Source organism: Falco peregrinus, chromosome 6 (genome assembly GCF_023634155.1).
Source record: "Falco peregrinus isolate bFalPer1 chromosome 6, bFalPer1.pri, whole genome shotgun sequence".
NCBI lineage: Eukaryota > Metazoa > Chordata > Aves > Falconiformes > Falconidae > Falco > Falco peregrinus.
The window spans coordinates 61,850,383-61,922,239 of NC_073726.1; the positions used below are offsets into that span (position 1 = coordinate 61,850,383).

The 71,857-nt window shown below is 43.2% G+C and overlaps 1 protein-coding gene across 2 annotated transcripts; it reads left to right on the forward strand.

Moving 5' to 3' along the window:
- The first annotated feature begins 9,604 nt into the window (after positions 1 to 9,604).
- On the forward strand, positions 9,605 to 59,152 carry NUAK1 (NUAK family kinase 1). Of its 2 annotated transcripts, XM_055807792.1 has the most exons (7): positions 9,611 to 10,019; positions 33,879 to 33,999; positions 44,997 to 45,148; positions 46,453 to 46,518; positions 53,383 to 53,502; positions 53,802 to 53,934; positions 55,038 to 59,152. In XM_055807792.1, the coding sequence occupies exons 1-7, from the start codon at positions 9,723 to 9,725 to the stop codon at positions 56,189 to 56,191; spliced, it is 2,043 nt and encodes a 680-aa protein (XP_055663767.1). In that variant the 5' UTR covers positions 9,611 to 9,722; the 3' UTR covers positions 56,192 to 59,152. The 2 variants fall into 2 exon arrangements, with proteins under 2 accessions (XP_055663769.1, XP_055663767.1); XM_055807794.1 differs by lacking the exon at positions 33,879 to 33,999 and having other exon boundaries at positions 9,605 to 10,019.
- Positions 59,153 to 71,857: the final 12,705 nt, after the last annotated feature.

Consider the following 71,857-nt stretch of genomic DNA (forward strand, 5'->3'; position numbering starts at 1 on the left):
TGTAGAGTTACAGCCTCGGCTGATTGATTTCCCTCTATCAGATATTTGATCTACATATTTCCAATGGAGCTGAAAATTGCAGGAGAGGGGGAAATCTGGAAGAATTCACCAATTTAAAAATTAATGTGCCCCACACCACCTCGTGATTGTTTTCTGGATGATCCAGTGCTAACTTGTGTTTTTCTTTGGCATTACCACTCACAGAAAGCCAGTGTTCAGGCTGCACCCTCAGGAGCTCACACTGCAGTGACACAGGGCAGGTGTGTGCTGCTCCGTGCAAAGCCAGCGAGAGCTGCGCACCAACACCCCTTCAGCTCCTTGGGAAGTCCCAGGCACACTGTAGGTGCTAGCTGATACACAGGGATGAGAGGTGAAAACATTCCTTATTATAAAGCCAGGGCAGCAAGGCGGTGAAAGCCTTGAGAAGAAAAGTTCTTGAGCTTTGTGTCTAGTCCTAAGGGGGAAATGCCCACGAGAAGCCTGTCGCATCTGCCCCAGCAAGTGGGAGTGGGCTGGGGACTGAGGGAAGGGAACAAAAGCAGGGAGGGACGAGACAGAAGACTTCAGACAGTATCGTGGCAAGGGGAGATGACTGCAAAGGGAGAAGATCAGGAATTCCTGGCTGTTTTGCAGCAGCATCTGGTTGATTCTAGGCAGCCTAACTAGTGTCAGCTTTGTAGGCTTCGGTGCTGGCAAGGCTCCTGTGCATGGAGCCCTCATGGAGATCAGCACAAGCTGAGGTAAAGTGAGAAGGATATAGCCTTGCTAAAGCAATGGGAAGTATGCAGAGGTCATGTTGCTCCTCTTATTAAATTTGAATACTGTTTTCATTTTGGTAACAGACCTTCAAACATGTTCTTTAGAAATGAGTGTCCTGTTCCATTAAAAATAAATGTTTCTTTCTTATAACACAATTAGTGTCAGCAAAGCATTCTGCAGATCCAAGAAGATTTATTTTTGTATAATCTTGGGAGGCAGGAAAGAGTATTCTAGTTCTGGAGAAGAGATAAGGAGACACAAGTTTAAAAGTGTTTTTAGGCCCTAGGCCAGGTTTTCTGATTTGCCATAGATCATGGAGGAGAGGGAGGCATCTCTTCAAGCCTCTGTGGACTTGCTGGGGAAGGTAGGTCTTTCCTACAGTTAGCATCACCCAAAGCATTGTGCTCTTTGCATTGGTACAGGGATGCTGGAGGCATCAATGTGTTGCTTTTCCCTGTAGGATTGTGGCTGCATCTTCTCTTATGATCTGTTGGGGCTGTTGAACTGTAACTGTCTGTGGCTTCAGCATAGGCTGGAGAAGCCTAAGGGTGGCTGTCCTGTGGCCCAGATAGCATCAGCTCCAAAGAAAGTGACCTATCAGCATAGCAAGAACATCTCTTTCCCAACCCTAAAATCTCCCACGCTGGCCCTGACACCCACCCTGCTGTGGGTCTGGCAGTGAGGATGGCGTTGGGAGTCTGAGGGGCTGTCACTGTCCTCCTGGATGCTAATGCACGAGGGGGTGGCATCCTTTGCTCCCCTACGCCTGCTATGGGGATTTTGGAAATCTGCAATTCCCTTTATACTGCTTGAGAAGCACAAAGGAAACACAGGGAGCCACGAAACCTTCCCCCTCTCAATTCCCTAGCCAGTGAAATGAAATTTTCATGCATAATGGGGTTTTGATCATGCTTTGTCGCTTAGCCAATTTGCTATTGATTTAAAGAGTTCTCTCTGCTAGCAAACAGGCATAAAGGGTGGGATTTTAAAAAGATCTGATGGAAAATTCTATTTGGTTCTTGGGCATCTATACGCAAACAGATTCATTTTCCATTTAACTGCTCTTTGTAGTTAGCTGCCCTAGATTTCTGGGTATGTCCTCTTCCTGTGAAAGCTGTGCTGTACCATTGGTACACATCCTAAACTCATAATATTCTGTTTACATCTTTCTAATCACTTGCCATAAAATGATTATGTTGCCATTAACAGTTTTTATTATTTGACCTAATTTTATTTACAAGTCATAGACAACACTATTTTCTAAAGCCAGGAAGTAGCTGCAGACAAATGAAAAGTAAACAAAATAAAGCTAAAGGAAGCTAGCAGCCTCTGCCCTGAATCTATTTTCTAATTTAGTAGTGTTTTGACTTTGACAAACTAATGATCAGTGAAGGAAAAATACAGCTAGTCTTACAGCTGTGAAGCCATGATACACACTATGCTGAATTCCAGTATTTCAATGGGAATTTAGAGGGAGGTGGGGAGCAGGAGATTTCTCAGGGCCAGACTGCCTCCCCAGCATGCAGTCTGTGGCAAGAGGTGGAGTTGTCCACTGTTCCCCAAAACACCTCCAGGAAGGGATAAGGCTGCCTTTCAGGAAGGCACAATTCATCCCTTTGTCTGTGGAGGGAAGGAGGTTGCTGGCCAGCCTGCAGCACATGTGAGAAAGAGGGAACAGAGAGCCATGTTGCCATCTGTTCCTCACAGATTTATCTCCTAACAGGAGTCAGGTGGCACACAGAGCCCTTTTCTCCTCTAGGCTTGAACGGCATACCCACACTGCCAAGCCAGGCTCAGGGTCATACCCAGGGAAGTAATGTGTGTCATCAGTTGAATGTAATGAGTGCTGCTCTTTCTGATGAGGCACCTTGTATATGTACCATAATGTGGTAGATAGTAAGTTCTAAGTGTTGTGGGGTCCGTTTTCAGTAACTAGGCAGGATTTGCTGACAACCCAGATATCTGCCAGTCAGTGATGGTCTTAGGGATAGGCTGGTTCAGATAAGTGCATGAGTGTCCAGTAACTCATTGATGCCACATGCGGTGTGAGTTTTAGCATAAGGTCTTGTGCTTAACCTTTTCCCACTCTAAAATACATATATATATTTAAGAAAAAAATATGTCTTTTTTACTCCCTGTATTATTGGAGTAACCTTACGCTTGTATTTCCAAGAAAACTGGTTATGCATCCAATAGCTGTGTGAAAAGAGTGATATAATCTAGACACAGATCCACAGACCTCAATGTCAAAACAAACATCTTGTGCAAAACATAGTTTTGGTTTTCTTCATTGCATGCATCAGCGCAACGAATGCCACACAAAAGCCACAACTGAGGCTAAACCACCGCTCCTTGTAGGATGTACCCAGTGGCTGTGATATCTCCATTTGACCAGACTGGGCAGGAAATCCTAGAGTCCTGGAGGATGTATCTGCCCCATCTCATCCATGAGTCATGCAGGATGAAGGAGTCACAATGGCAAAAGTTCAGGCTTCCCCATTATGTTCCCATAGAAACATCTCTTGAGTGAAGGCCCCTGCAGCGCAAAGCAGCTCCCCAGCGTGGGCTGGCAGCCCCAGCAGGATGCCCCCATCAGCATCTCGGTTGCATTTCGCTTCCTTCTTCTCTGCTCTGGCTGCCTCCTGGCCCCAACCCAACTGGTGGCCGCACAGCTCCACCCTTTTCCGCCACAACCCACAGCCACCGCCGACGTTTGCCCGTGTTTACCAGCAAAGGTCTTGGGGTTGCAGTGCCGAAAAACAAAGTTAAAACACCCTGTTTGTGTGCGCTGTTGTGCTGGGGGAGTAGGGGCTGGAAGCATCACGAAATGGTGGCCGGGGGGGCGACTGCTCTTGATGATGCTTTGGAGAAACTGTGTGTGTATAAGATTTGCTAAGAGCGGTTGTTCCACGTGTGGGAGCCAACAGTGGGCAAAATGGGCTGGGCAGGGATCCGGCTGCCTACATGTGGCCTCAAGTGCTGATGGTTGAAAGTGATGCAGCCAGTCCGTCTTTCAAAACAAGGGCAAAAAAACAGGCAGTGGAAGGGAGGGAGCCAAAGGCAAAGAAGGGAAGTGATGAGAGGAGGGGAGCACACTGCTGAACAACTTACTACTTTTTTCACTTCTTTTTTGCGGTTTGCACTGGTGAGATGTGCAATCCAACGACTGTGGCCCGCTGCAGCTCCCTGCTCATGATGATACAGCTTGCTGACGTACGTGGACTGTAATCCCAAAAGGATTAATGTGCAGGAGAAGGGAGAGGGGCTGGTAATTTGGATTGTATGGCTCATTTATTTAATAAAAAAAATATGTACACAACAAAGTAAACATAGCATCACAGAATTTTACTGAAAGAATATCTAAGCTGAGCAAGAAATAGGAAAGAAACAGAAAAAGAAGGAATTGTGTGTGCCCAGTCCTTCTGGAAACCCTGCAACAGAAGAGAACCTAAGGCTCAGCCCCCACATTTCGTTTTTTTCTACTGTGTGGTTTGGGTTGTTTCTCCTTACTTCTCAGTGGTGGTGAGTGCTCCAGTTTAGCAGCAGTGGTGAGGAGTTCATGTATCATGCAGAATTGTTGGGTGTAGAAACTTGGATTTTACATGGATAAAATCATGTGACACAAGCATACAGGCACACACATGCACATGCAAATAAGTACATGAGTTTTCAGATCTGGAGATGTAAATTCAGCAGGTAATTGGTATTCTCTGTGGTATGGATATTCCAACAAAACATAGCAAGCAGTAGAAGAAATAACAAGTATTACCAGCAAAAATGATAATACATTCATTGCCTAAATTCTCAGTGAAAGCCACTGAAGCAAAGACTTGAGGCTTGGAAATGGAATTTTAAAAGATGTTTTTATGGACATAACTCTCCTCTCCTACTGAAAGTCTTATACTCTTACAAAGAACCCCAGCCTAAATGGCAGAGTTGTCTCCTGACAGGCTTATAAGATTTCCTCAGTTTCTACATTGTCCATAAAGCTCTGTGATAGGTCCAGGATCCAGATTCAAGAGGGCTTAACTCCACCTAAGTCTCTGTATTTCCTATTTCATGGACATCTCAGAAGGTCTAGAGGCAACCAAACAACAAGAGGAGGTACATGAATTTAGATGGAAGTTATAACCTGTTAGAATCCAGATCCAGGGTGTGGGTATTCATTACTTAGTTGAAGTATTGTTTTAGGAGTGAACTGGCATCAGTGAGATGCAAACAAGGCACACCTCAAAAGACCACTACTTGTCAAGGTAAAGTTTTTTATACAGCTCACTACAGAGAAAATCAGCATTATAGGTTTAATCCTGACCTTGTGCGACTCCTCTAATTTTCATAAAGCATGCAATTTCAAGGATTGGATGTGATCTGCCAGGGTAGATAATATGCAGATACCTGCTGCAGGAAACAGATGGATGCCAGCTGTCTCTGCCATTCGCCTCTTTATAAAGGATAATCCCTATCATTGAGTGGAACGCATTAGCATGCTTTCACTTCATCAGACCAAAAAGCTTTCTCTCAGCAGGTACTTACACAGAGGAGAAAGTTCAGTTGAGAGAAAGTCCTCTGGTTTCACCTGCCAGCATCTTCCAAATATTTGCAGTTGTACCATCTTTAGATTTGCAGACTGGACAATGCTGAGCACTTCAGCTTGGTCCAGCAAATGCATATTGCCTGTACTTCACTTGATCACCAAGCACAGCAGTCTAAATAACTCAATTGACTTTAAGACTATTGTTATGTGTTTCTCCACATACAGACTAAAGCTCAGCAGAGAGGACTGAAACTTAAGAGATCAGCACGTTAGCATCTGAGAGTACGGGTCTGCTGCATCCAGGATCCCCTTTTAGTACTCAAGATTTCTCCTCTTTCTTCTATCTTACACTGTAGGGAACAAAGAAGGTATTCCGGCTCTCCATCAACCCCCTGGAAGCTGACCTTTGCAAGAGTAGTAACAACACTGTTGGAACACTTTACAAGCCCTGTAGAGTGCTTATGAGCAAAAAGTCTTGTTTGTGTACAAATGATACCATCTCACCAAGTTAAAAATGCAATGTGTATAATTGTTAAACAGAAAGTACCTGGCCTTAGTCTGTAAAATACATATTTGTAGTAAGTATCTTTGAAACCCAGTGTTTATTTTTTTTATTTAGCTAACTACATGGAATGAATTAACATCAGCTCTATGAATCTTATGTCTTATTACAGGTATTGTAAACTTTCAGAGGAGACCTAAACATTTGACCGAGAGCTATTAAAGCCGGCGTTTTCTTTATCTTGAGTGTCTCTGTGCCAGACAGCAAGTTGTGCCATTTTGAAAGTCCATGGCAAGAATTAATCCTAAAAATGTACTGAGTTTTATGATAAATTTGTATTGCTAACATGTCACAATCCTTCAAGATTGTTTTCCAACTCGCACTGACTTCAGAAAGGTAAGCCTTCTGAAACTGTGGCTTTATCATTGTTATTGTGATTTTCTGTATAGTTTAGATTCGGTACAACATATCCTCCAATACTGTTTTGCAAATTGGAGCCTAATCCTATTTCCTTTGAAGCTGGCTAGCAGAAGCCTGCTGGTTTCAATGGGAGGACAATACCTTTTTGCGAATAAGGAAAAGCATTTATGTAAAATAATACTGTCAGAAATGAAGAATTCCCTAGTGGTGTCTATACACTCAGAGAGCTGAAATTCTCACCAAATGTTTATTTCAGAAACAGTTAAACACTGCATGTTTTACACTGACATGAACAGCGAGAATGATGCAAATTGCCTACAACAGTAACTAAGATTTTCTATGTCTGTTCTAACATTGTCTCACCTGCCCTCTGTGATTTTTACTTCTTGGTATTCTTATACCTGTTGTGAAGAACCTGGTGTACTAGTTGCTCTAGTGATTTTTATTCTTGTAGTGACAAGTACAAAACTGATTGCAAAGCTGACAATATGCTAAAAATTAAAAGGAAGTATCTCTATATGTCAGTGATAAACTCAATCATATGTGTACTTCTATATTTATCATTATTTTCAATTCCCATTGCTATTACATATGAGCACAGAAAGCTTCTTGTGTCCAGTTTCAATTTAAGTATTTAATTTGCTTAGTGCCCTCTGGCTTCACATTTAAGAGCATGGAAATTTAAAAGGAAAAGTGGTATTTCTAATGCTACATAGTACTTGTGCTTATTCCATTACAAAATTCGCATTTTTCATTTTGGAGCTTCTGGTATTTTATTGTACCTTATATCTCTCCAATCACAATATATAGCAATGATTCATGACATATTTCTCTATGGAACTGGTGATGTATGCTTCTAAGCAGCTAGAAGAGAGTGCTCTTGGGAATATTAACAATGCTCATAACATAATGAAACCTGTTTTCATCACTGGCATTCATGCTTTTTGGTTATTCAAGTGGTATAAAGGACCTGGATATAAGCTATACTGAGTTCCAGCCTGAAGGGAGCTTTCAGATAACCACAGCTGAACACTCTTCCCTTCTGCCTCTGGGGGGACTGAACCATTTCGGAGCTGCTCATGCAGTCCGGTGCACGGTCAGCTGGCAGGGATCAGAGCAGGACCCAGGCTGCATCTTTGGTGGGACTAGGGCTTGCGCTGGCCATGCAAAACCACGAGGCTGTCATCTTGACAGCCTGCTGTACCCTTGGCATTCAGCAAGATCGAGCTTCTGATTTAATCTATTTAAGTGAAGTTGCACTGAGGTGAACACATGCCAGGACAATTTTTCACTTTTTGCAGCAGTCAAGGGCCCCTCTCCTAGCTCCTTCCTGCCTCTCAGTGCTGCATCCCCATCCCATCACCATGCCAATCCCTACTTGCAGCAGGTCTGCCCTTCGTTCCTTCTGGTGGATGTTTCTTGGGGCATCCCCTCGGTTTCAGAAGAGCTACATGAGTGGGTTTCAAACGGGGGGCACTGAAAGTAGCTGACGGAGTAGCAGATCTCCCTCTCCTGCATGTTTAAGTAATTCAGGCATTGCTTTATTCTGTGCCAGCTGGTGGGAATGCATTAGCACTTCAGAGCACTAAAGTAAAACAACAAAACCATGAAAGCTACCAACGTACTCTTACTTCTTACAAAGAGAAGGCCACAGAATTTTCGTCCTTTCCACGATTAAAGGAAGGGACTACAGGAGGACAAAGCATTCTTTTTTTGTGTAGCAACAGAGTGAGGTTTCCCCTACCCTTTCTGCTTTGGAATAGCTGGTTTGTGGTGCACTCTGTGAAAGAGATGTTTAATTTCACGCTCCAGGGCTTAAGCTAATATCAGGCTCCCAAAGATCAAGAACACAACGTGGGAGGTGTTACTTCTGACCGCTGCAGGATTCTTTCTGTCTTCTTCAACCCATGCAGCATAGTGCTGGCTCCTGCCAGGAACAGGGTATTGCCCTAGGCAGACTCGTCTTGAGTCAGATGGACAGTTCTGCTGATCCTAGAATTAAGGTGCAGAGATGGTAAGTACAGAGAAACTTGTGATTTTCAAGTCAGAGGGGCTGAGGCTGAAACCTCAGTGTGTTCACTATCCCAGGAAGAAACCTTGATGAAGTCCAGCTTTATACGCTGGCCTGGTGAGCTAGAGGAACCAAATGAGAGTCCTCACCAAAGCTGGTGCCTGGGTATCACCCCAACACCTTGACACTCCTGAGTTAGCAACCTCTGACAAACTTGAGCCTGCACAGGAGCCAGCCAGTCAAATCACCGAGCGCACAGAGCAACTTCTGTGTTGTTAACACTCCCCGAACAAGACGGAGGCATGGAGTTACTGACTCCCACAATTCTGTGCCTTGACATCGCTGTGACCACGAAGCTGAACCCAGGATTTCAAAAGGTCTGTGCATTAACCTTGCAGAGCAGACAATCCCAACCTGTACTTGACAGACAGTCAGTGGGGAGGAGACACCAAGCCAGGACTCTCACACAAAGGTTTTGCATCGGTTCAGCAAACTGGCCACACCAGAGCACGGCAAAATGCTGTCACCCCACGCAAATTTCCCATTTCTGCTACAAGAGCCCATCTGCCGGCTCTGGCCATGGGCTCGGGTACGGCTTCTTTTCGAAAGCAAACATCTGATTCGTCTTAACCCTGGCAACAATTTACACGTCCGTATTGGTTTTTCAAGACGTCTTTGCAAAAGAAATAACCACCTTCCTTTAAACGGAAGGAAAGCATGGACACGATGCATTAACCCGCATCGCACAGATCCCGAGGGCAGAGGCGCAGGGTGCCGCAGCTCCGGGCCTGGGTGCAGGCTGGCACGGCCACGCAGGGCCCGCACCGGGAGCTTTCTGAGGGGCAACAACCTCCCGCCGCGGGCAACCGGTGCCTGGCGGTGCCGCAGGCCGGCAGCAGCCGGGCACACCCGCCGTGTCCTGCCGGTTCTAGTTACGCGCACACCCTCCAGGACCGCCCGCCTGGCGAAAGGGGAAAATTTCGCGTTTTCTGGAAAACCTTCCGGACCCAACTTCGGAGCAGGTCACCGGGGGCTCTGCCCGCCCCCGCGCAGGTGCGCCCGCCGCGCCCGGCCTCACCTCAGCCCGGCCCCGCGCCGGCCGGGGGCTCAGCCCCGGCGCCAGGCCGCCCTCCCGCCGAGGCACCGTCCAGCGGGCCTGCAGGGCGGCCGCGGAGCCCCGGCTCAGCGCACAAAGGCGCTCCCCGCCGCCAGCGCCGGCCCCGGCGAGGCCGCCCCCGCCCGGCCCGCGGCGCTGGGGACGGCCCGGCCGGGGCGGGGCGGGGCGGAGGGGCCGCCCCACGCCTGTGCGGCCGCCGGGGCGGGCGGCGGGGAAGGGGAGGGAAGGGGAGGGGAGTGCGGGGCGCCGCCGCCCCCCGCCCCGCCGCGCTGCGCCCCGCCCCGCCCGCCGCGCCCCATGGTGCCGGCGCGGGCGCGGGGCCGAGGCAGAGGCTGCGAGGCCGGCGGGGCGCTCACACCGCTGCCCGCCGCCGCCGGGCATGGAGGGCGTCGAGGCGGCCGCCCGCGGCAGCAGCAGCCCCGCGCAGCCCCGCTGCTCCTCCTGCGGCTCCGGGCCGGCTGCCGGCGGCGGCGAGGCGGCAGCGGCGGCGGCGGCCATGGAGGAGCCGCTCGGGGAGGCGCCGTCCCCGGAGGTAACGGCAGCGAGGAAGCAGCAGGGGGTGAAGCGGCATCACCACAAGCACAACCTGAAGCATCGCTACGAGCTGCAGGAGACCTTGGGCAAAGGCACCTATGGCAAAGTCAAGCGGGCCATCGAGAGGTTTTCTGGCAGAGTGGTAAGGCAGGCGGAGGGGCTTCTCTTTGCCTTATATTATATATACATATATATACCCACACATATACGTGTATGTCATTTTTCTTTCCAACGCCTGCTTCAGGAGGCGGGCGGCCGGGCGCATCCCGGGGGCCCGCTGGGGCCCGGCCGTGCGCGGTGCCGGGGCAGGACCGCGAGGCCTGGCGGCTCCGCATCCCGCCCGCATCCCGCCCGCATCCCGCCCGCATCCCGCCCGCATCCCGCCCGCATCCCGCCCGCATCCCGCCCGCATCCCGCCCGTGCCGGCGGGCGCTTGGCTCCGAGGCTTTGTTCGGAGTGCACATCCTACAGGGAAACTTCTTTCTGGAGGGGAGTGGTGGCGGTGCTGTGGTAACGCATCAGAGCGGTTTAAAAGGATGTGTTATTATTGGAAAAATAGGGCGGCTTCTTGTTTTTTGTTTGTTTTTACATGCGGGTCCACTGTGAGCAGTTATTCTTTCCCCACTGGAAATTCACGGTTTAGCAAAACCTGTCACATCCCCCAGCTAACCAAAGCTGCTCACAAAGTACCGTCAGGAGGGCAAATAGTGCTTCTTTGGTTAAAAAATGCAGTGATGCAGTCATACTTTTGTGACCTGAACTTTGCTGACACCTAAAAAAATGGCAGGGACTGCAACCCAGCCCCATTGGTTTTTACGATCCGTTTCACTGCTCAGTGGTGCCGGCTGGCTTGAGACTTCAAGCAGCCAGGAGGTTGTCCAGCAATAACTCAGCTTCAGCATTTCCTCATTGGTACAGCGCTCCAGCGGGGTGCAGAAATGCAATTGAAGAAATGTACATATTTGTCAGAGTTATTGTCGTTTTTCCTTCCCTGGAATACTAACTATTCGCAGAAGGCAAGGGAACGAGAGGCAGGCACTGCATTAAAGATTGCCCAGAGAAATATTTTTCTAAACAAGTCTTAATGCTGCTTTTCACGTAAAGTATACTAATTGAGTTTGCACTAGACTTCATCTGAAAGCAAGACTTTTCCCTAGTGAGTTACAGGTATCGTCTCATATATCTTTCCCTTTTGGTTGCCTGGAAGCTCCATGCGTACCCAGAAGTGGAAGCAACTGTAAAACAGAAAATGAAATTGCAGATGCCATGGCTTTAATAAGGAACACTTACTCTGCAACTAAATATCTTTGTGTCGACAGTGAAAATGAGTTTCAGCCAAGTTGTAGAGTCATATCATGTACGTTTTCAGTTTAGCTCATTTGGAGGCTGGCTAAAGAGAAACCAGAGATGGACATCCTCTGCACATGCTCACTCCAAGTCCATGTTTTTTAAAGTTTGCTGTCTTGGCTGTTTTACAATTTCAGGCTAACAAAAGCTCCAAAGCTGTGTTATATATTAACTATGATTTTGGAAGTAGATTATTTTTGAGTTGCATTACGAAATGTAGTAAGTAAGCAAACACATTGAAACCACCTTTTTTTAAAAGATGTGATGAATTTTAAAAAAAAGGTGACTGTTGTAAATGAGATTTGGTTTTGGGAAGGGGCCTCAAAGAGGAAAGGATGTAGTATAGATGTGTATCTCCTCTAAGTTAACAACACACCAGGTCTTTCCATATTTTGCTAACTGTCAAGCACTTCAGCTACACGGCCAAGGACAGTTAGATGATGCGGTCTGAACTGAATTTATATGGCTAATGCCATCTTGAAATGTGGTGAGGGTAAGAATCAGAATACCCATGCAATCTTAAATGCAATAAAAGTGTTACACTTGCTCTATCAGCTGGTATGTAGGAGCTAAACAAATTCTTACCAGGGTGTGAGTTTTATACTGGTGTAATACAAGCCTCGGCGTGTGGCACTTCATAATTATTAACTAGTCTGCTGGCGAGTTCTGGTGTAATGTGTCTGTTTGAACTTTAACATCTGTGAGTGTTTGTAGAATATCCACATTTTGTCTGCTTACAGAATAAAAGCTCGTTGTCAGGAGTCCAGCCAGACCTAAGTGAATGGAAAACGCTTCTTGTTTTCTGACAGTTCCCTTGTCTGGCTGTTGGCAGTGAATACCGATTGCTTTCTGTGGGTGACACGAGAGCACTGACAGGACGACTGATCGGAGAGGGGCAGAGTTTTCCTTCACTTTTTTCCCCTCACTGCTTTCTCTTGCCTTTCCTCTCCTCAGTTCTTTTTAGTGGGTGGTTTTGCAGCATTGATGAGCAGGTTGGAGGGGATGCTGCTGTGCCCAGCAGGGGATGCACAGAGCGAGTGATGCGGCCAGCATGTCTCTTGCTCCTCGTCCAATGCAAATCATCTCACAACCGGCAGCTAGGTAGCGAGAGTTCCAAGGTTGCTCTAGTCCAGTCTGTTTGCTTCCTATCCTGCTACTGCGTTACCTAATCATCTTTTTCTTTACTCAGCGGTAAGCAGGTATTTGAAGCTGTATGGTAAGAGATTGCAAAGCTGGACCTTGGCAGCAGCATTGTGTTCCTAGTCGTAGCCTTGTCCAAGCAATTCTCCTATTTGGCCTTTCAGTGTCTCTTGTCTGTTAAGAATCTCTTTAGCTGTGCAGCATTTCATAAAGATACTTGCATGATTAGCCAGGCTTTTAATATGAAGCACAATTTTCGGATTTGTTGTCATCTGTACAAATACAGAGCTCAGGAGTGAAACAGAAATTGGCAGACGAGTTAACAAAGTAAAACCAAGGTGAGAAGATGGTTCGATCCAAGGTACAGATGTGCTTTCGTCCTGTGCCATTGGAAATCACTAGCAGGATTTCTGTTGGCTTGAATGAAAGTTGTATTTGGCACTTACTAACAGTTGTAGGTTTATTCAGGTTGTTACAGTTTCTTTTGTCTTTCCTCTTAACTCAGTAGAATATGATCATAAGCTCCGGGGTAGATTGTATGATACATTTAGTTTGTTAGTGGAAACAACTTCTGTGAATCTGTGTATTAGTTTCCACAGTGACTACAGACAGTATTACATGCTGCATGAAGCAGTTAAAATATTGCCCACTACATGACGTATGAGGTGCCTAATTTTGCCAGCAAGATTTCCTTCATTAGTACTGGCTCAGTATACACTGTGTAACTTACGATACTTTAAATTAAGGCACCTGTTAGTAAGTGTAAGGATGAAGAGATGATATCGCAGGTCTGTGAAGTAACACTCATGTTGACGTTTCTGTGGGTGTTTTCCCCACTTGTCATCTTGCACATGTTAAACCAAAGAACTGAACTTTTGTTCATGTTATTTATTCAATATTTGTTAGCCAAGAAATCCACAGTTAACACTTATGTCAGCCTTAGATAAGCTCTGTGTTGACCACCTCTGGCCAATCCCATGCATGGTGCACAAAGATGGTAGATGCTGCTGGGTTCTTTGTGTAAATGCTTCCTCTGCTGGAGTAAATACTCCTTATAATGCAACTTTAAATTACGGATAGGCATTTTCAGTCTTGTCAGGAAAAGATGGATAACATTATACAAAAAGCAATGCCTGGATACAAAAATGCATTAATATTAATTAAAATAGCATTAGTAAAGGAGCATGTAGCTCTCTAAAGTATGGAAGACACCAGGTAAACCCTGTTAGGCTGCACTCCCAGCAGAGTTTAAACCAGGGGTTCAATACCCTGTCTGGTTTACAGCTCCCTGTGGGTGCCCTCCTGCGAGATGCTGTGCTGGGAATCGTTTGCTCTCCCTGCCACCGCTGGACCTGGAGCTTGCTAATGTTGCTGGTGGTTTTTTGTAACCTCTGATGAAGCACCTCGTATTATCTGCCCTTTCTTTCGGTTAGCGTCTTTCCTTGGGAGAGATTTTGCCGTTTGCAAAAGCTGGGAGCTTTTCTCCCTTTCTCTCCTTAGGTTGCACTTGGGAGGCGGTGGGGAGTAGCTCCAACAGCTCCCCTCTTGCCTTCACTTCCCTCTCTGAGAGCCAGGGCATCTTTTCTTCCTCCTCGCCAGCAGGTGGAGGAAGCACTATTCTCCTCCAGCCGTTCCTCCAGAGCGTTAATTATTTTGGGAATTGATGACAAGCTGCAGCCCAGCATGAAAAACAGACGTGCAGTGCATATTTGTGCAGGCATGTTATGTGTGGTACTGCATGTTATTTATCTCTTTTGCATTGAAGTGCAGGTAGAAGGATGTTGCCAAATGAAATTGGTTTCCAAATTAAAATCTTGTAAAAAACAAACACCAACCCACCAAAAACCCAAAAAAACCTCCAAACCAACCAACCAAAAAAAACCCAACCAAACCAATCCCCCCCACTTTAAGGCAACAAATATTTTTAATTGCAACTCCAGTGAAAATCTTTGCTTTGAAACAGCTCTGCTTCATGATGCTTTTGAAGTACTGCACAGGGGTTTTGAAAGCCTGAAACAGCAACAGGAGGACCTTTGCTTTGCTGATTGTATTTATCCATATCATGAAAAAAACAAAACATGAATACCAACAATGACAGCTCTGTCATGTCAGTAATTAAGGCCTTGTTGGCCACACAACCATTTATTTGTTTGCAGTGTGGTTTTTAAGGGTTCCAAATAATAAGATAAAAGTGTGCTCATGGGTCACTGAGGACAGTGAAAGGCCAGGTGTGATGTTTGTCCCAACTCTGTTGTCTGCTTTGCTGACATTGTTGAAAATGTTGGTATCTCTCTCTTCCCTATTATGCACAGCAATTCTCTTCTCTTATATTTAATGAATGTTGTATTTCCATTTTTTGCCTGAGAACGTCTGCTTTAGTTAGCACCTGGTCACTACTTAGTAGTGATTTTTATCCTGATCTCTCAGCGTGCGTCTCCTGCAGGATAATGTCCAAATCTGATGCAGAGCTGTTTATTTTTATTTTTTTTTGAGGTTCTTTGTTGCTCTTATTAAGGTATCTTCCTTTGTTGCAGACACTGGTGGAAGTATCTACACAACACTGCTGTGATGTGAAGTGCTTGTACAGTAATTTGCACAGCAGGATCCTGATGCGTGAATGTGGCTTCCGCAGCTATGATAATACACTTGAATAACAGTAACAATGGCTCGTGTTACTGACCTGTTTTATACATCAGAAAGAAAAACTTGTGGATTAAAGCCAAAATCATTGAAGCATCAGCTAGTTTGGAGTGTACAACCTAATACCTGATTTTTTTCCAGACATGTAGAGTACATAACATCAGGGTGCTATGGGTGACAGCCTCCTCCTGCAGAGCTTGGTCTCTCCTGCCTCCTGGCCTTTTGTCCCTGTGTGACATTCAGCTTGGGTTCCTGGTTCTTTTGTACTTCACTTGCACTGCTGCCTCTTGCTTTTTTTCTGTGTGCCAGTGCTGTGACCTGCACAGAAAGCGCTGCCTTGCTCCCTGTTTCCAAGCTGGTGGCTGCTAGAGAATCTGTGCAGCCTGTGGTGGGTGCTGGGTACACCTCTCTTGCCATGCCACACTTATGTGGGGCCAGAGGTTCCTTAGTGGAAGCGGGATTCTTGCAAAATGTATTGCCAAAACCTTGTTTGTTTATTTATTTAAGATGTGCAAACTGAACTCTTTCAAGGACTTAAAATGTGACTTAATCTGGACGATGTTTTCATGGTGCTGAAGGCCTGTTGGTGAAACTCAGGTCATCCTCTATAAAAATCGTACCAAAGCATGCATGGAAATTCTAGATCTGGAATGAATAGAAGTTGGAAAGACTATATGGGCTTGGAAATAGTTTTGCTGTTAATTTTGTTATTTGTTCCACCCTTAATTATTAGATGCATTCTGAGACTGGTTTAAAAAAAGAAAAAAAAGAAGGAAAAAAAAAAAAAAGGAAAAAGAAAATCCCACTGCATTTAATCTTATATAATTCACAGTGAATACTGTGGGCTTATTACAATAGGAGTTACTACCTGGCTGTAAAAAATTACTAGTGTCTTCACATAAACACTTGCATAATTGAAATGCCAAAGGAGACCTGAACATCAAGAGCTGCAGACAGAAATAACTGATTACAGCATGCAGGTCATTAGAGGAAAGGCATTAGTACAAAATACTTGTTTTCTGCACTGAGAATTCTTGTTGGAGAAGCAGATTTGTTCAGGGGAGTATAGTTCAGTGGTATGAAAGTCTGAATTAATGACTAGCTAGTAAAGGGTCATCTGAATACGTTAGCTTGTCAAATCGTTTACCAAATTAAAGAACAGTATGTTCTTTCTGAGCTTTGAATGGACATCAAGTGACACTTCTTCAGTGATGTTGGACTCTCTTACAAGTGAAGAAATTACAAGTTTCCGAGAGACTGTTGCTTCCTTGTCTGTCTGGCCCCCTGCCACCCCCCATCCCACCATTGGACTGAGCAATAGTAACAGTGTTGGGCAGGTCGGTTAACTTCTCTGTGTCTCCGTGTATCCCTTTCTGAAGGGATACTACTTAATATAGGCAGGTTAGGCCAATTAACAAGGCACGTTTTGGCCTGATACATACTTTGTGTGATCTCTCTAAATGTGAAATTCACAACAGAATTTGAGCCAATGTTTACAATGCAGCCTTCAGCTAAAAACACTGTAAAATGCCTAAGCATTATTACAAATGATTTCACAGCACCGTATGTTAGAGAACACAACAGAATGGAAATTGCTTGTACAAAGTCTTTCATTAGATATGGCTAAAATATCCTGCGTTTTTTGGTGGCATGTGTTCTAAAAATTGTTATTATTTTTAAGAACCGCAATGTGGATTTGCCATGTGGAGACAATTATTATATATATTGTAGTTTGGGGTCATACATGTTGAATAAAACTATGTGGAATGTGCAGTTCTTGTGAGCAATTGTTTATTCTTTACAGAACTGTAATCGTAGTTAGTCTGTGTTTTGTCTGGTAAATAAGTAACTAAAGAGTCTTTGCAGGAGTGAGGAACTGGGAGGAGGCACATGGTGGCCGCCACAACGGTGTCAAGGAAGAGTGCTGAATGTGGGTTGAAAACTGATTCCAGGTATATCAGCTTTGAACACTGGCAGGTCGACATGTGTACAGTCATGGTAATCCAAGTGCAGAGCATATGGGACGTGTTTTCAAAGTCTGCATACCAGGGATTCGCAGATTGGCTGCTGACCTTGTCTTTGATGTGGGCATCTTCCTGGCTCGGGTCTCTACCTCTTGTACAAGGCTTACATACCCTCTATCTTTGCAAACCAGGATGCTGATGTCAAAGCGTCTTCTCTTACTGTACAACCGTGCTCCTCTCAGCAGGATGCTGTTGTTCTCCTTGTTGTCTTGTATGCTCTTCCTGCGTAAAGTGGAACCAAACCATATGTTTTCTGCTGCAGTGCTGAATGATGCTCTGAAGCCAGAAGTGCAGGTTTGTCTTCAGGCTTGGGGTGGGATAGGAGCTTGCAGCATGGACGGTAGGAAGCGGCAGCTGCCTACTCTTCTGTGCAGAGGGGCCAGAGCCTCATCAGCTCCTGACCTGGGCAGGGACGGAGGCTGATGCCAGTACCCAGTTCTGGTGTACGGTTTTGATGGTTTGCATGCCATCAGTGACGGGCGTGTTGGTGTGGGACTCTCTAACCTACAAAGAATGTTGGTCTTGTCTCTTCTTGCCTCTTCTTGCCTCGTATGTAAGTCAGGATTTGTCCCTGAATTGCCCAGGTGTGCACTGGACACCTTATAGAAAAAACTCTTGTCATTAGCCCTGGTAGATCAACGTACTTGGGATAGTTCAGAGGAAATGTCTCGGATGAAAAGGTCTCTGACTAAATATGCAAATGATATTTGTCACCATTTCCCTCAAATATCTTCCAGCAGATGTGAGTACCATGTGTGTCCATTTAATAAACTGAAGGCAAAATAATTTCCACTTTGCTAGATATATGGGGAATAGCTAGGGGGAAAAGGCAGGGCAAACTACAAAGCAAGGTAAAAACTGCATATGTGGGTTGTTATATTTGATGACCAATTCATTAAAGCCATAAGTGTATCCAGGCTTTCAATAGTGTTCTCCTGCTGTTGCTTCCTGTACTCCCTGGCTACAAAATCAGTCTCTATGGCTCTCATTTGTCTTACCCACATGAAAGACTTTGAGCATCTGCGAGTTATGATTTGAGAAGTATCTGCTTTTAAACAGAATGTATTTATCACCGTGTCTTCACAGGCAACATAGTACGTTGTATCAATTAGGGGATCCTAGACCTTTGAACACTAGGGGGCTGGGTGAGATACTCCGCGAGCGTATGGTGTCTGGCCATACCCATCAAACATCCTGGACCCCCACCAAAAATGCCAGATGTTCAGTAGATGTGGAGGCTCTCCTGTAACCTTTGCTGCATGTTGTGAGGGGGCAAGCTTCTAGCTGTCCTTTGCTCTGGCGCTGTTTTAGTACTCTTGTTTGAGTTCAGTATTTTTTATGTTTTGAACTAAAGACCATGGACCAACTCTCAAATCAGTCTGTTAACCTATTGCACAGTTTAAATGGTTAGTGTTCCCTGACTCTCCAAAGACAGATGCGATTTGATTCTAGCTCTGGTGGTTTACAAGACATCAGTCCTTAAAGCTGCCACTTGCCCACAATGGGGTGCAAATCCTGGGTCTTGCTCAGGTGTGAACTTTTTCAGGCTGTTCTCACCAATGGAGAAAAATAACAAAATACTTAAATGAGTGGTTCCTTTCATTTAAAAAAAACAGCCATACAGCAGTTATGGGAAAATGGGTTGACATGGCTGGCATGTTCAAAATGGTCCTGGCCAGCTGTAGGTGAACGCAAAATCACAAAATACATGCAAGTCTTGTGGTTTATAAGAAGACCACTGAGGTTGCTTAGGTTAATGTGCAACCAATGTAACTGTTAATTTCTGGGTGCCTCCCCAGCCTTCCCTTCTCCCTGCCTGCTTTTCCCACCTCGCCTCAGCCACCCCTCCAGTATGGCGCCTTAGGCCCTTTGCTGTTGGGTCCCATGGGAAGCCAACCTGGTGAAGGGGAGGGTCTCCTGTGCCTTGCGTGGGGCTGGCTGCCTCCACGACGAAGCATCAGTGCTTGGCAGGCTGCTCCATCCCTGTTGCCTTGCCTTCATGGGGGATGTCAGCCTGTAGTAACCCCAGAGCTCCTCACCTACCCTGGCCCAGCAGCTGGCATGTGGGACAACTTCAGCAGCGAGGCTGGAGGAGCTGAGTGTCTTTGTTCTGAGGTCTGGCAGCTTGAGGGACTTGCAATTATCTTAATGTCTCACTGTGCCGAGGAGCTGAGTCAGTGTATTTGGGCTTCAGCACTGCCGCCTTGGAATAAAGACACTAGTTAAGGGATATTAAGCTTTAAAAAAAAAAAAAAGTTTTTAAAAAAAATCTCGTTGTTTCTGTTAAAAGGTACCATGCCAAGTTTGGAGGCTAATTTTAGCCTTTCATGGGTAGATCAGAAAGATTTGGGTCCTGCTGTCGATGGAGATCTTAAAGCCTCTATATCATGTTTCCCTTACGTAAAAAGGCATTTCATTTCTGCTACAATTTCTAATCTCCATGAAATGCCTGATGGTGAATGATAGCTCCCTTTATTTGAGATACAGGTGTTATTTTAAAAGTGAGTGTGAATATTTTTTTGATCACAGAAGGCAGCAATGAAGGTTGGACTTGTTTGAGCTGTGAGGTAACTAAACAAATGTTCCTTTTTGTTAAATGGTGTTTTGTTGTGTTTTTTGTCCTTGACACAAAAAGATTAAGTCTTTTGCACTTTTTGACAGGGGAAGGCGGCAAAGCATTTGTTAAAAAAACCAACCAACAGTTCCTGAGGCACGTGTTTGGAGCTGTCATTTATTTGCATATTTTTGCCATTGCATTCTGCACAAATCAAACCTTACCGCGTCCCCAGTGGAACTGAGCTCGGCGGGGAGGAGCGAAGGCCAGCCTGTCTCTCAGGTGGCCGGGGTGCCTGGCGCAGCGGTGTCAGCAGGGCTGTGCTGTGGCTTGTTGCTTTGGCCTTTGGGAGGAGGCGAGGGGAAGAGTGTGACCTTCCTGGCTGGTGTGTGCTCTAATGCCATGTGGCCTGGAGCATGCGAGCTGTGCTCCAGTGTGAGGTGAAGGTGCCTGTAAAACACCTGCTGGAAGCAATGCAGGCTTAGCTCACCTGTGCAGGGGTACAACTGAGGTGTCCACATTGCCCTCTTGGGAAGACACATTTTTAACCGGGCCTATACATGAGGCATACATAGCATCCTCCACGCTCCTCTCCTTGTCATGTTTATTCAATTCAGGGTGCCAAAATGAGGCGAAATAATGACGCGGTGATCTGTGGGTTTAAGCTCCGTGTGCTGTAGGAGCTGGTTGTCACAGCTGTGCTTCGGGCACTCAGGGGATGAGTGGTTTCCCTGAGGTTAATTAGGGAAGTCTGTGGTGGAGCCCTGGGGAGAGCTGAGGTCAACCATGGCTCCAGCGCTGCACTGAGCTGAGCCCTTCCTTGTGTGGGTGAAACCATCTCAGGAAGGTCGCTCATAAAGTGAACGTCCTCTTTCATGGCTGCAGTCACACTTTGAAGGGATGGTGCCAGTTTTTCAAAAGCCTTCCAGCTGTTGTGACTTGGAGCCGGATGACTATGGGGTACCACTGTTGATCACCACTTGGCATCACTGGATCACTGTTCTGTCTCCACAGCCTGGGAGGAACGAAGGCCTTCGGGTAGACCATGCAGCAATGTACATTCAGGCCAGGGATTAACCATCTTTTTCAACAACAGGGTTTTTTTTCTGTGTACACTTTGAGAGTTCTCTACCTGCTTCTCTGTTTTGGTAAAACAAATGTGTTCTCCCATCCTGTCTGGCGTTTCATGATGAAAACGCGGTCTAATGGGACCTGTGAAATGCCTCGTTGTGGGTCATGGGAGGAATTCATTGGGGAGAAGGATTTCATGCTGTACTTTGACCTCCTTCCAGCCTTTCTTGGATGAAAGGAAAACTCTGCAGCCGTGAATGTTACTGGTTATCATTATTGGATGTCATTACTCACTCACTCTGAGCATAAAACAAAAAAATCGCATCCCCTGTGATGTCCGTGGGTAAAATGCTGCTCTCAGTTACATTAACACTGTTGTAAACCATAGAGTAGAGCTCGGCCCTTTGTTTCAATTGAAATATTTGTTTAGCACAGGCAAGGACTAAACAATACACTTGAAAGTGATTTGTGTTATTGTCTGTAGAGCAGAGCTTGTATTTTATGAACTGGCTGATCATAAAGACAGCATAAATCATGTAAAGCATTCTAATTTACTTTTTCTTTCTTTTTTTTCTTTTTACAGATGGGGCTTATAGAGTAGAGTTGCAGTCAAATGTCTGCTCCAGGATATTTTAGTTGAACTGTGTGAGTCCATTAAACAAATGTAATGGCTTTTTGGAAAGAAGTGCTGCGTGTTTCAAACCAAATGTTTTACATAGAGAACATCTGGGTAGTTCTGGGTGTTTGTATGTAGAAAACATCAGACAGCAGCCGTAGTGAGCTCAGCTGGGAGGTTGCCTGGGATGTAGTTGTAGGATATGACAGTTCAGTTGTTATGGGGAATAATTCCTATGAAGTATTGCCATAAACTGAATGTTTGGCACAAACAGCTATATCTTTGTTTTACTGTACACCCAAGTTATTCTTCTTATCTGCCCAACAAAACTCTGAACTATGTTTAAACAACCCAGTAAATGTTGGCACCCCTGAGCTGCGGCATGTGCATTAAAGCAAACTTGAGGAAGCTGTTACTGTTAAGGAGAAACAAAGCTTGCTCTATTTTCAATGAAGCACTATTGATTCCTGCTACGGGCAATGCAGTGCAAGTGAGCGATGAATGCAATATGTGCAAATGGTTTGTGGGGTTGAATTGGAAATGATCAATGTTCCAGCAGTGTTGCGTGTTGTTGCTTTGAGGAATGTGAAAATGCAAAACCAGTGAAATGCATGTAATTAGCCTGACATTAGACTTTATTGGGGCTACTGGAAGAACTTTATCCTGGTTCAATTAATAAGACTGCTCTTACTTCACAGCATCAGAGGTAATATATTTCCAGGAAATGTAGGAAATGTTGAAAAATGTCTTATTTGGGAGTTGGTTCTTAAATTATTTCTGCAGTTTAACTGAGGAATGCGTGGTTCAAATGAGATTAAAGCTGTAATTTCCAGAGTAGCAATGCAGCTTCCCCTTTCAGGATTGTTTAAGTAAAAAGTTAAACAAAGTGGGTTAGGCAGTCTCTTGCTCCAGTCCCTTGTGGACAGCAATTCACATTGTGCAGCACTGCTTTAATAGTCCTGCTCAGTCTGACATGATTCGTGGTATTTGCTGAGATGAATTTCTGGACGGAGCAGCGTGAGAGGGAATTGCTCCTTGCTCTGAGGAAAGGGGTATGTCCAAGTCTGTGCGAAGGTCACTGGCAGGGTGAAGTGGGAAGCCTGCACTGCTGCTGTTGCACTACCTCACAGCTTAGCTTTTGGCAAGGGGATCCCAGAAATCCGAGCGCTAACTCTCCCTTGTTCAACTGACTGCGGCCAAAACACATGCCAAAAAAGGTGTTTGTGCGTGTTGAAGAAGGGGGCAACGGTCCTGGAGATCACAGGGTCTGGGGGAGTTCTTAGCCAAAAGCTTTCCATCTAGAAAAAAAATCGCTTTGCTGTTTCTCCCCTCCAAAGTTAACCCTCCCCATAACTACTTAGAACAACTGTCTGCAGTTGTGAACTCCTCTTCTAACAGGGAAAGCTAGAATTATGCGTTTAAGGCTGCAAAATTGCTTGATCACCAGCTACTTAATTGTAGGAAGGCGTGATTCATTCCTCGCCCTCTCACATTTATTCCAAGCCCAACTGGCTGTGGGGAGCAAGAGTGTTCCTGTGTTACTCTCTCCACTGAGCCGTTAGGGTGGCCCTGGTCATTTACTTTCAATAAATAGAAGGGAACAACAGGAGGTTCCTCTACCTTCAGGGGTATAAACATTTCTCAGAAATCAGAGACGGATTTCTTCTGGGGAAGAAATGTCAGCAAACTCCTTTCGTCCCTCTGTAGCAATTCCACCATGTTCTGTCATAAATTCTAGGACGGTCCCTTCCAAAAAGGGACCATTAAATAGGTAACGTCCAGGCAGAACAATGTAATACTGAAGAGTGCTTTTACAAAGCAAATTTAATATTGCAAAGTGATCTGCAAGCCCTGGAGCAAAATAACCTGGGTGAGGCTTTGATACACATGATTGCCAATCTTTTTGTTTTCCAAGAGCACTTTTCCAGATAGGATGTGGGTTTATGGTTCACTAGATTCCCACCAGAAAGTGGTGTTTATATTTTGACCCACCTTAAATCAATTTAGAAAAATATACTAGATATAGGTGCTTCTGATAGTTCTGTGTCATTAACCTTTCCAGCTGTGCTGTTTACATACATCTGTGTGCCTCCTGTGATATAATCTGTGGCCCATCATCCTTGTGCAATGATTCCCTGCTCATCAATGTTAATCCAAAAGCCTCAACTCTATAAACTCAACTTTAAAATCTGTCCACGCTTCAAAATTCTAATTTTGAAAATTGGATGTTAACCCAAAATTCCAGTGGGTTAATTTTGAATTTGAGGTGGTCAAGCAGTTTAGTGTTGGGTTTTAATGAGCATTGTGGTGCCTGAAGGTATGGACATTTCTTCAACAAAAGAAAGACTCTTCCTAAGTTTTCCTTGTACTGTTGTGATTCTCATGGTGAAATAGCACTTCCTTTGTTCTTTGGACTGCAGAACCAGGAGAGCAAAACTGGAAGATCCACACAATACTGGGAGACTTCACATGTGTGGCAGAAGGGGCATTGTAAAGATGTGCAAAACTCTCAGCAGTTCTGAGGCTTCTCTGAACTCACAGAAACGTGAGTGAAAGAGTGAAAATAAGCCAAATTACATTTCTTTACCCACATCTTCCTCAAGCAGAACATACCAAAGAACAAAAATGCCTTGTCAGGTGGCTTCTTGGAAAAAAACTAGTTCTAAGAAAGAGTTCAAACAATGTCTAACCCCATTCCTTGTTTAATGTGAATTACAGCCTTGCACTGATTTAGCACCTTTCACCTAAATGTGCAAAATCACTTTAGAGACTCTGGTAATTGCTGAGGTTACCATTATTTAGCAATTGTTTAGCCGCCTGTTGCAATAGTTTGCAGCAGTTACTCAGAGGGTGTGAATAACCCCATTTCCAATTTAAATTATTGGGAAGAAATACGTGAGACTGTGTCATTTTCAAACTGGAACTAGATCCAGGTATCAGGTCTCTACACCTCTTTTCTTAAGAAAGTCATAAAGGGTTTTTTCTAACAAAGTAGCCAGAATCTTGGTTTTGCATTTCATCCCAAATCAGTGCCTTGAATACTGTGCACTCCTACTTCAGAGGATTACTTCAGTGTGGTTCACTGCTTATTCACAATGAAAAAACAACATTGAATTACAGTCCCTCTCTGCTGCCCCAGGTTAGCGTTTTACATGACATCAGCAGCTGTGGTAGCTGTGAGATCAAGCTTCAAAATTAACGTGAAATCTATCTTCCAGTTTTTGCAGGGGGAATCTGTAATACCCATGTAACACTGAGAACTGTAAACTTGGGGCTTGTGAATTCGTTCACTCCTCTTCAACCTGACTTGCCAGTATTTTAATTAGTGCTAAACCGTCTGTGCACAGACTTGCAGAGAAATTAAAAGACTGACTGACACAGGATTTGCTTCCAGTGACTTTTCCTCTTTTGCACATGTGCTGTATGGAGCTGTGCTGTTTGGAAGCTGATCAATAATGATTGCACAATTCTAACCTTATTTAAACTACGATATAAACAGACATGATAGAAATGGATGCTACCAGGTTTTTCCTACTTAGAAGTGAAGTCAGCTTTCTTCTTTCTGCTCCACACCCCACCCCCACCCACCCCCGTTTGTGTGTGTGTTTTTTTTTTTTTTTTTTTTTTTTTTCTCCTTTTTGATTCCAGCAAAATTGTAACCTGGAAGAAAAGCAGTTAGACTTTGTGAAATCCCAGTTCAGTGTAGCATTTGGCTTTAGTAAACGTGGAAGCCAAAAATAAACATCTGCTTGGCAACTTCACCAGAAGTTAACTGTAAATACAGTTTTCATCTTTTCAGTGAATGTGGCATTCAGTGCTGGTTAACATCCATTAAGGAGGAATGATCCACAGTGGAGGTTGTAAAGCAGTTTTTTTCTTTTAAATACAGTTATGAACCTCCATTGCCTTGGGGAAATCCCCTACCCCAGTTTCTTTCCAGATATAATTTCTTATGTGCCAAAACATGAACTTCCCTTGAAAGCTTCAAGGATGGGATATTTGTGAGTTATTAGGCTTTGGAAAAGAGATGATCTTACATCGATCTGTGCATGACAGCCCCAAAACTTTAACTTGGCCATTTTTTTCTCTCGTTAGTCCTTTAGAATTAGATCATAAGCCTCTTTTTTTGCAGGCTGGGTTATGAACATTTTAAATATTGCATCTTTGTATATTCAGAAGGATAAGGAAGTGAATTAGGAAAAATGTAAGCAGTCCTACTCTTTTCTCCAGGAAGGTGAACTGAGCAGTCCTACAACTTGGGAACTCAGTAATGCTGTATGCAAAGCTTTTATTTTGGGAAGGGAGAAGTTTTTTTGGTATATTTCTGACATATCAGTAGACTGTCCATTTCTGAATTCTGCAGCCCTCCCTTCTCCCTGTTTTCAAGATTCACTGCCTCACTATGAAAAATCAATAACCAGGTTGCTAGCTTGTGTTTTCAAATGCTATTGGAAATCAGATCTGTGCTAAACCACATGAATGCTTTTTTTAATTCCTAGTGGTAAATCACTCCTGAAATGTTTAATACAGAGCTCTGTAAGATCCATCTGGTGGTAAGAATTCTCAGCGTTAAACGAAGAAGTATCTGCCAGATAAATTTGTCAGAGGAGAGGCATAGTGTAAATATGCCAGGCTTCATATATGTTGGTGAGGATAGTGGGTACCAAACAACAAAGGGATGTAAATTTTCCAGTAAGGCAGTAGTTACTCAGGAAATGTGCTCACAAATCCTGTTAACAGGCACTGAATGCGGAGGTGAGGAAAGAAGTGGAGGAAGGGTGTTGTACGTGTTCCTCCTGGCACCCACTTTGTATATGTATGGCATAAATGTGTTCATCTGGTGCCTTCTACTGCTTATTAAAACTTGGTTCCACAGGTGTTTTTCTCTGTGAGTAAAGGGGGAACTGGAAAGCAAATACAACTCCCTTACCTAGTGTTCGTGATTTTCTTTCTTGTTTGTTGATTCTTGTTAATTTATCTTCACTTGATGAATCATCATTTATATTATGATAACAGCAACTATGTCCAACATAACCAGAAAAGGAAAATTAAACCTGAGGTAACTGTACCCTGGTTCTCCAAGAGGCACTGGCACATTGTACCTCAGCAGCTGATGCAGATAGAATGTTAACATTTATCACGCTGGCTTGGGACTTCTTGTGCCTTAGCGCGAGAGTGAGTTTCTCCACAGGTAGTGTAGTGATAGAGTGGCAGTAAATCAGCTTTGGTTTTTAGAAATACAACCTTTTTTATGTGGCACACTGGGAAGAGGGGAATGAAGCAGAGAGGCATAGATGTTTGCTATATGCTTTTGCCATACAGAGTGAGGCAGCTGTAAAAACCACCCTTGCCTCTTAAAAGCAAATGAACTTGAAAGGTGCACTGTGACACGTGCATCCTCACCCTTTATGTGCGCAGCTGCTGGCTCACAACAACAACAACAGTGTTTTGTCCTTGGTAACATCCATGACATGAACAAACATGCAATGGAACAGAGTAATGGGGCAGAAGCCCTGAGATTTAAATCAGCAGTCTCACTGGGTGCAGATGGCACCAGTTACCGCTTTGAGCAACTCCCCTGATTACTGCATAGTTTGCCAACATATCAAACAATAGAGTTGGGCCGTTGATAAATAATTAATAAGGATTTTGTTGCATGCTTGTCTCCCAGGCAGTATCACCATGGAGATGATCAGGCTTTTAGGATCTAAAAAGTAACAAAATCCAAAACAATGGGATTGTGTAGACCTTGCGCTTTCTGTGAAAGAGAGAGATCTCAGAGATGTGTTAGCAAAATGCACAACACCAGGCACTAATTTTACTTCAACTCACAGTGGCCTTTTGTCCAGCTTTTCAGTGAGTGCAAGAAGTGTTTTCTGTGATTCTGCAGAAGCTTGTTCTTAGAACTGCATGTCCTGCATGATGCTCTTTGTTACTGCATTTGGCCTGGGATTGGAGTCTCAAGGTAGGGTGTGTTTTTTTTCTAGCAAAGGACACAGCAAAGATATACTCGTGTAGGATGAGTCTTACAAGAAGTCTGCATGAGAATACCCTTTGCAGAATTCTTTGGATGCTTGGCTTCCCTGTAGGGATATCTGCCCATGACTCGTTCTTCCCACCTGGAAGGTCCAGAGGCCAGATAGGCAATTATTCAGCCCATCCCCAGCCTTTCCTTTCTCTCCTTTGTATAACCTCTGGAAGTGCTGTTTCAATGCAACTGCATTATCAGCACCCCCCTCCTTATCACTTGATTGCAGCAACCTCAGGGACCACCCAGTTTCATAGCTTTGTTTCTCTTCCTCTTGTGTTGGTGGTGTCTGGGCCAAAAGCCATAGGCAGAGACTCCCCTGGAAAAAACATAATACGGTGCCAGACTTTATTCTTTCTTGCTCAGCTCTGTGGAGCTGGAGAAAGAACAATGTGCCTTTTCTCTCCCCACCCCCAGACATCCTCTGCTCTCCCTTTCTCTTCCCCCCTGGTTGATCCACCTATTCTTTACCTCCCCGCCCCTGTTGGCACTTGACGTATTGCATTTCCCACCTCGGAGTCTCAAAGAAAGGAAGCAGAGCTGTGAAACCAGCTGGGCTCACCCACTTCCCATTGCTGGGTGGGGATGGCCTCAGTTCACAGCTTTTGGAAAGGAGAGTTTTATGTGTATTTAACCCTCCCCTCCCTCTTCACCCAAAGAAAATAGTTTTAAATAATTTTCTCTAAGCTGCATTTCTAACACATGTCTTGGTGGCAGCACGCTGGTTTCCCTTTCTTGGGGGACTGTGCTCTCTGTCCTGATGTCATTTTTCTGACTCTCCACAATAGTATTGCAAGAGCCCACTGGAATTTGCTCGAGCATGGGCGGTATGCACAAGCGCTGGAACCAGCTTAAAAGTCACAGCCCCCGCGGTGGAAAAAAACAGTTTATTCATATCTCATCACAGTCCTAAAAATAGCCTTGATAGATAATAAAGAGTGGAAGATTGTTTTCAATGGGACTGAATGTACTGCATGCAGAAATTGCTGGGGAAGGGTGAGTGTTCAGGTGGTCGGCCTCAGTTACAGCACTGCTGGCTTAAAAATCTGTGACTTTCTGCACTGTGGCTAATTCTACCTTTGTTTATATTCACACACCTCGGCTGGAAATGAGGGAAACATAGGTTCATTAGATTACAACAAACACATGAACCAACTTCCTGAAATCAAGTGAAACAACTTTACGCTCTGTTGAAAATATAGCTTTGTTGCTCATCGCATAAATGATGATGCCAGCAGTGACTCAGCAGACGCAGAGTTGTGATATGGAAGTGGGCACCTGCTGCCTGCCATGGCCTTTGCCAGATACAGAAAAATATCTCAAAGTCTAAGTATGTGATGGTCTTGATCTGCCTCTGTAAAAAAGAAAATTCCACTGGTTTTGCTCTGCCCAGTGGCTGAGAAGCTCATAAAGGAGGAGAGATACTTCTCTTACAGATAGGACTGAATGTACAGAAACCTTTGCAATAGTCATATTTTTGAAGTTATTTATAGTTCAATTCAAGGTATTTGTACCACACAAAAGCAAAGGAACATGAAGTGTGTTGGAAAATACTGAATAATCTCTCTACACCAGTTCATAGAGGGAGTATAAATCCTTTTTCCAGCAAATGGAGACAGGTAATTTATTGCAGCCTTGGAGAGCAGCTTATTTCTCCACGCTTCCTGCCCAGCAGACTCTGCAAGCTGACTCACAGAGGGATGGGAAGCCAAAAACTGTGCTCCCTCTTTCCTGTATGCTTCTGGAAGGCAGAGCAGCAGTGGAGCAGGGACTGTGCCCGTGCAGAACCATTTGGAAATGCCTGGCAATATTAGAGGTTCACAACCCCCTGCTTTCTCCCTTGTGCCATGTGTTTTGGAGAGGGTGTTCTCTCTTCCTGCTTCTGAACAGAGGCTGGTACCAGAACTGGCAGTGCAGGTGCAGGTGGAGGTGGTTTCAATGCATCTCTGGTGCTCCTTTCTCCCCCTCTATCCCCGTGTGTGGAACCATGTTGCCATCAGAGCTGGAGAAGAGATACTGAGGATGTTCCTGGTGTGTACAGCTGGTATTGATCCCCAGAGGGACTATCAAATGGCCTAGTTTTGAGCTGTGACGCTGTGACCTCGGTGCTTATGCATATATTTAACTTTATGTGTGTGAGCTATCCCACAAAAGTCAACGGCCTGCTCACATGTGTGAAGTTATGCATGTGCTAAAGCGTTTTGCCAGATTGGATACTGTGTCTATAGGGGCTCTGGGTGAACTTGAACTTTGTTGGGGTGAGAGGCTTTAGATTTCATTATTAAAATCTGATATGTTACACTGTCTGAGTACAAGGTCTTGGAGTTATCTCATTAAGACAAAAAGCTAGGAAAAATACAAATTCCTCCACTAGTAAAGTTACTAAAAATACTATAATTAAATTATCTAAGTCTTAAAACCAGTAAAATATATTGAGAAAATGTGGTAGAGATACAAGTACAGTGTTTTGAGAGTACCGAAGGGACTAACAGCACTTTCTCTGCAGATCTTGAGCTGGAATATTTGGAGTAGTTAATGTAACTGATGTAAAAAAGCATGTTGCGTTTGACCCTACTCTTGATTCATAGGCTGTGACCCTTAATAAATTTTGATGTTGCACACAGTAGAGCTGTTGCTTGCAGAGAAAGCAAGGAAAGTAAGCAGGCAAGCAAGAAAGAAAAGGACCTAAAGAATGAACAAACAAGTTCTTTCATAAGGTATTTCTCAATTGAGATTATTTCTTATTAGCCTTAAGTTGTTCGAGTTCATCATGTACCATATCTGGCAGCAGTCCTGTAAGTGGGGTTTTGAAAAATGGAGACAGCTCTGTCTGGTGTTAAGAACATAAACTGTATTTTCTGGAATATGTTTCTGAGTAAAATACGTTTCATGAAAGAAATTCTATTATTGGTATTTTAGAATAGCTGTAGGAAATAGCTGTTTTACAGCCTGATACCCTAACATACAGCTAGGGATCTTACTTTGTTCAGAGAGATGAAAACAATGAAATGTATAATAAATACCTAAAATGTGATCATGACTTGTAATGTTTCCATTAAATACTACCAAAAAAAAAAAAAAAAGAAAACTGGACTGCTTTCTGTTTTGTGTTGTTTTTTTTCACATCAGTAAACTTAAGTCGAAGTACTCTTGCTGACATGGTTGGAGGAGGCTGATGCAGGTGAAATCCTTTTCTTAGAGGGGAAGAACTGTCCTGCTGCTCCGCTAATCCTGCTTTGGGATGCAGCCTCTGACAGTGACAATCCACTGACAGTGATCGCTCACTGTTTGGCCTTTTGGACCAGGTCACCAGCAAGGCTGTGCGCTCTTGATAGCCTTTGAGACATGGAGCCTGTCCTATCCACTTGGGCATTGCGCAGGCTGCCAGGCAGACGGCGCAGAGTAAAAAGCGTTTATTGAGATGCCTTCAAACCTTTCACTTCCCTGCAGCTCTTTTTGAAAGGAAAAATAGCAATTGAACATGGGGAATGGTATTGGAAATCAGCCTTTAAGAAAGAAATCAGATGGTTTGTTGAACAAGGCGCTCCTGTGGTATGTTGCAGAGTTTGGGAGAGAGAAGCAGGCAGCAATTTCTCAGATGCTGCTGTCCTAATTTCCTTTAGGAGTCATGTCAGCTTTCTGTTTTGATTTCCTCATATCCGAAAGGTGGACAAATAGTGCTGTTTCATCGCTAGCCTCCCAAGGTTTAATTAATAAATGGCTGCACTCTGCTTTGAGCATCCTCACGTGCTATGCAAATACAGTGATATTATTTCGTTAGTACACGCGAGTGTTGGAAGCCTCGCTCCAATATGGAGTGCTTGTGCTGGTAACAGACTGTGCCCCGGCTAAAGGGCCGTTGCCTCCTCTGCAGCGCTCTTGCTGTTTGTCAGGGTTGCATGGGGTGGTTTGTGCATGGGCAGGTGGATGCTTAGCAGGAGCCAGCTGCCCTGGCTCCGTTGACACCACTGGAGTTATGATAGTTCACACCTGGCGATTGTCTTTCCTTGTTTCCAAGTGCTGGTCACTGTGTTCTGAAGTAGCTGAGGGAGGGAAGAGAAAGTCCTGAATGTTAAAACCCGAGAGATGTGTTCAGCGTGCATTCTTTCCTTATGTTGGGGTGAGATCTTGCAGCCTGGATGTCACTGACAAAACCCAAGTACCTTGACTGGGCTGCTGAATTCTACCCCTGCAACTGGGAAGTGATGTTTTCAGGAGAGCTTAAGAACCATCTTCAAAATTCGGTTAAACTTTTACAAATAGCCTTTATAAATTAAGGCTCCTAGGTGCCTTAACCACTTTTCAGCAAGGGGTGTGAGACCGTAAACTCTCTGGTCCTGTTGAAAAATATGTTCCCAGGCAACACATCTGTTTGCATTTGAAGATTAATCCCAGCATATATTTTACAGAGTGTTGCCACGCTTTTCAATCACATTTGCATTTTTGTATCTAAAAATATATGTTTTCATGTATGCAGTTATTCCGTGGAGGCCGTTTGCAGTAACTATGTGTAGACGTACAAAAGTCCTGTCTGTGAAGTACAGTCAAGTTAGTAGGAGATTGGCGTGCCCTCTGGGGTGCCATTATTACTTTACCAGCCATGAATGGTGAAGAATTTGCTCCCTGTTGTATATCTGACAATGAAACCCTTCTTAAATTCTTCCTCAGAGCCAAGTACAAGGCTGTCTCTTAATAAAAATGTGTTTTTACCCATGTCTATATTTATTTCTTGCAGGAATGCACATGCTGCTCCAAGAGCCACCCACATCCTTCTTGTATACAGGGTGTATTTGCATTTGTAGCCTGTCCCAGTGCAAACATGGGAAGGGGGAAAAAATCCAACCTCATCTTTAGCATTAGTTGCCTTCGCCATCTCTAGAATTACTTGGAGATTATCTTGATCATTCATTCAATTAAGATTGGTTGTAGTATCTTTCTAGAAATACGTGCCACGTAGGTAAGACCATGGTTATATTGTTACTTTTAAAATCTCTATCCCAAATGTTTGGGTCAAGAGGAAGAAAATAATTCGTTTGGTTTTAACATGCAAATCTTGAGTTCTGCTTTTTGTTCTGCTGTCCCAAATTAGGGTAGCACTTGAGCATGAGCTTGATTTTGAGCATGTGCTGAAATCTTTGGGAATTAAAGGGGATGGGACATGTGCTTAATGCTTTTTTGAGCAATGTTGCTTTCCCGAGTCCAAGGCTTTGTAGGAAACCTGGTCCTTTAAACTAGTTCCTGTTTATGTACATTTCAATTTTATAATATTGTAAGTTTTTCCCTTTTTTCTTCAATGTCCTCAGTGCTACATCATATAATGAAAGCAATACTGGTCATGCCACTTGCAATTACTGAAGCAGGCAGTGAAGGAACTTGGGAAATCATGTAAATCACAGATTTACAAGTGTTTTCCCAGGAGAGATCCACACTGGTTGGTTGCACAGAACGACAGAAATTTTGTTTACCCATAAAAGGGTGGTCATCTCAGCAGGTCAGTGATGTTTTTCAAAGACATATCGTTGATTTTAACCTAGCTGGTAATTTATTCCTTGAGCTCTGGCTTACAAAAATAAAGCAGGGTGAATATTGAGTATAATAAAGGTTGTGCTGCCATTCAGTACGCACAATGCCCTCACCTTCCCTCTCCCACCAGCTTCTCTCCGTTGTTGGCTTCTTCATTTCTTGTAGGGTATGAACTGACCTCCGCGATAATTTATGGCATTGTTCAGATAAGCCCTTTTTTCACAGGCAATACACATACACACACTCACAAGGGCTGTTATAATTTGAATTTATATTGCAAGTTTAGCTATCACTTCCTCTGTTCCCACCCTGCCTTTTGGAAAGATACCCAGTCACACGATGTGCTTGAGAAAAGGTTGCTGATTGAGGAAGGATGCAGGAAGGATATGGTTTTGCAGTGATTGCATAAGTGCAGTGTAGGTAGGACCTGAAAGCCTTGGGTTTATATGAGGACGAGTTTAGATATGAATTTCAAAGAAGAGTATCTGATTTTTAAAGAAGTCATAACTCCTGAGCAGTTTGCTTGCTTTAGAGAACCGTGGAGCAACCCATATTAATGTGATCCTTAATGTATTAACATGGACAAATAGAAATTTTTAATTGGTATCCTGAATTCCCTGCCTCTGTTCCACCAGAGATCTCAACTTTATTTCAGAGAAATTGTCTCCAAAGCTTCTATTTGCAACTGTCAGATGCAATCATGTCTAAGCAAATGCGCTTCCCATCAAAACCGTTTGGGAGTTTTGCCATTTGCCTCACGTAGAGAGTACTTAGGCTAACACAGAGATCCTTCCAAAAGATGCTGTGTTCCCCCCCTCAGTGAAGCCCTAAGACCTGAAGACCTTAAAACTTCATGTCACCCATTACTGTAATGAGAGTGTATTTATTGCTATGCAATGAAGGAGCTGGGGCATGGAAGTTTGTATTTTAAAGCTTTGTTTTGGTCAATCCATTTTCTGCCGGCGTCTAACATCTGTATTTATTTTTTGAACTCTTCTTAATGGATTAGATGCATCTGTTCAGTTCCAAGAATAATGCTTGATTTCCTGAATTTATAGGTTGCAATAAAATCCATTCGTAAGGACAAAATTAAGGATGAACAAGATATGGTTCACATCAGACGGGAGATTGAGATCATGTCATCCCTCAGCCACCCTCATATCATCACCATATATGAAGGTTAGTGAATGCAATTCTCCTCCCTGACTGCTCTGTTATATTCTTGCAGACATGATGTTCGTGTTTCTTGAGATCATGCACCAAACTGCTACTCCTAGTGTAACCCATCCCTTACCAAAGAGACTGTTCTGAGCACTACATTCCCTCTGAACCACCAGTGGTTCACAGATGCATAGCCCTTTGCCTGGAGGAGCTTCTTCATGTGTGAATTGAGTGCTGTGTCTGTGGCAGGTGGGAAATTGTATCACGGCAACTGCTTGCTCCTGTTGGACAGTTCAGTTTAATTTCACCCTCAGTCGCATAGCAGCCTGATGTCCGTTCATGTCCCCAGCCCCTGAACCAGTCCTTTTAGGTTTTATTTTCCCTGGACTGTGCAAGACAAGTCTTGTCTGCTCTAGGCCTTTGGTTCTCCCTTACCTGCCAGTTAGCCTTGCTGGTTCTGTTGTTGCTCCTTTCCCCCCTGAGTCCCAGCATCCGCTTCCCATCCACCTCTGCACACTTTCCTGTTAGTCTGATTGCTGGCGTATCATTCCCGTTTCCTTATCCTGTCTTCCCTCTCTCCTTTCTTACTGGGACAGCGCTGGGAAGCCTGCTAATTCCTGCCTCTGGGAGCTGCTCCCTGGTCACACAGGATGGAGCAGGAAGCCAGGGGCATTCCTCCCTGATTTGCCTGTTTGTTTGTTTATATATTTATAGTGTCACTCTGTAGTAAAATCTGCTTCTCCCTCCTTCCTTCCTTCCTTGCTTCCTCAAGTAACATCCCAGCTCTAGCTGGGGTGCTCAGACTGGGTGCGTGCTAAAAGACACCGGCCAAGAGGTCTGTTGCTGCAAGAAGGGTGGCCGCACGGTGGACCTGGGGTGTGGATTCTGGAGGTTCAGGGGGACCTGGGTCAGGCAGCCCTGTCCCTGGGAATCGCCTCTTCCCTTATGTGCAGAGCAGGCAGCCTGAATTTAGCCCTACATATTTACATATCCGTGAGGTAAATGCGCAAGGTGATGATATGTATATGGCAGCTCTGCTCTGAGAGTTAATACAACTGATTAAAACAAGGGCTGGCTTGGCGTACGGTTACAGTATCGCATATTGAGTTATTCAAAACCATGTTCTTATACTTGAAAAGAGATGAATATCTGTCTTTTTATTGAATAAACTCATAACAGGATCTGGGAACAGAAAAGGGGAGGGATGCTGTGTCAGCATGTGGGTTGCAAATGGAGCAAAAGTTATTTCAAATGTGCACAGGAACTCAGAAAGAAAAAAGATTAAGCATACTGTGGTCCTTTGACCAATTGCCCTTCTCTTCCTTACTTTAAATAGTTTTTACTGAGTTAAAACATTTGTAAAAGTTAAAAAGATTACAGCATTTTTAAAAAGCAGACAATAAGGTCCCGTGGGAGCAAAACTTTCCCCCTGGCCCTGTGGAGGGAGGAACAGTGCTTCTGTAGCAGAGCCAGTAAAGCTCCACGATGGAGGGTTCATCCTGTCTGCAGGAGGGTGAGCGTCTATGGCAGGTGATGTTGTGGTCCTCTTGTGGTCCATCAGCCAGCAGCAGTGCTTTGTGGCGATAAACCTGGAAGCATTTTTTTCTCTCATTTCTGAGTTTTCCATTCTGTTGCTGGTTTGTTTCCTTTTCTTTTTCTAGAAAGCAGAGCAGCCTTTCATGGCTTCTTATGTGTTTAATTCCTGGCCTGAAGGGATGGGCAGTAGAAGTTACCTTCTTGGTTGGACTGTAGTCCATTAGAAGGAATTACATAGAGCAAGAGCGGTTATACAGCTCATTCAGCCTTTCCAAGCAGTTAGAGTTGGTATTTGGCCTTCAACAGGCAATACTATAACTTAGATATGGTGGCACTGGGAAGACGTGTAGTTGTACAGCTGAGTCCAGAGGAGAAGTTACGTACTGCCCAGAGATAAGGATGTGAGCTCAGGGATCCTTAAGAGTGTGGTTCATTTTAAGCTGAAGAATGTTTGTAGTGAAGGGACTACATCTAGGACTGAAGTATTTGTATCCTCTTGAAGTTGGATTTTAAATGCATTGCTATTGCTCCTGAGTGATGCACAAAAAATGTGATAGTGTTGCTATCCTCTGACATAAAATGTTGAAGTTATTCAGTCCTCGGGGATGGGCTTAATGTCACCAAATGTGAGTCATCCAATATTTAGGCAGTTGGTTTACACTAGAAGTCTAGTGTCCCTCTCTAGTCAAGAGAGATCAGCATCAACACAGGGTGGTTTGCTCCCTCCTGGGAGATATTTTTTCAGATAGGTGGGATAAATGACATACTGGAGGCTCCTGCTTGCTATAGGTGGAGTCTAGCTGACTAACTTGGATCAGATGCTTAACTTTTAAACTGAAGCCACCCCACAGATATTTTTATTCTCTCTCACTAATTTTTACTGTAGGTTTTCAGACTGCTGTGCACATCTGACAGCACTTTTGTAGGGGCTAGGTTGCACAGATCTGCCTAGCATGGACAATGCTGTATCTCCCCGTAATATCTTTGAAAGCTCTTTGTGTTGCATTTACAAACATGTGTTTTCCTTAAGCAGGATCCTTGTTTAGGTACCCTTTTGACCTGCCTGCTTAAAAACAATTAACCTCTGAATTTGTCAACACAAGCTTATCTTCTTCTTGGGTTGTTTTTTTTTGTTTGTTTGTTTGGTTGGTTGGTTGGTTGGGTTGTTTTTTTTTTTTGATACCAAGGAAATTTGGATGTCTGAAAACAAAGCTTTCCAGTTTAGAGATTTTTTTTTTTTTGGTTTTGGTAACCTAATCAAAAGGCACGAACCTCGGCCATTACTGTGAGGGCAGATGTACAGTTGTGACTCCAAAGAAATTCCATCCTCTCAGCAGGGCTCTAATTGGCAATCTGTTGAGCAGGGCTGCAAGGGAAGTGCTCTTTCAAGTGACTTTAAACTCCTTGAAAGGGACTGGATAAATGAAGCTGGCTTTGCTAGTAGTGTTCTGATTTCAGCACATAAATTTTAATTTATAGAATAATGCCTCTGTCCATTCATCTGTCTGTCTCCCCCCTGCCCTTCCCCGTTTCTTTTTTGCCTTGAAAACTCCAGGATTTGATAATAAAGCCTTTGAGAACAAACATATTTTTCCAGGGGCAGCCTGAGTGCAAAATCTATCTCATCTGGCAATACTTTATAAAAGTTAAACCAGGGAAAGAGCATCAGGCCTGATTCTGCAAACATTTAAACATGTGTTGGACCAATCATGAGAGTGAAGTTACCTTTGGTACGTTCAGGAGTGAGCATTTGAGTCTTTGTGGTGTGAAATACAGAGCCAGTCGTGTTTCTGTGCTGGAAGACTTGTCCTTGGTCACCACAACCATACAGAAAAGTTCACCCATTTGCAAAACACGCTTAAAAACGATCAGATTATTAGTTAATATGTTTGTAGAAATAGTTTAACAAATATATTCCCTGAAGAAGTAATAAATAGTATGATCACAGTTTGGTGCCCGTGGAACTTGATGGCATTAACGTGAATGAGTAGCTGAAGGAAAGCATGTGCTGAAGTGCTTTGCTGGAATGGGGCCAGGATGCTTAGAACAGTGCTGGAGCTTTCACAGCAACAAGGCACAAAAAATGGATTTCCCATGTAAGAGGGGCTTTTTACTTTTTTTTTTTTTTTTTAGGTTGCGTTTTTGGTACTTCTAAGAAAAAGCACAGAGATTCTCTGGCATGTATCTACCAGTCCACAATGACTTGAGCTAGGCTGCATGTTTTGTAATCAGGAAACTGGTTCAGCTTTGCTGTACTTTCACATCCCAAAGGCAACAGAAGAAGATTTGACAGCGTGTAATGATGGTGGCATAGTACTCCAGGATACTTATCTTACTTGCCAAATACATGTTCAGTTTCATGCTTTGTGCCGGATTTCATGTAGCAAAAAGCAAATGCATGTTTCATGGTGTTTCAGACACAGAGAGGCTTGTCTCCAGTGCAGGGCTCCTTGAGTTCTATCAGTCAAGTCACCATGTTGTCAGCAAAAGCAACTGCATTGCCAAAAGTCTGCGTGGGTGGCAGCCGGCAAGGTGAATGGATGTGAGTCATTGCAGGCAAACTGTGTGTGTCCCCAGCAGCACCAGCTCAGGCAAGTGTCCCCCACTGCCTGCGGCCATGTGCACCCCGGGATGGTGCTCGGGGCTCGGCTGCAGCTCACACCATCAGTGGGTTTGTGCGTGGGCAGAACAGAGTTATGTGTCTCAGGCTGACACAACCCCAGCCTCTGTCCCAGCCTCTGCTATCTCCTGGTTTTCAGATGTAATCAAAACAAACTTTGGTGCTTGATGACTTCATCCCTTCTGTGTGCAAAACACCTGAAAGAGTCAAAAGTCTCTTAAAAACATCACGTGGATGACTGGGCTTTAAACAAGAATGAGGAAAGTTGGAAAGCTGGAATGTTTTTTTTTTTTTTTATGTAGCCAAGAGAAAGTACTTCAGCAGTGACACTATTTAACCACATTTCTAATTGTTTTCCTCTAATTATGTAGGCTTTTGACCTTCAAGTGCTTTATTCCCATTGTTTCCAGTTGATAACATCCAAGAACATAAAGTAATATTTCAAGAGTCTGGCGATCATAATGAAAGAAATATAAACAAACTTAACTCTTTAGTTACCGTGCCCTACCTTTATGAATTTCCTGTCATTCAGGGTAATCGGCTAAACACTTTGTCAGACATGACATGAACTCAGACGTGTGAGATCACTGGCTGCCCCAATTCAGATGTCAGAATGATTGCAAGCAATGACGACATTTATTTCCATCTTTCTATTTACACAGTCCTCCCACTGCAATGTAAATGTTTGCTTGTCTGAAGTTCCTCAGCAGTTTGTAATCATAATTTTAAAAACCGGGGAATTAGCTCTTGTATTCTTTGCTGAAACAAAAGACAATTAGTGTAACATGTTATTGTGGCCAAATTAGCAACTCTCATTTTCCTTTCCTTTTTAAAGAGTAGACCGTCAAAATCTGCATATCCTCAGTCTCATTCTCTGAGAAAGAACCTCAGCAAGGATAATGGTTCTCATTCTGATTTAATCTCCTCACTGGGGAGTAAATTCTAGCACGCTGTCTGATTTAAAATGATTATTGCAGGATCTTAACTACACTCCTTTAATTTAAGAAGAGATGCAATTTGGCTGAATAAGACCATAATTCAGAAAAACAATTTAACATAAGCTTAGCTTTAAAACACATACATATCTCACACTCTTCCATTATGATTAAGCATATGCATAAATTTATGCATATACAGAAAGTGGTTTTCTACATTGGACCTTGAATATTTTCATGTCTACTGTATGCATTATTTTAAGAGTAATATGATAATAATGATAATAATGATAATGATGATAATAATAATTCCAAATAAAAAATGCGCCAAGGGGCTGTAAAACTTTCAAAGTAGTCAAGAACACAGAAGATGCATCAGGCTGAATTTCTAAAGTAAAAAACAGTTTTCAGTACTTGCATGTCTCATAATTTGAGCCTTATTACACAAGTGAGGTAATTGGGTCATACATGACTTTTCTGAATGAAAAGGTTATTCTAGTCTGCATCTCCAAAATTAAAAACAAACTCGCTTGTTCTTTTGATTTGGCTGACCTTTAATAAAAGAGCATTTTGTAGCAGTGGAAAGGTACTTCTGTCTGCGGCTGTTAGGAGAGTAATAAAAATACCGCTGAATGGAAAGACACCAGATGGAAGGAATGTCAACATACTGGAACTAATTTAGGAGATTGCTCTGATAGAGAGCAAAGGCATGAGGAGAATTCAAATGGTTCCAGTGCGAAGAGATTGGCTGAGAATGGCCACCCCTCTTAAACTAACAAACTAAAATCCTTACCCCAGGGTTACATGTAAACCAAATGGAATCAGCCCACAAGGAGGTAGTGCATTAAAGGGGGAAAAAAAAAAATCCAGCCCGCTCGTTTGACTTTAGCATCCTGTAAGCTTGGAGGAAGGGCAAAAGCCTTCTACTTTGTTTTGCTTTTTGAATTTGCTAGTAAGTCCAAAGCAAACTGTCCTAATAGAGAGGTGTACAATGTACTGTTAAATCTTTGACTGATGTTTGCAAAACCATGCTCATGTGGGCTTTCAACACTTTTAGGGTGAAGTCTATCTTAGCATTTAAGAGAGACAGTGAGTATGTTCATCCAGTGTCAGACTCGTCCTGTGGAGTTTCAGTGGTGGTGACTTCGGTGTAGCTAAAGGGAAGAATTTAGCCATAGGGTTGAAAAGAAAAGAAGAGAGCTGATCACCAAGAGGTCCCTATGCAACCCATGCCATTTGGAATATGGAAAGCTGTAGATAGAAGCTGAGTTCATAATTTCACAGCCTCTAAATATAAATAAGTGGAGAGATTATATGCAAGAATTATTGCTGTAGTAGAACAGCCTGTGAAAGAGACAGATTGTTGACGTTACAAAATGTACTTTGTCTCAGATATGTCTTTGGTAGTGGGAAGTGAAGTTCTTTCCCAGTTTCACATTCATAGTCTTCAATGAGCTCTGAAGCCAGCAGATTTGGTTTCAATTATCAGCCTAGAAGTATAGAACTTTGTCATTTAAAAAAAAAATAATAAACACACGCATTAGAGTTAAGGGGGAATTTAAAGAAAAGCTGTAAGAAATCTTTCTTTGACCATTGCATCTTAAGCACTTGCTGCTTGGGTAGAGTGTTGCTCTTGGCCTCTGCTAAGGCTCTTGGGGTGAACAGACCAAGTCCAAGCAAGCTTGTAGCCCACTGGAAAATGCAGTTTCTCCACATTGTCGTGGCCCATGTACATTAATGTAGTGCTTTTGCTCACCTCCTGGAGGTACAATCACATTGTTCCTTGCACCTTGTGATACATCCCGTTCCTGCTCCCATCCTGTTCCCGATGTGCTCTCACAGTGCTGTCCCTGCCTCCTCCCCTGTGGCCAGGTAGAAGTGTACGTAGCCATCTCAGAAGTCAATCCTTAATCCTGCAGTCTCTGTCAGCAAAGGAGTGCTATTGTTTTGCAACCACTACCCTGCAGCACTTGACCATCGTGGCTAAGGTAGTGCAGCAGCCCTCCCACCACGGTGAGGTCTTGCTGCAGCTCTCCGTGTAACTCAGCTTGCAGAGTGCTGGAAATAGAGTGGCTCAGAAATAAATGACACTTGTAGCAAGCATTTCTCCTGCTGCTGTCTCCTTTAATACATGGAGCTTGTGCCTTGTATCGAAGCAAGCCACATCTCTTGATTCGTGATTGACAGGCCATCTCTCCTGCTACCGCATCTGGGTGTTGATGGTGACAGTTCTCCACTTACCTTATTTGGCCAATTGTTTGCAGAGTATCAATGGTTGGAAAGAAGTAAGAACAGCCCCATCTTCCTTACACATAACCTTTCTCCTGCCCTTGACCTTGGTCAGGGTTGAGGAGCAGGCATGTACGGCATGGCCGTCCCATCAGTAGCAGGCTGTGGGATGTTCCTGAGGTGCAGCATTCTGCTGAAGCCATGCTTCGCAGTTGGCAGTAGGTGCAGCCAGGGTTTAGGCACACTTCTAGGTGGGGTGAGTTTCAGAATGAATATGCAGTAGGATGGCAGGTAATAAATCATCTGCAACAAAAACAAAGAGTGAACCAAGCAGCCCCAGAAGCTATATGGAGGCAATCCGTCCATCATCAGCCTGCAGGTTACAGCCCAGGTGTTAACAGGGCAGTATATTTATTACCTCATTATTATTTGCAGTAAGTCAATCCAGCCTTTAATTAATGCCCTCCTCTCCCCCCAGCCACTGGCCACAATGCTTTCTTGGAGCATATGGTTATAAAGCTACATACTGTGCTCAGAAGGGAAATTCAGAGGTGTCTGTATGAAACCTGCCTGGCATCCTAACTACTACTTTGAAAATTCATTGTGTGCGTGGCTGATAGTCTGAGACTTGCCAGAATACCACCTTGTCACGTGCCTGATAGTTTTGACCACTGAATTCCTCTTTAAGATTGTGTGTGTGTCTAGATGTAAAACCTAGTGCCTTTCCGCTCCCTTCTTCAGTGGCAGCTCTCATTTAAGATGTTTTTGTCTGCTGTTCAGTTCCCTCTCTGCGGGAAGGTAGCTGCATGCCCTCTCGTGAGATTCAGCTGATACAATGGAGGTGCTCTGAACCGAAATGATGCAGTTGTAAGAAAATACCTCCCCCATCCCTGGAGAAAAAAAAAGATTCTCCATTCACCTCTGCTCCTTGGTGAAGAGATGGATTGCTGTTTAACTCTGTAATGTTCAGCTATGATGATGCTGAGGAGGTCTCTGTAATGTCATCTAAGTCCAAGGGCAGTGTCCTTCTCACAATGCTCCCTTGTGAAGAAAAAGAATGTGCCAGTTTGTCCTGAGTACACTGATAAACTGAAACCCAAATACAAGTTACTGGGTTGCTTCTATTCTCATTGATTCTAGTGCAGTTTTACGACAAAAATTAAAAATTTGGAACAGTCACTTATGCTTTCCTAAACTCAACTTTAAGGTATTATCTCAGTTTCCTAGAGGGCATAAGAGAAAGTTTAAGATGGAAAGTACCTTTAAACATGCATTCCACCAAACGGAGTGCTTTCTGCTTCGTTTCTTTAGAAATGCAGGAGAATATGTCTGGATCAAGGCTTGTATTAATATGGCAAATTTTAGTCCAGAAAAATTAGATTCTGGAATTTGTAATTGGAGAACATCAAGGATGATGTGAGAAAGCTCTCATGACTGAGTGATGAAGGCAAAACTTTAACAAAAACACAGTCTGGAAGAATGCGCCATGGTAGCAGGGCTGTTACTGCTGTTACTGTCCTCAGCAGCACTGAACACTTGGTGGGGCATCAGCGGTTGGGACAGTGGGGTGGGAAGAGTTGAGGGCCCCTTTGACCCCATCTGTGCCCCGCTGGTGAGGCAAATGTCCCCCTGCGCTCAGGGTGGTCCTTGGCTGGTATTGTTGGAGTGTGCACTCCCATGAGAGTCCACTGAGATCAGTGGTGCCACGTGGCAGCTTTGCCTCTATGTTCATGATGTAAAAACCCCTAACTCATTAAATCAGGGTGGGTTTTTTTGAGGAGGTGGGGGATTGTTTTGGGGTTGTTGTTGGTTTTTTTTGAGTAGGTGGGGGATTGTTTTGGGGTTGTTGTTGTTTGTTTGTTTTAAATAAAAACTCTTAAATAAGAGCATTTTTAGTGATTTGTCTCAGCCTACTGAAACTCTTTACCTTCCTAAACAACCCTGTATCTAACAAGCCTTTCCAGGCTTAGAGAAACGAGTGTGTGCATCACTGCTTTATTGGTAGCACATCACTGCACTTCCCTATATGGCACAGGGCATGCTTAGTTTTCCCAGACAATATCATTCTGTCATTCTTGGAGAGGATACTGTAAGTGTAATCCATCCAGAGACGGCTCTTCCAGTTTCTGAAGTTTATTGCTAATGAGGATGCACATAGGATGCAATCACTGGCAGGAGCCTCCTCTTTGGGATACCGTGAGGCCAGCAGACAAGTAAGCGGCTGGTTTTATCTGGCTGTTTGCTCTCCCTTTTATCAGAGCTGTTTGGCTGGGCTTCAGGGGTGTTAGAGGGAACTGCAGAGGCTTTGGCTTGTGGAGTTGAGTGACAAGGTGTGAGAGGACACGAGACAAAGCCTAAAAGCAGTAAATATCTGTGTTGAGAAAGGCAGCTTCACATTCCACTGCAAAAGCTGAAGTTGTTTTTTTTTTTATTTTTGTTTTTTTAAACGCTAATGACTACTGGCAGAGCTTTGCTAAAGATAGGAAGGCATCATTCCAGTAGAGCTGGTCAAAACCAGCATCCATTTGTAATAACCCCTGTAACCTCGTTGATTTGCAGATGCTTTGCTGCCGTTGTGACCTAGCCTCAGCAGGCTGCTGCCACAGATAGAAAGAAAAGGAAAATCACCATGTTTTAATATGAGCAGTGGTTATTTACGGCAGGTGCAGGAAGTTTCCAGTGGATTTTTGGTGTCAGAATGGAAAAACTATGTAGCAGCCAGGGCACTATGGCAATTTGAAACTACTCACAGTCTGCTTTACTAGATTAAATATTTAGTTATCTGCAGCTCTCAGTGAAGTTCTTGACAGCATGTGGCACAGAGTGCCTTCAGTCCTAAAGAACAGTCAAGTTGTGACGTGTATTGGATGAATGTTCCTTGCACTGCTTGTATGGGAGTTACACATTGCTGCCAGCTCTGCGCAAGTGGCAAAGGATGTATGTACAGCAGATGATGGGACACGCAGTGGAGGCAGGAGATAAGTAAGCTTGAGCATGAGTTGCGTGCATGAGACAGGGTGCAGAGCCATACTGACAAGAGCTGTACAGCTCCAGAGACATTGGAGCCGCTTCTAGCTCAAGTTGCTGTGCCCACCGTGCTGTTGCACAGAGCTGGGCTGGAAGAGGACACATACATCAATTGACTTACTGGATTTTGATGGTAGGTAAGAGCCAACCAACAGTCGTTACAAGCCAAATGGCAATCCTGTATCAGCCAGTCGTTGGAGACAGTTTATTATGCTTTCTATTAACCCTTTCCAAATTATATGAAAGCTCTTGTTTTCTTTGGTCCTTTGGCCTCAAGAGGACTATTGGTAAGAGGCAGTCCCTGTTGGGGCAGGTGTTAGTATTCAGGTGTTGCTGGCACAGGTATCCACCTCACCTCATTAGGATCAAGTTGATGTTGCTGCCCTGTGACCCTGTATTAATAGAGGCAAAGAGCCTCTTTCATGTAGCCATATGAAAGTGAAGATAGCCTCCACTTTCCTCTCTTGATCTGAAATATTGTAAACTTCCTCTGAGAAAAATTTAGCTTTGGAACTTGGTTTTTGCAGTGGGATTGGTAATACCTCTCTCCAGGCTGCAGTGGTGATATAGGATGGATTCAGTCATTCTGAGTCTTCTTCACTCTTTAAAGTGTCAGTTTTCAAACGTGTTGAATCAACAGTGGTGTTTTTTTCTTTTATCTTGTGCAGTGTTTGAAAATAAAGATAAGATTGTGATCATCATGGAATATGCAAGTAAAGGAGAGCTGTATGATTACATCAGTGAGAGGCGGAGATTAAGTGAAAGAGAGACAAGACACTTCTTTCGACAGATAGTCTCTGCTGTACATTACTGCCACAAGGTGAGCAATATATTTGATATTAAAAATGCTATTTGAAGACTGATTAGTTACTTATATATGTTAAAGCATGTCTGAGGCAACAGCATTCATTATTAAGTATCACAGCATATGATTATATTAGTGCAACAGATCATCATTAAAAGTGCTACAGTAGTTCACTGCCTGTTTTTAAGGACTAAAGATGTTTTCCTGTGTTATGGCAGATACCAGCCACTCCCTTACATTAGCCCTACATTGCATTTTTGCCTTTGAAATAATTCTTCTGACATTAAAGAAAAAAAAATTAACAACATTAACTAGAAAAGGCATCCCATAGAATTTCTACAACATTAATATTAATACATTCAAATGAATGATAGTTTGCAATTTGAATATACAAGTGAGCAACTTTAGAATAGGAGATAAGATATATGAAAGAAAAAAGCCAAGAGAAGGGTAGGAGTTTTCACGGATGAGCTTTAGTATGCATTCATTCTGAATAGGCAAAAGTAACTTTTCCAGATGTAGCGGTAGCACTAGAAAGATGCCTTTTGCTAATGACTTTATCCATCATGGTACCCACTAGAATGACAATTTAAGCAGTTAGATGCCAGGTAGCTGACTGGCTGTTGTCATGGTCCTTTTATCACTGCTTATGAACCAACTGCATAGAGCCAAAACTTGCATGAAACTAAAGGCAATGAGCAGATGATTTTTTATTTGGATTCTTAAACACTTTAATCTCCACTTGCATTTTGATAAACAAAGGAGGTTTTCAAAATCCTCACTGTGCAGCGCTGAAAAGCTGCACACCTTTCCCTGTGCAGTTAATTTCCCCCAAATTTCTTTACAGAAGGCTCTGACCTAAACCCAGCTTGTTCGCTTCCATCCCTAACATTTACAGTGCTTTAGGATTGTAACTCCCCCAATCCACATGGCTGCACATTGGCGGAATAAGGGCTTTTGTAAGGACTAGCGTCATTGACAGATACTGTTTTCTGGTGCCTGAGGAGAATATATTGCTTTCACACAGTGGGGGCAGGATCCAGGCTGGAATTAAGTTCCGAAAAGACACCCTCCAGCCCTCCATCCCCCAACCCCCCTGCTGTTTTAGAGGCTTTGTGGGAGGACAGATTCCATTCATTCTTCCCTTAACCACACACCAAATGACTAATGCATCGCCTGTCACTAGTCACTGGGCCGTGCCGGTTATGACAGTGAAATCAGCCCTGAAATGTCAATGCAAAGACCACCCTGCCAGCTCACCTTTAATTTTCCCACTATTTTCTCACGTACTCCCCCGGTTTTTTTCTTCCTTGTTTCAGAACGGTGTTGTCCACAGGGACCTAAAATTGGAAAACATCCTTCTTGATGACAATTTTAATATTAAGGTAGGATTATTTTTCTCAGCTTCTCAGAATGGATTTACATGTTTTGTAACATCTTTATCCAAGGTATTAGAAGAGCCAGTGTTATGGCAACAGCTACTAAGCAACAGCATCTGGCAAGAGGCTCGAGGGTTTGGAGGTTGGGGTGACCAGTCATACATGCTAAATGAAGGTTTGCATAATTTGGGGGAGAAGGCCCTGCCCTGCTACGCAAGGTCCACAATTCCCAAAGCAGTATCTATTTACTGGTAGGAAACAGCAGAGCATTTCATGCTGTCAGGTTTATTGTATGAATGATATTATTGCTGGCTGCTGCTGGGGTAGGAAAAAACTGTCCAGGTCTACAGGATTCAAGTGCCTCCTACAGAACACTCTGAATGTCCTTTTGATCATGGCTGGAAAATAAGCAAATGGAGTTTCAAAATAAACCTAGCAAAGCACATGTGCTTCATTAGGAAATGGCTTTGGAACTGCAGACATAAATGTATACTTTGGATAGTGATGTCAGTGATGTTATTTCCATGTCATTTCTCCCCAGTGAAAGCATGGGAATGACCTTTTTTTCCCATCTTCTTTTTTTCCTAATAGCTGTACTACAAAGATAAATAATGTAGAGATAAATGTAGGTTCCAGGTGGCTGAACCTGTTTCACTTTCAGCTTTGTTCCTCCCTGGGTAGCTGGACTCGAGGGTGGCTGGGTGCACTCATCTATGGGCAAACAAATAGAGGGAGGGACACCAAAGAGTTTCTGCTGATACTTGGGCATCCTTGCTTAATTAACAAAGTAAGTGAGGAGCTCCCTGCATAGCCAGATATCTAAATAGCCCAGATCTTCATTTTGTCTCCACTGAAAGCCATGGGGCTGCATGCGCTGCCTTCTGCGCTTCACACTGGAGAGATTGTCTTCATTTTAAGCTGATGTGCAATGGAAATGGAAAGTAACATATGGTAGCTGCCATGTCTGTAAGGCTGATGACAGAAGCTAACTTGGATCAACTAGTGGATTAAAGGCACATAAATATGTGGTTTCTAAAAATAGTTTTTACAGAAAGCCCATCCAATGCAATACTTGGATGTTTTGCTGTTAACATCCAGTGTTAAGGCGAACCTCGCCACTCCTGTTCCTACAGGGATGATGGCTGCAGCAGCCCCAGCTGTTCTCAGCAGCACTGAAACAAAAAGTAGCCTTTCTAGGACATTGTATACGAAACAGGCTTCCGCAGGCAGGATGACCTTTCTTTCCGCATTACACGCCAAACTATCTTCCCAGCTAATCAGAGAATTCTTGAGAGAGAAGAGGAATTTGGGGAATTTGCTAGCTGCGGTGGCCTGGATCTGCACTGTGGTCCTCATATGCAAAACCGATCACGCCTCCAAGCCCCCGGGGAGCTGTGCTTTGTCAGAAAGCTCTGCTCCCTCCCCTCTCTTCTTTATGGGAGAGCAGGAGGATGGGGCAGGGACAGGTAGCTATGTGTTTGTGTCCAGACTATGGAGCTGACCCAGGGCCTTCAGAACCACAAATGCATTTCAGCTGCCATAGTGAGTGGCACTGCTGTGGGAGAAACTCGGGTAGCCGTAACCCCCCACATCCCTTCCAATCATTTGGTCATCTTTTTCTTGAAGGCTTCCATTTACTGAACCGGGGTGGTGTGTTTCAGCTACCGGGTAGGTATTTTGCATATTTCCAGCCTTTCCTCAGTTACTTCTCTGCAAACTGTAAGGCACACCTCTGAGCGTGAGGCTGCCTTGGTGTGGGTAGGTGGCCGCAAGCTCCCTTGCTGTCCCCTGGTAACTGTTTCTGCAAAGGGTCTCACAAAGCTTAACAAATAGACCGAACTTTGGAGGCGGTTGGTATTTCATACATCTTACTGTCAGTAGTGTTTGAATTTGGATTACTTCAAGACAGGTCTTTTTGAATTGTTTTCCTTTTTCTTCCTGCTTTCTGGTTTTTTACACCTTGTGACTAAGATCAGCTTTGAGTACTTGATATTAAGCACACTGCCACTATTTCCCTGATGCTGAAGCTTTGAATACGTTACTGTGGTTTCTATGTTACTTGCACAAAATCTTACTTTACCCTATTTCTTTGTTTCACTAAACAGTAACTGTTGCCAAGGAAACACATATGGAGCTGTAAATTATTTATTAGTAGCAAATTTATCAGATTCTCATTCTGAGAGTATTTAAATATGGTTTATTCAGACAAAAAAAGGAAATATGCAGTTTGGGGTTTGGTATTGACTGATGGCTTCAAATACTCAGTGGAAGGCATTTTCTAGAAATGGAGTGATAGTCTTATCTGTACTTTCTCAGTATTTATATTTCATTCAGTGGGTTACAAAGCACCTCCAAAATTGTCAGTTTGGTTCCAAGAACGAGAAAATGAAAGTAATCCCTTTGTTCTTGGGTGCAGTGTGCAACTACATACATCTTTCTGAAGAAGCCAGTGATCTCTACATTATCATATACACAAGCATGTCATAGTAATGTGAAGAAAAAATAAGTTGTGGTAAAAATAGATCCATGTATAGCAACTTAAGAAATACTTTTAGAACAGGAAATAAAGAGGACAAGTAATCCATTAGAAATTATTATCTGACCTAAAAGGGCCCCAAGCCATTTTACATGATACTACACTAACTTGGAAACCATTTTTAAATTTTAGCTAATTAAATGAAGGGCATGAAACAGTGCATGGAGACATAAACAGCTTTTTTGAAAGAGTAAAAGTCTCTGGCAACAGTCATGTGTTGGACTACAGCAACTATGAAACACCAGTGTCTGAAAGCTGACAAAAAATTAGGTAGAGGGTGATGAGGGGAAGAAAGTGATCTGATCTGTAGTATATTATTATGTTTCCCAGGGACTTCGTGTATGTGCTGATATTTCCTGCAAACTATTACTTAAACCCCCTACATGCAGCAAATACAAGTGAATAAAATGAGTTTTAAACACTTGTGAGACTGAACATGCATGCAGATCTGTGGGGTACAAGGAGTTCATCCAGCCAACTAATCAAACAGTACCTTGCCCCCCCAGATACGCACCCAACTATCTTGCAGAAACCCTGAGTGTGTATGTTTCTCCTGGGATCTAGCCTGGCTGCGGAGGTCAATAGTGGGGTACAATCCTGGAGCTAAACCTCACCAAGACGCTGCAGCCTCATTTGCTTTCTTACTTTGTTCATGGTGCCATGTTCTTTAAAGAAATAATGTGGCAATGAAATTGAGGTTTCTGCAGTGTGTACAAACCCCTCTTTCCTCATCCATGTGCCAGCTGCTAACAGCACAGTTCACCTTGAAATTTACTCCGTTCTCCTTTCAGCTGCCTGCACTTGGTGACTTCCACCTTCCGGCTCCAGGTGACTCAGAGCTGCCCTGTCTGCTTGCCCTGGGTTTCTGGGGGTGGGTACAGCTGCTGCCCCCACCATGCAGTGGCAGAGCAGCCTCTCACTGGCATTTTTATCCCATTAAGAGAATATCATTGTTCATAGTATCAGACAGGCAGCACGGCTCAGGCAGTCCCCAAGCACTGAAAGAACTGCCCTGAGTTGGTGAGTTAGAAAGCCCTTTGTGGGAAGAAACTTGTGACAGCTTTAGGCGTCTGCCTTTGGTGGTCTTCAAAAAAGCCTTTTGGGGAGCCTTCTTCTCTTCATGAGTTTTCAAAGGGACTGAGGATGCTAGTTTTTGGTTTATTGTATGTATGAATTTACTAGAAGAAATAGCAGCGGGGCAAGGATGTAGCTGCCTCCATTCACCCATAGCTCCTGCAGTTTGGCCTGATGAGAATCACGTCACATGTCGCCAAGCACTGCCGCTCTCCCCAGTATCTACATCCCTAAAAGGAGGGGATGAGAGAAACTGTTGCCCAGTGCGGCAGCCAGGGAATTGGTGCCTCTTGATGGCTTATCCAGACCCTGCGTCCCTGCCCCTTGCCACAACCTGCCCCCAGGGACACCTCTGTCACGCCACCTGGCACAATGGAGGGGGCCTCCTTGTTCACAGTAGGGCTGTGGCAGCTCCTGGGCTGGGAATTGTACCTAAAAGAGATGTCTAGAAGAGGTTGACATAAACTGTATGATCAACCCCAAAGTGATAGAAGGAGAGAAAAATGCAAGTATAATAGTAACATAATCCTTCTAACTGCACTTTCTCTTGGGCTGGTAAGGGGACACCAATCAGACTAACCACTAAAAACCCATGAGGGTTTCATATATACAGTGTAAGTACATGTAATTGGGATTTACCTTGCTGGAAGTCTCACTGACTGCACATACGTTTCATTTGGTTTAAGAGACCTAATTATTTCTCTATCTACAGTACAAAGAGACAGATTCCTAAATGGGATAAAACTGACAATTTCCATGAGTGTGAACTTCATGGAATTTATAGTCCACACTGAACCAATAAATTACATCTGGTTTATCATAGCTAACAGTAAATATGAAACATACACCTCCTGAAGGGAGGGGGATAAAAGTCCATTTCCCTGCTCCTCCCAATTTAGGAAGTTTTTTTGACTTGATGCCTTAGTTCCATTTAAGTGCCAAGAACATGAAGTAATGTTGGCTTCAATTAATCTTGTTTTGGGGGGGCATGACAGTTTTAATGGGAAAAGCTGATAAACATCAGTCTGTGAGTATGGGAGTGGACTGTAACATAAATACTCTTTTCCTGAATGGTCAAAATGAAAACATGAATGCCCAAGTCTGAGACTTTCTTAGTGTGAACAATGGTATGTGTATCCCTATAGATATATATATATATATATATTCATGCACATCCACATACATTTTATACATTCCATGGTGTTAAGGGAATGTATTTTCTTAAGGAATCACACTGTGCAGTGTTTGTCCTTGTCTTAGCTGCATCCTGAACTAAAATAAAACTCAATGACCAGCATGAATTTTTAACACTGAAATGATCCCATTCTTCCCCTGATTGACAGGGCACACTTCATAAGGCTTAAAACCAACTTCCTGCAAGCCAGGCAGGGTGACTTGATAAGAAAATGGAATTTAGAGCAATTAAGTGCAATCTGAGCCATGAGAATATGTTTGCAGACTGCAGTTGTACACCAGCTGTTTTCAATGACATTCCAGCCATACAATGAAGATTTTACAAACCACATTTATATAAGGGTTGAATTTTCTGCTGTGGCTTGATAATACGCTGTTTGAGGGACCGAGTGACTTCGAACTATGAATGGATGTGGTGAGATGAATTAACATTAATGAATAGGAATCACCTGCTTTTTGAGCAGGATATTATGCGACAAAATTGTCAGTGGAACACCTGAACAAGCAGAACAATAGGATAAGGTGAAGCATGAAATCTCATATTTGCCCTGTGACTTTAAAAATCTTGGGAAAATTACATCTTATAAAAAAGTTTATATTTCTTACATGAAAGTCTCTATATCTATGCATTTATATCTATTTATAAAGTGTGTGTGTATGTATATATATTTCTATTTTGGGGTAAAGAAATAAAATTGGGAACTTCTGCCCATACTTCACCAACCCTGTTCATTTTGGTCTCAGCTGTGACATTTTTAGGTATAACTGTAGGAGTTTAGATAGTAGCCACAAAGACTTTATGTCTCCCAAGAGTTCGCTAGACATTGCATTTAAACAGGTACTAAAGGCACTGATGACACACATTTTAGAAAGTCAGGAGTGAATGATGTAAATCCTTCTCTTTTCCATTCACTTTATATTTTCTTGAATTTTCTCTTGTGAAAATTCCTGGGATTTAATTTTGTTCCAGTAGAAAAGGCCTGAAGTATGTGAAGGAAACCTGGAGAAAACTCCTGTGTCTTATAGCTGTAATACCTTTTTTATGCCTGTGCTTTATGTCTTTTTTATATGCCTTATGTCAATAGTGGGCAGTAATAAAAGTACCTCTGGGAAACAGAAGCGTTTGGGTTTTAAACAAGATAAAAAATGAGATGTGTTGCCTTGTGCTAGAGAAACAAAGGAACTGCAAAGGTTGTGGGAGTATTTTGGTGTTGCTATCCTCAGCCTTTGTTTTGTAAGAACAAGAACAGAGAATTGAAGTAAACAAAATATTTGGACCTGATCCTGCAATTCCTACATGGGCAAAATTCCCAACAGTCTCAAGTGAAGTTTTGTTTGTGTTGGGAAAGCCGGATTTGGGCCCATTGTTTCCCATTAGGAACCAGACTTGTGTTTATTATCTCATGATAGACATCTTGTGTGCTTAACAGCTCAGATTCCTCAGCTGGAGTCCCTGAATCTGGAAGAGTTAGTGAGTGCCTCACTTTCCCCCTCCTTAAAGTGTAACTAAGTTCCAGATGATTTTAAAAATCACTTTCTTCTGTAATGCTTAGTTTCCTGTGACACTCCTGCCTGACTTCTCCTGTTGGATTTAAAGGTCTTGGCTTTTGGCTTGCATGTGTGCGATAAGAACGGTAGTACTTTCTGCTTGCTTTCCTTTGGTATTAATGATGATACAAGATGAAAAGCACGAAGTGGACAGCAGGCCCAGTGCCTCACAATAGGAGATCATCTTTGCAAGCATATGCAATTCATCCAGGATAAAATTAGTGACTGACAGTTGGTTGTGCAGTCAGTCAGTGACCGACTGTGAATGGGACCAAAGCATCCTTATCCCTAACATGGAGGATTTAACCTGGGGACTCTTCTCCTCTGGAGGATCTTTAGAGAGAAAAGTCAAAAAATCATAGAATGATGGGTTGGCCAGGAAACTTGAGAGATTATCCACAGTGAGACCTCTGCCCTACAGCAGGGTCAAATATAGCTAAGTCTTTCTTGATAGAGGATTTTCTGTTGCATTAAGATATTGTTAATACTACAGATACCTTGTGCAATTCTACTTGCAGATCGCTGATTTTGGACTCTCCAACCTTTATCACAAAGACAAGTTTCTACAGACCTTCTGTGGAAGCCCACTGTATGCTTCCCCTGAAATAGTTAATGGACGACCTTACAGAGGCCCAGAGGTAAGAAGGGTCGGCTTTTCTGTGATGTTATGAGGATGTCTTTGACGATAGTGTTCTTGAGGGTTAGTCTTAATGCCTGTGTTACTGCGCATGCGGGTTCACTTGGGTCTCTCCCATACTGCAAGTTCTCAAGTTGTCTTCGTTTGCTTTTATTTGCCTGTGTTTAGTCAGATGTTAGATACTGGTTTGCCCATCAGTAGGCGCAGTGGGATGTGATGCTGCCCTTGTGGTGCTAATGGCAGTGAGAAGGGTGGTGATCAGCTTTTTCCTGGGATTCACATGCATTGTCTGTATTTCAGGTTGACAGCTGGGCCCTTGGTGTATTGCTTTACACTCTGGTTTATGGAACGATGCCCTTTGATGGCTTTGATCACAAGAACCTCATCAGGCAGATCAGCAGTGGAGAATACCGTGAGCCAACACAGACCTCAGGTATAAAAAAAGAGTGAGGGCAATGTATTGAGCTGATAGGAGTTCAGAATGGAGGGTTTTCCCAGCCGCTTCCAACATGTTTTGGTGTCATATTAGAACGATGAAGAAAAAAAATATTTGCCTACTGACTTCATCTGCTATCAATTCCCATCTGGGTACAGCATTTACCAAAAGCCCTTTTGAAATTAAAGTTTTATAGCAGATAGATTTTATTGCCTTGGGGAAGCTGTAATGGGCTCTTTTAACTAGATCTATGACAGTGGAAGGTCTGTTAGCTATTGCAAGTGGAATTGTTCAGACAAGCTGTAAACTGATATAACATACTGGTACAGATCAGTCCTCTACACTGTGGTATATCACAAGCAGAGAGAAGACGAATGCTTAGTGATGCAGTCTTATCCAAGAAGGCAGGCCAGAATCTGAATTAATGCCACTGCGTTCGCTTTTACTTCCACTTAGAGGATAACACGTTAAGCAGTCACCTGATGGAAAAGCATCACCTAAGTCCAGGTCATTGGTTATAATGACTCCTTCCAGCCTTAAACATATTATATTTAAATTAATATTTATCTTGTATCATTTGTTTACTGTCCCTTTCAATTTCTGCCTTCTTGCTCTCTTTATGAAAATATAGTTTTAAAATATACAGAAGACTACACTTTTTATGGAAAAAATAAATGCAAAAGCAATAATGTGTCGACCATTTAAAACACCCCAATTCCCCTTTGTTTTCCTCTAAGTTTTGTAATGATTAGAGTCAATAGGTTGGTGACTTCCTTCAATAATATGGAACTATTCACTGATTAATATGGTACAAATATTAATGTCTTTGATAACCAAGTGTACATTTGTGAGGGTAAATCATGTTCTTCTGATAAGAAGTAGTACACAAATGCATTTTCCAACATTGACTGATGGCCAAAGCCTTGCCCCCTTTCACTTCTCGTGTTGTAAGAAGCATTATTTTTGCTCATTTGGTTGACTTCACCCTTCCAATTTAAATGGACTAAGACATTTAATGCCCATATGCTCATAATGCCCAAATGGACAAAACTAAGAATGCCCGTATTCTAAATATTTTATATTCCATTCTTTGTCCACAGATGCTCGTGGTCTTATCAGATGGATGCTGATGGTGAACCCTGAACGCCGAGCAACCATTGAAGACATTGCCAACCACTGGTGGGTTAACTGGGGCTACAAGAGCAGTGTTTGTGACTGTGATGCCATGAGGGACTCTGAGTCCCCATTGCTGGCAAGATTCATTGATTGGCATCACCGTTCTACTGGCCTCCAACCAGAGACTGATACCAAAATGAAGTGCCTTTCTAAGCCCAAAGGTCCTGAAGTTACACTAGAGAGACAAAGGTCTCTGAAAAAATCAAAAAAGGAAAATGACATTGCACAGTCCATCCAGGAAGGAGGAGCTGAAAATGCATCCAAACCCACCTCCAAGAGACCCAAAGGCATCCTGAAGAAAAGGAGCAACAGTGAACATCGATCTCACAGTGCAGGTTTCATTGAAGGAGTGGTCAGCCCAGTGTTACCCTCTGCTTTTAAGCTGGAGCAAGAGTTGTGTAGGACTGGCGTAGCCATTAAAAGTGTTGTGGAGGGAGAGGTAGCGGGCAAATATGGCACTAAGCAGTCTTCACTAATGCCAAAAAAAGGAATCTTAAAGAAGACTCAGCAGAGGGAGTCCGGCTATTACTCCTCTCCAGAACGAAGTGAATCTTCTGAACTCTTGGACAATAATGATGAGACAGTAAACAGTGACACTTCTCCAGGGGTCACAGAGCCATCCAGAAATGGGTCTTACAGTCATTCCTGCAGGCGTAAGGGTATCTTGAAACATAACAGCAAGTATTCTACCAGCAGCACTGAATCTGCTTTGATTAGCCCTGACACACCAACACTGGAGGCCATGGAAGAAGTGGTCTTGCCTGGGGATGCATTACCTCGAAGTTACAGTCGCCCTTCCAGTGTGATTAGTGACGACAGTATTTTGTCCAGTGACTCCTTTGATTTGCTGGATTTGCAAGAGAACAGGCCAAACAGACAGAGGATACGGAGCTGTGTCTCTGCTGAAAATTTCCTCCAGATCCAAGACTTCGAAGGACTTCAGAACCGCCCACGGCCACAATATCTAAAGCGTTATCGCAACCGTCTGGGGGACAGCAGTTTTTCTCTTCTCACAGACATGGATGATGTGACTCAGGTCTACAAGAAAGCCCTAGAGATCTGCAACAAGCTCAACTAGCAGAGGGAAGATGGAAAGGGAGGGAAGGGAGTTTTTCTGTGTACCTTTATGATGGAGTAGGCCAGGTCACTGATTTGCTGACAATGGTAGGTTTTGCTTCAAGGGAGCTGACTATACCTACTGAGCTGAACTCCTAGTGAAGTAGACCCGAAGCCATCTCACACTTCTCTGATTTTGTGTCCTCAAAATATTACCTACCTAACCAGAGAAAAACCTTTGGTCTTTGTATATGTGATGAAATCACATCAGTATCTAGCAGACAAAAGCATCAAGATTTGATGCCTTGAAGTCAGAGCTAGACAGAATTAAAACTGGAAGTGAGGGGCACATGTTTTGAGAGGTTTGTAATTAATATTGGATTAGCTTTATCAAGAAGTGAACTGAATTCTTCAAGTCAAATTTGGATGTCTTTTAGAAAGACAGCCTTTATTTCCCCCTGAAGTTATTCATCTGGATACAGTCATTGCACATTGGAAATCTTTGGCTTGCGTTATGCAGGAAGCCAGGCTAGGTGATCACCATGGTCCCTTCCACCATGGTGGCCTGAGAGGTTCTAAGCACATTCTGGGACGGATAATTTGAGAGGCTCACCCCAGAATAACCTCACGAGGTGTCTGTGGAAAAGAGGTGGAGCAGGCATTCAGATCTTGGCCCCTCCACAGCTGTTGCTGTTCAGTGAGCAGGAGGCCCTAATATTGTTTCCAACCTCTGCTCCTACTAGCAAAAACAGAGTCACAGAAATGATGATGGGAACTGGAAGGAATGGATGTTATCAGCAGATAAATGACCTTTTAAGGCATTTCAACCTGTGTGTTCAATGTGTGACTCTTCCAAAATGGCCAGCCAGATGAATGCCCGAAGATGGAACTAACAAAGGGTCTCAAGGGTTAACTGACCCTCCAATCTAGAGTTCAGTCGAAGTCAGCAAATGGTGCCACTTTGCTGTTAGCTTGTAGTATTTGAGGGTGACAGGTAATTTGTGACCAGAATGTTAGGCAAGGAGAAGATTGTAGCATGTAGGAAATGGATAGAGGTCAGAAAGTTAGTGGAAAGATGCCTTTCTCCAAATGAAAATGTTTCTAGGTAGGTTGTAATGGAGCAGAAAGAACTGAGCAATGAAATGATAATGGTAGATTTGATAACATGGTTAACATAAAATTGCAGGCCACGCTCTATATAGTGTAGCTGGTACTTTGTGTGCAATGATACCAGTTTGAAAAAAAATGAGAGGGATATGTGTTTGTGTTCTCAGACATATCTAACTATCCAGATTGAAGGCTTCAACTCCCATAAAGGTACCACATGGGTCTACTGGATTACCTGAATGTACGCCTATGTCAGAAAGGCACTGTGTGTTTGACAGGCCCGGGCAAACTGGAATCTTAAGGCCCATTTCAATCTCATTTCCTTGAGCACATAGCCCCTGGCTGTCTTGGAGATGCACTGGTGCGAGTAGGTGGCAGGTTTCAGCCTATGATGTCAAAGGTTCCATAGCTGCAAAATTATCTAGAGACATACCCAGAGCAGAGGAGCACGGGGCAGGCTCTGTTCTGACTCCTACCCTGTAACTGGAACTGAAAGAAGAATTTGGCCCACTGTATCCCAAGTCCTAGAGACTGTGTGGAAATGGAATGGGGTTCCTCAGGATTCCCTGGGAATCTGAGATAAGCCCACAAATCGTTGGTGTCAGAGGCAGGGAGCTATTTCACTTGCAGATTCCTTATTTGGTGTATCTTGGTACTTAAGTCTGTTTAGTCCTCCTAAAAATCAGCTGGGGTGCCTAGCATAAAGATGAATGAGCTTGGATTTCCTAAATCAGTTAATCTTCTTCTATGGAGAACCTTTACTTATTGTGAAACACTGGACCAAATTTGGCCCTGGAGTAAACAGCATCAATACCATGAAATCTGTGAGAGGAGTGCTCTCAGGTGGTCAAGTGAAATTTGGCTCACTGTCCATTTGCTCAGGAAGGGCAACTGCAGGTCATTTCTCTGTAGATGTGTACCTCTCTGTATGATACTCAGATGTCCCGTCTTCTCACAGGCCCTGCATGTGCTCTTTTAGCCCATCCCAAATCAACAACCCGTTTTGCAGTGTATTGAGTTAACAGGTTTGCTGTGGTGCATTTAAAAACAACTCAGTATAGTCTCCATGGCCTTTCTGAAACAAGGATGGATGTGCTTTGCAGCCACGGCTTGTTACTCGTGCCCCGGAGCGTAGGAGCCAGATCCTCAGCTGGTGTAGATCAGTGGTGTCCCACTGACATGCTGGAGCATCACGTCGGTGGGGTTACACTGATTGACACCTTCCCTGCAGGTCTGGTGCTAAACCTTGAATGGGTTAATAGAGGTTTCAGGATGAAGGGAAGGGAGCTCAGCTGGTCGTGGCAGGGAAGCGAGGAGCACCCCAAAGGCTCGAGGAGCACCCCAAAGGCTCGTATCTCCCGAGGCTCTTGCCCAGGCCTGCTTCCTTGTGTACAAATGTGAATGAGTGAGTGACTGCTTGCTGCCAAACTGGAAATGTTATGTAGGGATTTACTGGCATGTTACTGGCATGTTACATGTTTACTGGCATGTTATCATTCCTAGAAGAGAAGAAAAAAAAAAAAAACTTGACTGCACATTGTTATTATTAGTGTTGTGATTTTTATTTAATTTTTTTGTAATACAAAGTTGACTTTTTTATTTGAATTTGTCTTTTTTTTTTATTTATTGGTCTGAAAGCCATTTCAAAGGTATAATAATATATTTGGTGTAATTTAATTGGTGCAACGTTATTTTACAGCTCCAGCCAAAATTGTTTGGTGTTATTTTTTGGTTTTTTGTTTTTTCTCCCAATCCTTGGTTGGTCTGAGGTCTATGAGGCACACAGGGGAAAACGCTGGATAATCACCCGAAGTGTTTGTATTTTTAATCTGATACTGTTTTTTATTAAATAAAATGAAATTAATGTAACTGTGAAGGGTCTCTCTCACTCACTCCTTTTTCTTTTTCACTGTACATCAGCATAAGCTGAAGCCAAACGGTAATGAACTTGTCATGCAGAAATACAGCAGCATCTCAGCACATTGTACCAAGTTGTTTATGCAAAGCTTCTTGGCTCGTTTGTGCATTTGAATATATGAAAAGGCTGCAGAGACTCCCGTGCTACGAAGTATTTGGCACTGCAGAACACCCAGAGCTTTCAGCTATAGAAATATTTGGTGGAGAAGAACAACTGACTGGGCTTTCTCTGCCAGAGATGAAAGGGGTTTGTGGGCCAGGTGTGCTTCAGGTGAGACAGAGCAGGCTGGCTGACCAGACACGACACAACTCATTTGTAGGCCAGAGACAGATGGTCATGGTCCTTTTCCCTCCCTGGCAGGGAGAGGGACACTTTATTGGCAATGTTAATGTTCCTGTTGGTATAATTTAGGGGTTATTTGGGCAAAAAGACCGGTGGTCATCCAGTGCTGTCAAACGTGGGATGATTTCAGTCAGATGTCTTTGAGCAGCCAGCATAATCAGCTGGTGAGAGGGAAAAAGGGAGTCAGTTTCTTTTTTTTGGAGTACCCTTGATAACCAGAAGGCTTTAGATTGTTTTTCTTGGAAAACAGGTGGGCATCATAAGGGAGATTGGGTGTTAGGTATGCTGTGTGTGCTGGGGACTTGTTAAAATGAAGGAAATGGTTGGCAATGTCGTAACATTGGCTCTGGGCAGGACACCGTTAAACTTCACCCTTGATGCAGCCAGCCAAGATACCTGTGGCGTATATTCTGCTTTTTAAATTACAGGCGGTTTGGATTAGGACCCAAATTTTGGATATCATGCAAAAAAGACTTTTTTTTTCTAATTAATTTTCTTTCTCTTGAGCCTTTTAAAGCAAGAAGCCATGGCTGTAGGTGCTAAGTTTATTCATTATGACCACTTAAAAAACAGTAGGAATAAAGGGAAAAAAACGATGATGCAGAAAGGCAAACAGCTGTTAATACATAACAAAGGGAATGATTAGCTGCTGTATGATAATTGAACCAGAAATTGTGAGGTATGTATTCAAAGTCAGCACGTGTGTTCTTGTACCTGAGGTGAATAAGGTCTAACTGTGTGGGTGCTGAGTGGTAGAAAATGTAATGCTAGTCTCTTCTGTAACAGCAATTATGTAACAACTTTTTTTTTTTTTTTTTTAACACACTGGAGAAAAAAAGTGAAGTTGAGGCTGAACCCTTTGTTCTGTTTTAAAAATTACTTTTAGAAGGAAAGTTCTGGATGGCTGGGTATGGTGTGCGTATATATGGTGTGGCAAGCACTCAGAAGTAATTACATACATGTTCGTACAGCTCTGAGAGTGCACACTTCTGGGGTGGGGCGGGGAGGTGGGCGTCTAATTTTCCTATTTATTAAAGGAGATACGTGTGCAGTGATAGGCCTTAGCTGAAGTTACATAGTAAGTCTGTAGCCAGACCTGGTCTTCTTTCATGCTTGCTCCACAGGGATTCTAGTGTTTTTCAGGAATTGTTGAATTTTTATGGATTGGGCAAGACAGGAGCAAGGCAGCAAGACAGGAGCCTTGGGAGCTATGCAGATGAGTGACAAAAACAACAGTGTTTTTTTTATACAGCCACAAATAGTCTTGTCCATTATAACACTTTACCTCTGAAAGTCAATAATTTCAATTGTTGATCCTGCGAAGACTGTGCATGTGCATAACATGATAATGTCAGGGATCCCTCTCGCTTCAGTGGTAGGCTGGCTGAAGTCCAGGGTCCAGCTCATGTGAACAGCGCAGCCTGATGCCAAGTGACACTTCCATGTTATCAGCAGAGCACTTGGAGGCCAGCACAAAGACCTGCAGGAGAGCCCGACACTGCTCCTCAAGGCTCAGTGGCCCCAAGGTACTGGTGCAGAGGGAGAGGACTTGTGCTGACACAGCTGGAGGCAGCTCTCTTCCAGTGCTGTCACAGCCTCTGCGGTGGTGCCCACAGCCAGCCTGTAGTGCTGGCAAGAGAAGCAAAATTCAGAGTGATTGATACAGCACGTAGAAGCCACAGAAGTTTGCATTTCATTTGTTGTCATGTCTCTTCTCACAGAAGAGACTGGTCTCCATTTAAAGACTTCAGGGACTGTGGAAGCAAGGTACTAAATTGAGGTGAAGAGATGGTATTTTTAGTTATTGCAGAGAGGTGTATTCACAGATAAATTTGCTAGTGACTCTATAAGCATGTGTAATAATAAACTTTGCAACACCAGAGCCTCAGTTATAGCTACAGGGTAAGTCATAACTAGTCCAATGAAGGGAGAGGTAATTTACTCATGTAAATTTTGTGTATATGAGAAGGTTATCAGTTTACTTAAACATTTATCTCAGTGATTCACATCTCATTTTAATGAGATGCTTCTGGAGACAAATCTGCAGGAATGCTTTTGTTGAGCCATTAGAAACTCTGGTGTTTGCTAGCATCCACCCAGGCTCTCTGGTATCTGTCCCAGGGTTACTGGTTTCAGGGTTTCAGCTGAAAGTTTTACCACAGAAAAGAACAAATTGTGTTTCCCCTGGATTAGTATTGTCTGGTGGAGCTGTCTTTTCCTCCTTGCCAAACCAAGACACCTTTCTCATAAAAGACTGAGTAATTTGGCTAAAGAAGCAACATTTTTGGATAGACGATCTGAGTATTTTGTTACTGGCTATCTCTCTCTAGTCCTTGCCTCCCGCCCCATATTTCCTGGAATTTCATCAGTGCAGAAAAACCTTTGCTTTGTGTATCATCTGGCAATACAGAGCCCTGTGCTTTTAAGGACATTATATGTGTTTGCACTGATGCTTCATTGTTCCTTGTAAAAGCATTTTACAAGACAATTTTATGCATCACCAGAAGGCTCCTCATCCCAAATCATGTGCTGAGCCTAGAGCTCACACTGAGAAGAAGTGCACGAGGTCCAGGGCCATGAAGGGAATGGATAGGTGACTGTCATCAAAATAAGGAAATCAGCTGTGGGTGTTGGCCACAGGTGCAATTGCAGGTCAGGACATCACCCTACCTCATTTATCAAAGCAGCTCTACTGCCAGTGTGAACTCACGTTTTTTTGACACTGGGCACCTCTGAAAACTCAGGCTTAAGTTTTCTCTCAATGTGCACCCAGCGCTGAAACCTTTGCTCCCAGAGACCATGTGAAAATGTTGGCATCAACCTGCCTTGACGTTTTCTTTTTGCCCTTTCCCCTTTCACTTTATCCTGTTTATTTAACACAAATAATGTCCCTCACTCTCTTCTGTAGCCTAAATCTTGTTTGCTATCCTGTTTAGTTTTGCTCTGTAGACTGTGTAATATCTTGCCAGGATGGTGGGTTGGACTTTGCTCACAAGGTGCTTTTGCAGTGCTAACCCTGCCCGTGGTATTGCCTCTGATTCGGAGGCTGTTTGGGTTGCCAGCTGAAGGCACAGACTTGTTCTGCAGCGGCAGCTCCAGCTCTGGTGCTCTGCAGCAGATAACTTTTCTTCCTGGATGCAGAAACTCTGGATGGGACCTTGAGCTAATAGCAGGGCACTCTCTGAAAGGGACACCATGCTGAGGAACAATTACGAAGCTGGGCTGCCAGGACAAATGGATTAGACCAACCGAATAGAAATCCCTGGAATTGGTGGTGAGATTATATTCTACCCGGCAGGAATTCACTTAGAAAACTGTGCCTCTTTCATAGGCTGGGGAGATACTATTGCACTTAGAAATAGAGGCAAGGAACAGCTGTAGAAGAACTGGCTTAAAAGCCAAGGAGGATGGAGAGTTTGTCTTGTGGCTCTGCAGTATACAGAGTTTATTAGCAGACCCTTCCAAATTTCAGCCTCGGAGATAATAGGACAAGACATACTTTAAATAGAACCAAAGGGAAAACAAATTCATAACAGATGTTAGGAAATATGTAAATATATGTTTATATTTACTTATAAAGCCCTAGCTGCCTGCCAGGCAAGTTTGTTAGGACCAGAGTATGTGTCATCATCCTGGCTGCACTGGGAATTATCAAAAATATTTCTTTAAATGTTCCTTCAAACTCTGTTGTTCTCTTTAGCTGCACGTCCCAGAGCTTGACAGTTAATTTGAAAGATTTCTTGAGACGAGGGATCTGCTGCCTGAGAAGAGAAGTTTGTTAAATTCCCATACAACTCAGTGCCATAAGGAATGTTCAGTCAGCTCTGTCCCTTAGAAACCCCAGGGTAGTTAATCTTCTTGTGCTCACAGGAAAAAATTGTGCCAGAGTGGAAAGCAGCAATGGGTGATGTCTGAGTACTACATCCCCAGATAGTGCAAACTGATGTTGACCCAGCCCAGACAAGCATCCAGCCTTAAAATATAAATCCATATTATTCTGAAATTCTAGCTGGATTCAGTGGGTATGGCTTCAGGTCCCACATGCTCACCATTTGGTTTCCCCATATGAAGAGTTCTGGATTTTCAAAAGTGGTTTCCGAAATAGCTCTTTCTGAGAAGTCAGTTTGAGCTGCCTGCACCTGAATTTTTGAAACTGATGGCCACCTTCTGATCCTCATGACTTCAGCCTCAGCCATGATCACTTCCTGCTTGCAAGGATAAGGCTTACGTGTCCTCAGGCTGGACATTTCAAAATGGAGATACTCCAAACCAGCAACTCTGAACTCTTTAGCCTTGCCTTAGCTGACAAGGGTCTTTCAAATCACTGACACACCAGGGCATTGTATAAGTCCCCGCTTCCAAGATTTTTGGGAAACTGCGCGGTTCTTCAGCAGAAATGGGAGTGTTAGTGATGTTTTTCTAGGAAATAAAAATGGTTTTATTTTTTCAGGATTGGATGACTTGGAGTACTGTTTAGATGAGAGGGAGCCTCAGCCACTTGCAAACAAGACACTTGCAAAGCTCCCAACAGCCCAGATCTTGTGCTATAGTTCAATAAATCTGTCATTTCCTAAGGGAAGTGAATTGGTGCTGTTGGTCAGGTTTGTAATGTGGTCTTAACCCAGCATATCCCACCAGATCAGGGCCAACAGCATGTAGACCAGTCCATGTCTGGATGGGCATAGAAATTGCCCTCCTTTGACATTAATAGAGAAGGCAGGAACAGCTCAGATGATAAGTAGTACATGAAAAAAGTCACCTGGTCTTTGAAGATATAACTGCAGTGGCCATCAGAGTTCCTTTTCACTGGAGCCAAAATGCTATCTTCTGCGAAGTGCCAAATTAAGGCTCTAACGTGGCAATGGCTTAGCTAGGTAACTCTGGAAGAAACAAAACTATTGATGATTATAGAAAATGAGGCAGAGTACGGGCTACGTTTTGTCTTAGTGAAAGAGCAGAGCGGCAGACTTTTCTTGCACTGGAGAGAAGTGAATAAATCCATTTCCTTCTGGTGTTTAATTCTAAAATTGGAGCAGTCTTACTGGAGCCTCCTTCACTACTTTTCCCATAGCAAATGCAAGCAGTTAGGTTTGCTCACAATCAACCTTGTGAGGAAACTGCAGGTTTGCACCTTGTCACCATTTGCAGCAGAACTGCAATACTGTGCTGAGGAGAGGATTCTGCTTGGTAACAGGCAGAAGGAGAGCTCTTAGAGCCCCTCCAGGGAGCCCTGGTACAAACACAACTGTAGCATGAGAGAGGGAACACAGCCCATAATGTGCTTGAATGGGGCTGTCAAGGACAGCTTTTGTTAAAGTTCTGCCATGCAAAAAAGGGAAGATTTGCATATTTTCTCCTCTGACATTAGCATGCCCTCCCAACACCTGCAAAATCACCCTTGCCACAGAGGCCACTTCTAAAAATACTGCAAAAAATCCCCACGTGTTGTGAGAGAACCTGACTGCTTCAAACAGCAGAAAAGCCATTTTTGTCAACACACTAAATCTTAATTAAAATTGTACCCATTACACTGTAAAGTTATCTGGCTTTTCTTTTGGGAAAGCTGGTACTACTGAGACAGGAATTTGCCCATCTAGTTTATATGTCTTCCCCCTCTTAAACTGTTTCTTTTGAAGAAGCCCTGGTCAAAAGCTGAAGCAGGGTCCTCCAGTCATAGAAATGATGCTCAAGTCAGTCTGAGAAATGAACCAAAAATTACATGACTTATTACCAGTCACCACTTGTCCACACAACCTGCATCGAACATTGTCTATCTAGTGGCAAATTCCCAGAAATACTGTGAGGCCATACCGACTAACTGCTCACTGGTAGGAAATGTGTTGGAAGTATCAGAAGGCTCCAGATTAATTTAGTCCTCTGCCCTAGTATATATACTCCTCACTCCTGGTAAACACTCCAAACAAACATTTAGTTGGCTGCGCTCTGAAAGGACAGTGAAAGCCTCAGAGATGGTACAATTTGCCTATCTACTGCAGAGTTCAAAAGAGATTTGATCTTTCACCACAAAAATATCCACACTCTCTTTCACATGCATGTGAATAGAAAGCCTTTGTTCAGATCAAGCCAAGAAGAAATAAACTATTGTTGGAAGGTCATTTCATCTTGCTTCGAGGGGTGGGGAAGAATTACAAAAAATAACCAAATGTGGTCTTCTTACCAGTGATTACAGATATTGCCTTTCAGCAGAACAGGCAAGTTTTTGTTAGATCTATTTTTGTATTGGACTAATTCATTGTAGGTTCAGGCTAGGGTTTTATAGAAGTTTTAGGTACCACCGTTCCTGAGTGTCCAACTTGAGACACCCTAGCAAGGTTTGTTTTTTAGAGAATGAGTGGTTGCTGTGAGGAAACAGCAAATGCAGTCACCCAGTCTGCACTGCAGATCTTGATAGTTGCTTATTTGACTGGTACTTGTCAGCATTCAGGAAATTATGAGTTCACCTTGCTATTAGAATAGGAAAGACTTCCAGTAATCGGTTCTGTATTGATATTTAGAGGCTTTGCTTGGATTTCATACTCCACCTTAATGTAAGTCCACCACCAGGTTGGCAGCAGCCACATTAAGTCCATCTTCCAGCAAAACACCACCACTTTTATAAAGAAGAGTTTTGGCTACAACTAATAAATTCATTCTAAACAGAGTGCAGGGAAGGGGTACATGTGACATTTCAAATATAACTCTGCCAGGATTTCCTGTAGTTTAGACTTTTTATGAAACCTTCCCCCTTATCTCTCTCATATGAGGCCTGATTCAGTAAATTACTCCTATAAATAACTTTCATATGTTTAAAGGTAGGCCTGCCTGTTCCTTGCTGACTCAGGGGTATGGCTTTCTATCTGACAGTGAAATGCTATCCAGGAAAATCCCCAAAGGTCAGTTTTCAAGTATTATTTTTTTACATGAACTCAAAGAGGCTGGAAAAAGCTCTTCAGTAGTGGTTTTCTATAAAAAACCTAAGGAATATTATATATCTGTCTTTCAGCAAATCTGAAGCTTTGGTACAAACCACAGGTTGCCTGGCTATGTCCTGTTTTCTTCTATTTTGAGTATTTATTTCTGAGGATAAATGGCTTGTGGTAGTCCATCACACAAATGGTCATTAACAAATCAAAGCTGAGATTTTTAAAAAACATTCAGCATAAGCCTAGCTCTGCTTTTGTTCAAATTACTAGCAAAACCCCCAGTGATTTTTTTTCTTTTTCTGCAGATAGCCCCTCAAAAGCCTATTCTATGCCTTTGCCCCAGAAGAAAATCTTCCCATTTCTGGTAGAATCATTATAGGAGTTACTGCATGAGGCATGAACACTTTGGCAAGATTATAATGGTTGCCCTGATCTTTTTAAAATATAATTATGAATTCAGAAGGAATTCAATCAACAAGCTTAGTGATGGAGAGAAAAGCTGAAGAGGTTGTTCCAGTACATCCAGCATGCCTGTAATTTTTTAATTTTGTAGCCCATAAAATCTCCCCTGCTGTAGTGGACAGGCCATCCTCACCTACATCTAAAATGACTGGGTTTATATGCAGATTCTTTCCCCAATAGCATAGGTAACCTCCTTAGGCTATGGTTTAAACTTCCCTAAAAACCCAACAAAAATAATAAAGATGACCTTTAACCTGTTTGATTTCTTTTTAAGTGCCAAAGTAAAGTAAACTCTCTTTGAAGGAAAGAAAAGAAGCAAAGCCAGAGCTCAAAGCAAATGGGTATCGCAGGGAGTCTCTCCACAGCTCTTTCTATCCTGACTTTTCTTGTCACCTCATGGGCCATGTAGCACATCCCAGCACAGGCACATACCGGGCACGTCATCAGCAGCCTCCATCGCAAGCCCAGATCTTCTTGCCCCAAAGGTGCCATCACAGCCAGGAAACCTCCTGAATCTCTGCTACATTGTCCCTCCTGAACATCCTCTGTTCCACACACACCTTGAGCTGAATGACCCCAGGGATTCCCTTGGGGTCTTTTTTTGTGCCCCACTTCCACCATTGGTTTGAGTTTTTTTCTTGGAGCTTGGTCTGTTTCTGCTGATTGCTAATCGAGGGCCAGGGTGCCAAGACCACCTGTTTTCCTCCATTTTTTCCAAGTTAATTTGATTGGTGGGTTTGCGCAGGCAACAGCAGAGACCACTTCCTAGCTGGACAACACATTGCATGGTTCATTCTCACTGGCTCCCCTAAGACAGGGCTAATTTATAACTCCTGCTGGGGCAGGCAATTTACTTTAAAAGTAGATAGCCAAGTACAGGAAGGGGCTGGTGGGTGATGAAGCAGTTGGTTTCTGTGCTGGGAATCCTCATTAGGCTGAATGAAGGTTATCTTCTTTGCTGAGCTGCAAAGCAAGAATGGAAAGTCACACCGGGTTGCCTCAGACCTGCAATAACTTGCCGAGCTAGCGGCCTCGGCTCTGCCAGATAAAGCAGATGAGAAGGCCAGCTTGCCTGCATCCAGATGCATTTCTTTCAGTTGAGTGTCTGCTCCTGACTGCTTATCCAGCTTTCTTCCTACTCCTAAAAATGATTAATGTTATAATATTTTTTGTATTTTAAAAAGATGAACTAAGAAATAAAACTGTAGGCTGCACCTTCTGTGCACCCTCCCATATTTTTTGATCATTGCTGTCTCTGTGGGCCACATTGCAGGTTGTGAACTCCTTGGGGGGATACAATAACATGTACATAACTATGCAATTTTTATGCACATTTATACAACAGTCCTTAGCTGAGCACAACTCTTGACTGATGTCATGATTACTCATGACAGTGTCATGGAGGCTTCAGGCTTTTGTTCCGCTTTCATGATGGCTACGGGGAGTGGCACTGGGCAGATCTTCCAGAAGTACCATTGCCAGGAAAAGAAATGAAAGTCATCTATAATTTTGCTTCTGTCAGTGAGTGAAATCTGCTGTTCAGGACATTTTGAGTTATTGTAATAACAAACGCAGCTCCCTCTCTTTTAATTTTCATTTGCCTGGACTTGGATCTTTCTCTCAAGTTTTCCACACTTGTATTCATTATGAACTTATTGTGAGCTAAAACCAAAGAAACTGAAGATCTGCATAGTGTGGTTACTGTCTAAGTGGTTTTGGGTACAGCCACATTCTCAAAGGAAAAGTTGTGAAAACAGTATAAGTCGCTGGAAAAAACGAGACATTTTTTTCAGCTTCCCTTCAAATTGCAATTAAAGCATTTTGTTTAAATTCCAAAATTCCAAAAACTTCAAGCAGCCACACTGATCACTCATTCTGCAGCTGTATTTGGGGAGACTTGGGAAGTTGCAAATAAGAGGCCTAAAGAACAAAGACTTCTGCCCTCAGGAAGGATATTAATATTGAAGGAGGCCTATACTTGAGCATACTTCTACCCCTGCTTCAGGGGATTTTCTTGCAGCAGGGATTTTCCTGCTTCATTTGCTACCTTCCCTGAAGGCATTTTGACTAGTCGGATTCCTCTTTACACATTTTGTCATAGCTATGGTATTTGAGGGAGACAACGTGAAAATCTATGAATCTGTACACATACAACGAAGGAAGGAGTTGTTAGTATATACTTAAGGGCAAACAAAGGATTAGCTTCTAATCTGCCCCTTTTGCTTAACAGAAGGTACAGAGATTTACCAGACATGACTTGCATCTGTTTAAATTACAGCTTATCATTTAGAAAATAACCAACTTTGGTACAAGCATTCCAGTGGATGAAGAACCAATTGCATTCCTTAGGAAATTGTTTCAGTCGTTTATTACTAATACATGAAACTGAGATTTTCAGAGTCACCTTGAGAACTGAGCAGCCCAAGTCCTGAAGGCAGTTCATCTTTAAAATCTCCATATGGACAAATTTCTTTAGCATTTCAATAGCGTCCCTCTGGAACATGTCTGAAACGGAAAGTGTTATTAAGTCCCTGAAGTCTTTTGATCTCAAGGAGAAATTTAAAAATGGTTGGAGAATATGAATACTCAATGCATGTCCACCGTGTGCATTTAACCCCCTGCCCCTTTCTCCCCAAAGATTTGGCTATATACTAAATAATGACTGAATGAGTAAATAGATATTGCCTGTGGCCAGAATCAATAGGTGTGCAAAACATTTATCTGGTTAAGCTTCCATCTACTCCTGTGGGAGGCATATGCTGGAAAATGCTTCCCTTTCATTAACAGAGATCTGAAAAATGGAATTTTGGTATTCTGTAGCCGATGCTCAGAGAGTGAGGGCTGGGACATTGGAGTGCTCGCTTCACTTATGCAAAGCAAAAAAAAAACAGTCTTGGATAATATTTTCTGAATTGTTTTGGAAAAAAAAGTAATTTTTCCCCATCAGTTAACAAATTTCCATGACAGGTAAATTAATCTTCCAGTAGTGTTCTACTGTTGCCAGTCTATCCATAAAATGTGCATAAAATTCCTAGTTAATCTCTTATAGCAATTAACTTTGAAAATACTGCAGAGGGTTTGAATTCTGTAAATATTAATTTGTATAAATATTCAAAGGAGACCCTAAAGTATTTGACAGTGAAGCTAAGTTTGTATTACAAAGAGCAAAAAATTAACCTGGAATAGAAACCATCCCAAATCTACTGTCTGATTTTCTGATGCCTCTTCCTACTGTTATCAGTGATGGCGTGTGAAAAACGACCACAAAATATGTGGCTTCATCATACCAGAAAGACACGTAAGTAGGAGAATGGGACTGGATTTCAAGAAAGCAAGCTGGATTTATGGAGGAAGATTAAAAAAGCTAATTATGTTTAACTTGGCTGACAGACAGCTAAAAAAGGGATATGATAACTGCCTACAAATATTTGAAAGATGCAAAACACACCAAGGAAAGACGGAAACAGTTTGAGATGAAGTCTGGTAAAGCAAAATTTAGGCTGGGTAGAATGCTAACAATGAGACCTGTCAGACTGCAGAAAAGGTTCCCGAGGGAATTAGCCGACACCTCATTAAAAATACCTTGGACTGAAGGGGATTGCAGGGAATAATCCTTCAGTGAAAAAGCCAAGGACCAGGGAGCTTCAGAGGCCACATTCTGTTCAAGTATCAGCGATGTTGTCAATAAGATATGATTTTAAAGGTTTTTTCCCAACAACGTTTTAAAGACAGATATTTATTTCCACCCTGACAAACAGTAAGTATAAGGAAGCTCTTTTTGAGGGAAATTACTCTTTTCATGGAAAAACTGGAACATCAAGGGAAAGTCACTGTATTTGGAACTGGAGCTGTGCAACACACCAAAGTGGTGCCGTGCTGACTTTCTGTTTCCTCAGGGAAGTTTCACTGTGGGTGACAGGAGTGCTTTGGTTGAAGTGCCAGGGAACTGGAGACAATCTGGGGTTTGGATCATGTATGTAGCTCCTGTTCAACATGAGCTCCATGGCAGACTCGCGCTTGGGCAGCTATCCTGTGTCAAAAGCCAAACTGCCTTGCGTCTGTGGGGTTTTTAACCTAAATCAGCTGATTTGATATTGTCAACCCAGCTCCAAAGCACGTTATTTTTTTTGCAGTCTAGACCTACCTTCACTATTAGGGGATGCAATTTCTATGCCAGAAATACCAGCCTATATTTTTTCCTGGGACATGATCTACCACAACTGACACTTAACATAGCTGGAGTAAAGCAACTGTGAATCTACTTAGCGTTGGTCTTACGAAAGTCAGTGGAAACAGCTGATCCCTTAAAAAAATGAGAAGGGAACTAGTGTTTCACCGCACATCTATGCCGATGTAACTCCTCTGCCTCATACTAGGATAAAATGAAGCTAGGCAGCAGTGAATCAGACCTAATATGTTTAGTACTCGTATGCTAAATTTATGAGGCACCCAGTGACATTTGCCTTATGTATAATGGTAGTGCTCCCAGCAGGATGATCTAATCATTCATGAGGAATTACGGTACAATGTTGGAGTTTATTTACTGCTTAATGTTCACAACAACCTCCAGCATTGATTTTAATCTGGTTACTGCACACATTGTGAAACAGATCTCAGAGGAGCAGCAGCAGCAGAGTTCAGCCACATTCCGTGCAGTGTGGCATATATCAGCGATACAAAGTTGTGCTGGTTTTCTGACAAGCAGAGGAAGCAGAGATGATGCACAACCAGAATGATTCCTCTCACCAAGACACTTAGGAATGCATCAAAGGAAACCGGGCTTTCTCTGCAGGCTTCCTCTGAGCAATAGGCTTACTGTAAGTCTGAGACTAAAAGAATAGCACTCTTTAAAAATGGTGCCCTTGACAAAAAAAAGCAGGAAAACCTGTGGAAATTTGGATCTGGCAGAATGGATATACAAGAAGTGCACACCAAG

What these genes read in the sequence shown, in the direction of transcription:
- NUAK1 (XM_055807792.1), top strand. Translation starts at nt 9,723, where the DNA reads ATGGAGGGCGTCGAGGCGGCCGCCCGCGGCAGCAGCAGCCCCGCGCAG. An exon ending in ATGACAATTTTAATATTAAG is followed by an intron (nt 46,519 to 53,382) that starts GTAGGATTATTT and finishes TTCTACTTGCAG; the next exon opens with ATCGCTGATTTTGGACTCTC. An exon ending in TGAGCCAACACAGACCTCAG is followed by an intron (nt 53,935 to 55,037) that starts GTATAAAAAAAG and finishes CTTTGTCCACAG; the next exon opens with ATGCTCGTGGTCTTATCAGA.